Source organism: Diceros bicornis, chromosome 7 (assembly GCF_020826845.1).
Source record: "Diceros bicornis minor isolate mBicDic1 chromosome 7, mDicBic1.mat.cur, whole genome shotgun sequence".
Lineage (NCBI taxonomy): Eukaryota > Metazoa > Chordata > Mammalia > Perissodactyla > Rhinocerotidae > Diceros > Diceros bicornis.
This window is the reverse complement of record NC_080746.1, coordinates 46,265,234-46,328,106: the sequence shown is the minus strand read 5'-3', so window position 1 is coordinate 46,328,106 and position 62,873 is coordinate 46,265,234. Positions and strand designations below refer to the sequence as shown.

Sequence of the window (62,873 nt, the reverse complement as noted above, 5' to 3'; positions counted from 1 at the left end):
CTTAGCTGCTGCTTCTTTTATTTACCTTATAATTCTAAGTAATACGTAATTGCTGTTCTCTTTTGATTCCTTCATTAGTTTTGACATATATCGACTATGTTAGAAGAGGATTTTAGCTATCCACACTTCCTCTTCTCGCATCTTCTTAATGTAAATAATTTTTATTTAATCCACATCCGGAGTTTCGTTTTTTTTTTTTTTGAGGAGATCAGCCCCGTGCTAACATCTGCCAATCCTCCTCTTTTTTTTGTTTTGCTGAGGAAGACTGGCCCTGGGCTAACATCCGTGCCCATCTTCCTCCATTTTATATGGGACGCCGCCACAGCATGGCTGGCCAAGCAGTGCGTCGGTGCACACCCGGGATCCAAACCAGCGAACCCCGGGCCGCCGCAGCGGAGCGTGTGCACTTAACCGCTTGCACCACCGGGCCGGCCCCACACATCTGGAGTTTTTATTAAGATAGTTGTGGTAGACTGAATAATGCCCTCCCAAAGTAGTCAGGTCCTAATCCTTAGGACCTGTGAATGTTACTTCATAGGGCAAAAGAGACTTTGTAGATATGAAGTTAATGATCTTAAGCTGGGGAGATTATTCTGAATTATCCTGGTAGATCTTAAGTGCAATCACAAATATCCTTATAAGAGGGAGGCAGGATGATATTTGACATAGAGAAGAAGGCAATGTGAGGACTGAAGCAAGATGCTACACTGTTGACTTTGAAGATGGAAGAAGGGGCCATAAGCCAAGGAATGCAGCTCTAGAATCTTGAAGAGGCAAGAAAACAGATTCTCCCCTAGAGCCGCTGGAAGGAGTGTGGCCCTGCTGACACCTTGTTTGCATCCAGGTGAATCTGATTTCAGACTTCTGACCTCTAGAACAGTAAAAGAATGTGTATTGTTTTAAGCCACCAAATTTGTGGCAATTTGTTACAGCAGCCATAGGAAACAAATACATTCATGTAAATATTCTTTGGTGCTGTATTTGTACTGGCCTAAATAATGGCCTCTTTCAGTTTTAGTTTGAATATCTGACTTAGGCTAAGTCTTCATCCAGCTACCAGCTCCATAAAACACCTCTCTGTATAATTTTTCACATTGTCAAACATGTCAAATAATCTATTTCATTTTTGTCCCTAAAAAAAAAAAACCCCTCTAAAAAAAAAAAAACCCTCTAAAGGATCCCTGGATTGGTTGCTCTCTGCATATCCCCTGGGACTTTTTTTTTTCCATCGCCTTTGAAATCCTCTTTGCCACTCTCCTTAGCTGAATCTCCTGTATTCTGATCTCTTCTCGTCTCTTCCCCTTTATTAGCTTCATCCCTCATTTGGGAGGAGCACATCCAGTAACTTCCTGAGAACAAGGTACATGGGAGGCAATTTTTTTGAGACTTTGGAGGTCTGAAATTCTATCCTTTAGTTGATTGGAATTTTGGTTGGATATTGAATTCGAGATAGGAAATAATTTACCCTCTGAATTTTGAAGGCATTTTTCCTTTACGTTCTAGCTTTTACTGTTGCTACACAGAGGTCAATGCACTTTGACTCCCAATCATTGTATGTAACTTTCTCTTTCTCTTAGCTTTATGGAATCTCTATTTAGTCCTAATATTCTGAGGATGAGCCTTGGTGTGGGTCTTTATGTTGCTGTCAATGAGCCTCTTCTTTTCTTTCTTTCTTTTTTTTTTTTTTTTTTTGGTGAGGAAGATTGTCCCTGAGCTAACATCTGTGCCAGTCTTCCTCTATTTTGTATATGGGACACTGCCACAGCATGGCTTGATGTCCAGGGTGTAGGTCTGCGCCCAGGATCTGAATCCACGAACCCTGGGCCACCCAAGTGGAACATGCGAACTTAACCACTATGCCACCAGGCCGAGAGCTGCTGCTTTCTGGAGACTCATGTCCTTCAGTTCTTGGATTTTTAAAAAATAGTATTTCTTTGATAATTTACTGTCCAATGTTTTCTTTATTCTCTGAGGAAGCCCCATTGGGTCAAATATTGAACCTCCTGTATTGATCTTCTAATTTTATCATATCTCTCCTGATTGCCATTTCTTTCTTTTTGTTCTCTTCTCTGGGAGAGATCCTTGACCTTATCTTACAACCCTTCTGAAAACTAAAAACTGTCTTTTAAGCCCTCATATTTTTAAGTTCCATGGATTCTTTTCTGTTCTCTGATTTTCCTCTTTTATAGAATTCTATGTTTGTTTTAATGATGCAGTTTCTCTATTTCTCTCTCTCTGGATAATACCCATAGGATTTTATTAAGTGTTTTCTGCTTCTCATATTGTTTTGTTTCTACTGAACCTCCCCCCTCAACACAGACACACACTATTTGTTTGCCTTGGTCTTTCTCTTTCATGATATCAGTTTTCCTGAATGTCTGGTGATCCTCAGTGGGATGTTTTATTTTTAAGCAAAAAGTATGGGGAGAGGTGTTAACTGAATGTTTCAGTATAGTAGGATTAGGCAGCCTGTCAGTTTTGTCATTGGAGATTTCAAGATATCTGTATCTCTGGGGTGTTCAGTTTCTCCTGAGAAGGATCTGCTAGTCTTCTACCTGGGGAATATGAGCCTTGATGTCAGTATTGTGTAGCGAGGATGGGGAAAACTTTCATTAATCCCTCTCTCCCCATTCCGGGACCACCCACTTGCTCACGGGTATTTTTACATGAATTTTTTTTGATGCCATTGTAAATGATACTGATTTTAAAAATAGTTTTATTGAAATATAGTTCACATACCATACAATTCAGCCATTTAAGATGTATAATTCAATGGTTTTTAGTATATTCAGATATATGCAACCATCACTATAATCACTACAATTTTAGATCATCACCTCAAAAAGTCTGGGGGGAGGGGGAATAAGGGAATTGTTCAATAGGCATAGAGTTTCAGTTTTGCAAGATGAGAAAATTCTAGAGATATGTTGCACAACAAGGTGAATATGGTTAATACTACTGTACTAATGGTTAAGATGGTAAAAAAAAATGGTTAAGATGGTTAAAAAAAAAGAACCCTGTACATTTTAGCTATCTATCTCCCCCTATCTCCACATCCCCACCTACCCCAGTCCTAAGCAATTACTAATCTACTTCCTGTCTCTATAGATTTCTCTATTCTGGATATGTCATATGAATGGATCACATAATAGGTGATGTTTGGTGGCTTTTTCCGCTTAGTGTAATGTTTTCAAGGTACATCCATATTGTAGCATGAATCAGTACTTCACTATTTTTATGGCTGAATAATTTTCCATTGTATGATATACTGCATTTTGTTTATCCATTCATCCATTGATGGACATTTCAGATGTTTCCACATTTTGGCTATTATGAATAATGCTGCTATAAACATTCATATACAAGTTTTTGTGTGAACATCTGTTTTCATTTCTCTTGGGTATATATACTTAGAAGTGGAATTACAGGGTCATATGGTGGCTCTACGTTTAATCATTTAAGGAACTGTCAGTCTGTTTTCCAAAGTAGTTGCACCATTTTACACTCCCACCAGCAGTATATGAGGGTTCCAATATCTCCACATCCTCGCTTCTGACTTTTTGATTCTAGCCATCTTAGTGGGTGTGAAGTTTATCCTACTGTGGTTTGGATTTGCATTTCCCTGATGACTAATGATGTCCAGCATCTTTTCATATGCTTATTGGCCATTTGTATATCTTCCCTGGAGGAGTGTCTATTCAGATCTATAATGGGTTGAATAGTGTCCTCCCCCAAATTCATGTCGGTCTGGTACCTATGAATGTGAACTTTTTGGAAATAGGGTCTTTGCAGATGTATCAATTTATGTTGAGGCCATACTAGATGAGGGTGGGCCGTAAATATAATGACCAGTATCTGTATAAGAGACACAGACACAGAGAGGGAGGAACGCAATATGAAATGGAGGCAGAGTTTGGGATGATGGGTCTGTAAGTCAAGGAATTCCAAGGACTACTGGCAACCACCAGAAGCTAGAAGACAGGCATGGAACAGATTCTTCCTCACAGCCTTCAGAGGGCACATGGCCCTCCGAATACCTACCTTGATTTCTAGCCTCCAGAACTGTGAGAGAATAAATTTCTACTGTTTTAAGCCATGCAGTTTGTGATAATTTGTTACAGCAGTCCTAGGAAACTAATACAAGCTCCTTGTCCATTTAATTTTGAGTTGTCTTTTTAAGCTGTAAGAATTCTTTATATATTCTGGATACAAGTCCCTTATCAGATGTACAATTTGCAAATATATTCTCCCATTCTGTGGGTTGTCTTTTCACTTTTTTGATGGTTTCCTTTGAAGCACTAAAGTTTTCAATTTTTATGAAGTTCAGATGACCTTTTTTTTTTTTTGCTCATGCTTTTGGTGTCATATCTAAGAATCCTTTGCCAAATCCAAGCTCATGAAGATTTACCTGTATGATTTCTTCAGAGTTTTATAGTTTCAGCTTTTACATTTAGATCTTTGATCCATTTTGAGTTAGTTTTTATTTATGGTATGAGGTAAGGGTCCAACTTCATTCTTTTGCATGTGGCTATTCAGTTGTCCCAGCATCTTTGTTGAAAAGATTTTTCTTTCCTCCATTGAATGTCTTGGCACCCTTGTCAAAAATCAGTTGACCACAGACATATAGTTTATTTCTCGACTCTCAAGTCTATTCCATTGATCTACGTGTCTATCTTTGTGCCAATACCACATATGTGTCTTGATTATCTTTGCTTTGCAATAAATTTTGAAATTTGGAAGTGTTAATCCTCCCAGTTCTTTTTTTCAAGATTTTTTTTAGCTATTCTGAGTCTCTTGCCATTCCTTATAAATTTTAGAATCAAGTTGTCAATTTCTACAAACAAGTCAGCAAGAATTCTGAGATTGCATTGAATCTATAGACCAATTTAGGGAATATTGCCTACCTAACAATATTAAGTCTGCTGACCCACGAATATTGGATGTTTTTCTGTTTGTTTAGATCTTTAATTTCTTACAACGTTTTATAGTTTTCAAAGTATAAGTTTTACACATTTTTTGTTAAATTTATTCTTAAGTAAGTATTTTATTCTTTTTAATACTATTGTAAATGGACTTATCTTAATTTCATTTTTGGATTATTCACTCCAAATGTTTAGAAATACAATTGAATTTTGTAAATTGACTGTGTATGCTGCAACCTTGCTGAACTTGTTTATTAGTTCTAATAGTTTTTTAGTGGATTTCTTAGGATTTTCTATATACAGGATCACATCATGAACAGAGATAGTTTTACTTCTTAATTTCTAATCTGAATGACCTTTGTTTCTTTTTCTTGCCTAATTGCTTTGGCTGGAACCTCTAGTAAAATGTTGAATAGAAGTGGCTAGAGCAAACATCTTTGCTTTGTTCTTGATCTTAGGAGGACAGCATCCAGTCTTTCACCATTAAGTATGATGTTAGCTGTGGGATTTTTGTAGATGCTCTCTAACAGGTTGAAGAAGTTCCCTTCTATTCCTAGTTTCTTTAATGTTTTTTAATCATGAAAGGGTGTTGGATTTTTACATGAATTCTTAAAAAGTGACTCTCTTCTCCCATGGATGAATTAGTAAAAGACATCCCTCTCTGCATGCATGATATAGAAAAAGGCATCCCCCAGCCTCCCAGTGGATGTTTTAGGAAAAGCCACCCGTGCTTTGGGTGGACACAGTCCCACTTTGGTGTGTTTGACTTGGTGAGCCAAGTGCTCCTCTCTCACCTGGGCCCCCTCATTCAGGACCTAATCTGTATGCCGTGGCCTTGCCTCACAATCACTTTTTTTAGTATCTGGTTTCCTAGTGCTTGGGGCCTCTCTGATTCAATTTTTTCCCAGAGATTTTATGCCAGTGGGTGAGATGTGGATAAGGGACAGGTTTAAAATCTTACATTAATTTTAAGCAATGTACCTGTTTTCAATCTACTGCCTTACCCCTGCCTTCTGTGGCCCCTTATATCTCCAATTCCTGAGCTTTTCAGGTATTTATTATCTTTCTTTATATGTACCTGACTTTGACCTTTCTCTCCTCTGCTAAGTCATTTGTCTTTCTTCTATCCACTTTCCACTGATATCTCTGTGACTTGGAGCTACAGATATCTCCTAGTTCAAAGAAGATGGCGTTTGTGCTTCTATTTCTTTCTTGTTTTCCTGGTTTTGGAAAGAAAAATTTTTCTTAGAAGAAGAGAATAAATATTTTTGCTTTCTTGAAATCTGAATAAAATGCCCTCATTCTATAAGTGTGGAAACCTAACACCCAAAAAGGTGAGGTAAATTACTTCATCTCTAGGCTAGTTAATAAAAGGGCTAAAATCAGAATTCAGAACTCCTGATTCCTGGCCAAAATTGAACTATGATTTGTTCTTTCTCCATGGAAGCATATAGTTTGAGAGCTGGTAGGTACCTTTGAGGTCCTAGGCCAATTTTCCCAAGTTTTCCATGAATCTCCTTAACTATGTAAGTGGATTTCAGCATTGGTTAAAATACTAATGTGAATGGGAGAATTCAATATCTCATGTCTGTCTATTCTTATTTCAGAGAGCTCTGATTATTGGAAAGATTTTTTCCCCTGAAATGTTTTTCTTCACTTCCATACATTGTATCTAGTTCTGCCCTCATTAGTTACAAAGAACCTTGTATGTAGAAATAACAGTTTGGTGAATAAAAGGCTGGCTCTCATAGTCTGGAGAAAGGATACTAAACTCAGTGCCTCTAATTATTTGTCCCACCTAGAACTAGACAGTTCACTAGCACAATGGAGAAAAAGCTCAAATCCCACATAACAAAGGTTGAGATAATTAATAAGCAGCAACTGTAGTTTATAAGAATAATTTCTAAGCTAGCCAGCTCTCAACCCAATCAATAAGATTGCTGTGTAAAAGAAGGAATGACTAATTATCAGCTAGGTCATGGAAAGAATTCCTGAAGAAAATATTCGACCCAATTGGGAGGGTGTATAAAAAAACTGCCAAGCAAAAATTACAGGCAGATCAAGCAAGTTGCATAAGTACAGAAAGGTTGAAAAGTATGAGTTGCTCAGAGAATCAAAAGTATGGTTAGGGTATGTAAAGAAAATAACCTGGTCTCTCTTCCATGTTTCTTCTTTACTTTCACACTACTACCACACTCACAACACTTCTGACACCAGATGTATGGGGGGTTTTCCCACACCAAGCAATTCTGTGACACAGCTAGGTGTCCTACAATTTAACTGAATTCTGACACTACCCACCTGGAGATAGCATCAGATCCCACAGGTTAAGGGCTTAGTCTCACAAGACTGCCCTCCATCCCCCCAACTTCAGATGCCAATCGCAAGTAACAGGGTCCCCAGGTTACCCACTTCTGTCTGACATGGCTACAAATCAGAGGTTCACGTGACCTCCTCCCTCTTGGATTCGATTACTTGCTAGAATAGCTCAGAGAACTCAAGGAAACACTTACTTACATTTCCCAGTTTATTAAAGGATATGATGAAGGCTACAGACAAATAGCCAGATGAAGAGATACATACGGCAAGGTCTGAGAGGGTCCCAAGTGCAGGAGCTTCTGTCCTTGTAGAGGTGGGGTGAGTCACCCTCTTGTTAAATGGATGTGTTCACCAACCTGGAAGCTCTCCAGATCCCATACTATTGGGATTTTATGGAGGCTTCCTCATGTAGGCATGATCAAGTAACTCCATTTCCAGGGGCCGGCCCTGTGGCTTAGCGGTTAAGTGCACCCGCTCCGCTACTGGCGGCCCAGGTTCTGATCCCGGGAGCGCACCGACGCACCGCTTCTCCGGCCATGCTGAGGCCACGTCTCACATACAGCAACTAGAAGAATGTGCAACTATGACATACAACTATCTACTGGGGCTTTGGGGGGGAAAAAAAGGAGGAGCATTGGCAATAGATGTTAGCTCAGAGCCAGTCTTCTTCAGCAAAAAGAGGAGGATTAGCATGGATGTTAGCTCAGGGCTGATCTTCCTCACACAAAAAAAAAACAACTGGAAAGGCAATGAAGAGCCAAGATGGGAAACAACTTGAATTGCAGGCTAAAATCGGGATTAAAAAAAAAACAAAAAAACTCCATTTCCAGCTCCTCTCCTCTCTCTGGAAAATAGGGGGGGTGTGGCTGAAAATTCCAAGCTTCTAATCAAATCATGGCTCAGTCTTTCTGGTGACCAGCCCCCATCTAGGAGCCTTCCAGGAGCCCACCCAGAGTCGCCTCATTAGAAAAAAGGATGCTCCTAGTGCTCTTATCACTTAGGAATTTACAAGATTTTCAGGAGCCCTGTGTCAGGAATGGGGGCAGAGACCAACATATTTATTTCTTATTATTTCACGGGGTACAAGGTGGGTATAAAGACATGGAAAATTAGTTAGGAAAGGTAATAATGCTAAATGCTAACATTTTATTAAGCTATATTCTAGTTACTATTTAATACTTTACATGTAAAAACCTTCATAACAACCTTATGATGTAGATACTATTATGTTATTATCCCATTTTACGGATGGGGAAAAGGAGGGATAGAAGTGATAGGTAAGTAGTCTAAGATTATATAGCTAATAAATGACAGAGATGGGCTCCGAACCCAAGCAGTTTGTCTGCGCCTTATGAAGTGGTCTCATCATTGCCTTTCTATTCTGAAGGTTCTGACATGTCTTAGGTAGAAATATCCTCTTCTATCTGTTCATATTTCACTTGGCTATCTCAAAGGAGTATCTGAGATAAGATAGGGTGGTCTGAGTTTATCCAGCCAGAGTAGAGGCCAAAGGACTGTTCCAAACACTCTGATCCTCCACATGTAACCTGGGATTGGGAAGAGAAATCTGCTGATGGCTGGTGGACTAAGCTCAGATATTTCAAGTTGGGCAGAGACCCCGGGGGGAGGGATATCCTACCTGGCTATGCAAGAGGAAAGCGAATCGAAGCTGTGAAAGGGAGAATGAGTATTGGAGGCAATCAGTACTTGATGCCAGTTCTTTCCGCTATTGTTTATTATTTTCTATGAACCTTTTCCGCAAATGCATATAGAAAAAAATAAGTCATTTTACAATAAAACTCACATTAGTTAAGCACTGCCATGATCTATTCTGTGTTCTATATATATTAATTCATTTAACCCTCACAGCAACCCTAGGAGACAGGCACGATTATTATTCTTATTTTACAAATAGGGACATTAAAGCACAAAGATATTATTATATAACTTGCTTACAGTTTTACAGCAAATAAATGAGGGAGCTAAGTGAAGCTAGAAAGAACTACAATAATGTTGTCAATAAGTACAAAACAGCTGGTTAAAAATTAGTTCTGAGCTCTATGTAGCAGAAACAACTCGGATTTGGATCAGGACTTGGATTCAGGGTCCAACATTTAGCGGTGTGTAAAGATTTGGGGCTGGTCACTGTGGGCAATTTCCTCGCCTGCAAAATGGAGATAGTAATACCTACCTTACATGGTTTTTGTAAGGATCTGGTGAAGCCATGATTGTAAGAGCGCACTGTAATCTCTAAAATGTTACACAAACGTGAGAAACATTTCCCGACACTGGATTCGGAAATTTGACATGTGGACTATCAATCCCAACAGGCAAATCCTCCTGGCTCCCTTCCCGGAAACCGGCGCAAGGCCCTCTGGGACTTGTAGTCTTGTACCGGCTCTGGCCTGCTTTCCTCCCTTAGTCTAGGCGGCTGGGTGTAAGCCCCGGAAGTACTTATCGCCTGAGACGCGTGCTGGTTAGAAAGGCAGGGTCAGAGGCCGTGGGGGCACAAGGCGTTCCTGCCGCTGGCCTAGTCGCTATGTAGCTGAGGGGCAGGCGCCCTCCTGCATGTTCTGGAAGGTTCTTGGATTCGACTAGGGCGGTAACCCTAGGACATCTAGTCGCCACTTTCGGGTCCCTGTCGGCCGAGCGGAGCCGCTGCCGCCATGTTTGGCTGCTTGGTGGCGGGGAGGCTGGTGAGGATGGGGCTGGGTGATATCAGGAAGGGGGCAGGGCACCGAGAGCGAAGCCCCGGGAAGGGGAGGGTGCGAGGGATGCGGGGAAATCCCCTCATGTCTACTTTCCGGCTGAGAGTGTGAGAGTGGGGAAGGGGCGCCGGGCTGTTTGCTTTCCTTTGCCCCAACTCTGTTCAGAGTCATTAGCTGCCGTTTTTCGAGTGTGGAGTATATACTAGGCAGTGCATGCCTTTTGTCTATTTCTCGTCATTTCAGCCTTCTGTGTAGCGCTTATTGGGCACCTCAAACTTAATCCTTTTAACTCGTGGGATGGTTATTATTCCCATTTTGCAGTAGAGGAACTTAAGTTCAATCGGCAGGATAAATACTCGCCTAAACTCATCAAGTGAGTTGGAGGTAAATTTGGCATTCGAATCTAGTCTGTAGCGCCCTGTTTCTCAAAGATTAAGGTGCTCCGGCAGAGTGTATCTGCTGGGTCCTTTTGGAAGAGCCCTAGTAAAAATATGCTTAATATAATTGCAGGTTGGCTGATAGAAACTCCTGAAATTTAAGTGTGAGCCACATCTGAGATGACCCCGAAGGATGTGAGCAGCGAATTTCCTTATTGGTCAAAAGAGATAATAACCTTCCTTGCTGGATTATTAGAGTTAAATGAGATCAGCACCTGGAATTGTTCAGGAATAATCTGGAGGGTGAATCTTGCTTGGCTTCTTAGAAACCACTCAGAAATCCATTTCAGACCTGACTCTTCACCTATTGTTAATTTTCTTTCTTTTTTTTTCTCCCTGCTTTGTTGAATGTTGCAGCCTCTTTGTTGAATTGTTAAGTTTTTCATCAATTTTTGGTAATGTACTGTATTCTGTACACAGTTCTAAGGAACCACAAAGATAAGTTGGAGAAGACTAGCTTCAGAAAGTTTATTGTCTGTCTCTTGAATGACTGGGAGGTCCCTTTTGGTGATGATGGTAATTGGTAATACTGGTGAGATAACTTTGGATTGCCCCTGCTCTTGATAGGAAAAATGAAAGGAGCAGCCTGGAATGAGTGTGAGACTTAGATGAGTGAGTGTCATGAATGAATGACATTTAAAATGTGTGTTTTTTTTTTTTTAAAGAATAAAAAGACCATATGGAATCTTTGTATGTCTCATGTTGTCAACTAATTTGGAAGGAAATTTAGTTACAGCAGTACCTGTATGTATTTACCTGACACCTAACCTCTGTAATGGATGTCCAGTAGAGGTTCCTTCAAGACAACACTTTTTAGGGGTGTTCGACTCTGTAAGGAGTATTAGAACACCTTAATAAAAATGAAGGGCAAATAAACTTAGTGACATCTCAAAACTTCACTACATTATTCTCTTTCTAGAAGAATCCACTTATCTAAAGTTATGAACTCAGTTTTCATTCCTTGGAAATTTTTACTTAAATAAAAGAGTACCTTTTTTCCTAAGGTCAAGGATTAGAGTGTCATAATACAGACTTACAGAATGTCTGGTGCCTTATACAGAGTTGACATTTAAGAAATGTTTGATGATTATTTCAAGACTTGTAAATACCATAATTTTATATGCCTTTTAAGATTATGTGCATGCCAAAAACTGGTGAAATTGAATTTAACACTACTACAGGCAGTTTGGTTTATATTTGTGTTGTTCCTTTGTTTTATTCTCTATATTAAACTGGAGGGTTTTTAATTGGGTCAGAAAACTTCAGAAGAGGGAATCAGAACTTGACTTTTAAGAATGCTCATCCTTGGTCTCTTGGAAACGAATTTAGGGCAGTTGATACTACCGTATCTCTAATACATAGATGGAGTTACATAGTGTATTTTTGTTAAGTGTCTTTGTAGTAGTAAATAGGTTATTATAGAGGAAAAAAGTAGGCATTTTAGTAACAATCAGCAAGTATTAGGAATGGAAAAGAAGTTGCATTCTAGGTTATAAGAATTGACCATATAGAGTCTTCAGAAATACTGATAGTAATTCAGATTTGGTGACTAGAGAGGCAATAGCTACTAAAAAAACAAAACCAAAAAACCTTATAGAAGGTAAACTCTTGACAGCCTATTGACCTGAGTGTGCTCAGAATTGATACTTCTCTTTGCTAATGGATGTAGTGTAGCAATTATCAGTAATTTTCTAAAAGTGTAAGAAAGAATTTTCTCTGTGAAAGTAGATTTCTCAAACTTCAAAATAAGATACGATCTCATTCTATAAATTGATGTTCAATTCTAGAGCAGAAAATTAGATTATGAAATGAGTCAAGAGGAAACTTACAGGTTCCCGCTTACACTTTCAAAGTAGAATTTTTACATTTTGTATACAGTCTATTCTCACTATTTGCAGTAGTTATGTTCTGTAAATTCTCTGTGAACACTGAATTGGTAAATACTGAATCATTGCCTGTAGGGGAAATATGGGGTTAGGTTCCTACAAGCCTCTGATGACATTTTTTATCAGCCTGTCATTACATAATCTTGTTTTATGTGTGTTTCTGTTTAAGGACACCTTATTTAATACATATTGTTGATTTGTTAACATTGAACTCACAGCACTGTAACTCATATCTGAATAAAACTTGTATAATGCATGTTTTCTCAGTAAGGCACGTAACAACCTTGGCTTAGGAACACTAGCCGGCATTTTGGCTTGGCCATTTTAAACAGCAAAATCACCACCGAAAAGCCCAAAAGTAGACACACATGTGACACTAAGGAGACTGAGAAAAGAACACTTGTTTACAGTATGAAATCTGAAACAGAAGGCGCAGTGTAGCTTTGTTCCACCTGAGCGGGAACATGTGCGTCAGGCAACTCAAAATTTTTGCTGCCTCAAAAGTGCAACTAAAATGATTTTGGGGTTACGAATATACATTAGTGAGTTGGCAAATTGGCAAATATGGAATCTGCAAATAATGAGAATTGACTATAATTACTTCTGGATTGCTTACCCATTTTAATTACCTGAGGTTCTTTACCTTTAAACTAGAGGATAAGGCTTTCTTGGTATGGTGTTTTGAACAACCTTTTGTTTTTATAACATTCTGAAGCTAGAGTGATTTATTTATGTGAGTTAAATCCTTTCAGGGCACTTATGAAATAATTTGGTTATATTTTTAAACGATTACATTCATTAAATCATCATTTTAAGGCTAAATGTCTATTTTTGGGTTCTCTATTAAAATTAGCACAGTTTATGGTATGTTTGGTAGTTCCATAATTAGAGTACCAAATTGACCCAACTTTATACTTAGTATAATGACTGTAATTGACTGTACTTGGAACAGAGCTTACAGCAATACTGTAAGGGTTATAGAAACTCATCAAACTATTGAACTAAGACGAGTTTCTTATTTTCTAGGTGCAAACAGCTGCACAGCAAGTGGCAGAGGATAAATTTGTTTTTGACTTGCCTGATTATGAAAATATCAACCATGTTGTGGTTTTTATGCTGGGAACAATCCCATTTCCAGAGGGAATGGGAGGATCTGTCTACTTTTCCTATCCTGATTCAAATGGAATGCCAGTATGGCAACTCCTAGGATTTGTCACGAATGGGAAACCAAGTGCCATCTTCAAAATTTCAGGTCTTAAATCTGGTAAGAATAATATTTTAAAATAGTTTCATAATTAAACTGTTTTCTTAATAGCATAACATAGAATATGGCTTTTTTACCTTTCATGATATTTTTCTGGTTGCTAAAGTAATATATAACATTATTTTTTTAAAAAATCAGACAATACTGAAACATATGAAAAATGGTAAGTGAAAGACCACCTTGGCTCCTCACACTCCCATCCTCTGCCCCTGGAGAGAACCACTCACTATTGTTCTCTTTGTATGGTATATACCTTTGTAAAGGGATTTTTCTGAAATAGTGGATGTTTTAGTAAATATTGAGAGGAATCTTCTCTTAATTTGTAATATGCACATCTATGTTTTAAATAAACAGATAAACCAAGTAGACTTGTATAGGAAGTAAAATGAGAGTCCTTTTTTTCCATGAAGATTTTTATGGAAATCTAAAAATCTAAATTTAAAATCTTTTTAGATTTTTATTTCCATAAAAAGAAACTTTTCAATTTGGTTTACCCCCTTCAATGTTCTTCTCTTGGTTGTATCAACATTGCGGATGTTAGCCCTTACAGGGACATAATCCTGGCTTTGACGAAACTAGGTACCATTTACTCCCATTGAATCTCTGGTTCTCTTGAAAATCTAGATGAAAACAGACATGAAAATTCTTACAATATAAATATACATTCTTCTGGAAATTGTCTGTAGAGTCCAAGGAAAAATTATATTTAGCCAACATGTTTATATATTTAACAAACATTTGGGTATCTACTATGGATTTAAAGGTAATGATTACATTCTTGCCTGAGGTAACTCATATTCTTATAAAGAAAGATAGTTCTGTAGACCAGTAATTAGAACGGTGAAAAGTACTAGTGGATGTTTGTATGAAGTGCTGAGAGAGAATAGGAAAGGGAGCAATTAACTCTTAAGTAGGTTGAGGAAAGTTTCTTGGAGGAGGTGATATTGGACCTCTTGGGAAGATGAGTAGGAGTTTGTCAGGCCTATGAGAGGCCTATTTGGCATTCTTTTCTAGGTGGAGGTAATATGGGTATAATGACGCAAGTTTGAAAGCATGGTATGCTCAAGGCAGGGTATATAAGGATAGGATAGGCAGGCACAGATCATGAAAAGCTTTATGTGTCACACTGACTCATTTGAATTTAATAGGTCAGCAATTTTAACATGCTTAGATCACAGACCTATTTGATAGTATTATAAAAAACGTGTAACATAATGTAAACATAATGTAAACACTAAAAAATTTTCTCGTACTCTGAAACCCATCTGTGTATCCTTCCCCATGAAAGACTGCTCTTGTAGGAATAGAGGAGCCAGTGAATAATTTTGGGTAGGGAAATGATATGATCAAATTTTGTTTCTAGCCTGAAGGCTGTGTGAAGAATGAACTGGAGCAGTTCTGGCTGGGTGATAGACTGTTGGCTGCTATTATTTTATAAAGTTGGAATTCTACCAGAAGAAATGGGAGAGAGCAATATTTAAAGCTAAAAATTGTTTAGAATTGATAATAAATAGTAATTTCTAGATTTAAGAAGCAGGATAAATCCCTAAAGTCCTTCTCAGTGGGCATTCCATGAGCTAATTATCCCTAATCCCTAAGGCCAAGGTTCTTAAAGTAGTGTTCCCTGAACAGCAGCATCAGCATCACCGCCTTGGAACTTGTTAGAAATGCAAATGGTAGGACCCTAGACCTTCTGAAGCAGAAACAGTAGGTGGAGTCCAGAAGTCTGTATTTAAATAAGTTCCCTAGGTGTTTGTGTTGTATGCTAAACTTTGAGAACCACTGCCCTAGGGCATCCACTGTGTGTAATGAATTAATGCCTCTTATATATATATAGCCTGGTATTAATTCTGAACAGTCTTTGGGAGGATTAAGAAAATAGTCGTTTTCAAATCACTTTTTCTCTTTTCTGGGGCTATGCCTAAAAATAAATGGATAATCTATAAGTAGAAAAATATAAATAGACAATTCAATACATTCTAGTGAAATTACTGGATATTAAATATATAGAGAAAGTAGTAAAGGAACCAGAAAGAGAAGACAAGTCATTTATAACTGAATAGCAGTTAGTTTAGCAGATTTATCAAGAGCATGAATAAGAGGTCAAAACCCAATAGATTAATATCTTCAGAGTGCCAAGGAAAAATAAAGTAACTCTCAAAACTCATTCTAAACTGAAGGAGAAGTAAATGTATTTTCAAATGGAGATGGAGAGTTCACTACTCATAGACCATTACTGAAAGGACTGCTGAGGGTATTTGTACTTTATAGGAGGAAATTGAACCCTGAATGTAGAAGAGGATGCACAATGCAAAGTTAGCAAAGAAACTGGTAAACATGTAGACAAATCTGGATGACCTGAGTGTATAAAACAACACAATAAGTAACTTAAATGCACAAGAATTAAATACTGTACTAGAAAATGCATATGACAAGAGGGTTAGTGATCTGAGTTAAAGCTTTCTGAGGTCCTGTTATTTAGCAAGAGTGATAATATTGATTCTGCTTTTAAGTAATCCTGTTAAAATTTTAAGGAAAACTAAAAAAAGAAAAAAAAAAAAGAAAGAAAAAGAGGGAAAAAGCATTGTATATTAAAAACCAAACAAGATAGTGGAAATAATTTCAGCTATATCAGCTATCAAAATAAATGTGAACAGACTAAACTTACCAGAGACATCATGGAGACTCCAGGATGGGATTTTTTTTAAAACGCAGCAAGCAAATAATTATATTGCTGTTTATGAGTAATGGGTCTAAAACATTCTAACACAAGGAACCAAAAAAAAAACTGTCTTAGGTAAATTAATTTTAAGAAAAATTAGACTGAGGCAGAAGCCTTATCAAGTATAAGACATTCATTCACTAGGAATGAGATAATTTTTTCTTTTGTGAGGAAGATCAGCCCTGAGCTAACACCTGTGCTAATCCTCCTCTTTTTTTTGCTGAGGAAGACCGGCTCTGAGCTAACATCTATTGCCAATCCTCCTCCTTCTTTTTTTCCCCAAAGCCCCAGTGGATAGTTGTATGTCATAGTTGCACATCCTTCTAGTTGCTGTATGTGGGACACGGCCTCAGCATGGCTGGAGAAGCGGTGCGTTGGTGTGCGCCCGGGATCCGAACCCGGGCTGCCAGTAGCGGAGTGCAAGCACTTAACCGCTAAGCCCTGGGGCCGGCCCAGGAATGAGATAATTCACTAGGAAGACTTAAATATTTCTAGGTAAAAATAAATGTCATGAATTGTGTGTATATATAACATAACTTCAAATATATAAAGAAAAAATATTGACATTACAATGATAAATGGACAGCCTTACAATTAATACTTTAATTATCTCTCAATAATTAATACAAGTAAATAAAATATTAGTAAAGAAGGAAGATTAGAATAAAAGAGTTAACAAGCTGGAGCTAATGGACATTTACAGAACCCTGCAACTAATAATTAGATCACACACATTTTTTAAGTATACAGAACGTGTATGAAATTTGACCACATACGAAGTCATGAAGCAAGCGGCAGCAAATGGCAGATAATCAACCCACAGTGCAGTGTAATTACAAATCAAAAGATGAAACATTGCCACATTTAGAAACTCAAAAATATTCAAAAGTAATTCATGGGTCATAGAAGAAATGATCATGGAAGTTAAACTTCTACAGAAACCAAAATAAAACGTCACATATCAAACCTTTTGAATGCAGGTGAGGTAGTAGTAAAGAGATTAACTCATAGGCTTAAATGCATATATGTGAAAAGAGATTGAAATGAGGGAGCTAAGTATTTAACGTAAGCAACCCAAAGAGAGTAGAAGAGAGGGATAATGCTAAGAATAAAAGTTAATGACAAAAAGCAAAGAAACTATAGAGGGACTGAAGGAAATAAAAATCTGATTCTTTGAAAAGACTAATAAAATGATGAGCCACTGAAAAGGTGTATTGAGGAAAAAGAGAAGGCTCAAATAATGTTATTAAAAATGTGAAAATGGAGACATAACTATAAATATGGTAGAGATTAAATAAAATTTATGGGGAATTTAATGCCAGTACATTTGAGAATGACAAAAGGAACTGATGAAATTGGCTGTTTTCTAGAAAAATATACCAAACAGACTCAAGAATAAATTAAAATCCTGAATAGATATAATATCAATAAAGGAATTAAAATCAGTAATTAAAAATGTACCTCTCCCTTCCATATACAATTGTTAGGCTTAGATGGTTTTACAAAGTTCAACTAAACCTTTATGAAACAAATTGTTCGCATCTTAAATAAACCGTCAGAGTAGGAAAAGAGGCCAAGTTACTCAGGTTATGTTTAGAAGCCAATATAACCTTCATATCAGAAAGGACAAGGACAGTATGAGAGAGGAAATTTGGCCTAAGCCAATTTTATTTAGTTAGGATTTTTATATCTATGTATGTAAAAAAGTTACAAAGTGAATTCAACAGGGTATCTTATTTTTAAAAACTTTTCATTATAGAAAATTCAAGCATATACAAAAGCAGACCAAATGGAATATTGAATCCCTCTCTACTCATCACCCAGCTTCAAGAAAGACCACCTCATGGATACTATTATTTCATATGTATTCCCGCTCACTTCTCCCTTCTCATATTATTTGGAAGCAGATTCCAGAATCACAACATGCAATCTATAAATATATTAGTATGTTTCTCTGAAAGACAAGGTCTTTTTTAAAAAGATGACTATACTACTGTGCTGTTATTACACCTAAAAACAAACAATAATTCCTTAATATCGAATTGAATATCTAATCAGCATTCAGATTTCTGATGGTCTCAGAAGTTTCATGTCTTTATATTTTAAAGTTTTTCAATACTTTCAACCAGCATCTGTGTAAGATTCTTCTATTGCAGTTGGTTGATCTCTCAAGTATCTTTTATAAAAACCAAAGAGTTAATGTATTCTCTGTCCTCTATTTCCAGTAAATTAGTTGGATTTAGAGGTTTGATCAGATTTCATTTGACTTCATTTTTTAATTTTTTTTTTTTTTTTGCTGAGGAAAACTGACTCTGAGCCAACGTCTATTGCCAATCCTCCTCCCCCCCTTTTTTTTTCCCCCCAAAGCCCCAGTAGATAGTTGCATGTCATAGCCGTACATCCTTCCAGTTGCTGTATGTGGGACGCGGCCTCAGCATGGCCGGACAAGCGGCACGTTGGTGTACGCCCGGGATGCGAACGCCGGCTGCCGGCAGTGGAGCGTGTGCACCCAACTGCCAAGCCACGGGTCGGCCCTACTTTTTAAATTTTTTGGCAGGATTATTATAGGTAATTGTGTGTTCTTTGATCAGAAAGTACATGTATGGTTATCTCTTTGTGAAATTAGCAGCCATTTAAATGCAATGCCTAGATTTGTTAATTCAAGAGGGGTTCAAAGTGATGATATTCTAGTTCTGTCATTTCATTTATTAGCTGTAAAGACATACTTGCATACCTACTATTTGGTTACCCAGGGGTAGAGTCATTATAGGAAAGGCAGGATAAATGCTCGGTTCTTTGTCTTTATATACCAATGTTCAAAAAATGAGTTGATTCTCTAACATCCTCCAGAAGTAACCAATAAGTTTTTTTTAAAGAATTATGAAATCATGGAGAGAGAGAGATATATGTATTAGTGTATTTATTTATATTTGATGTGTTCTAACCATTGGTATACCATCAGGATCCGCTGGACCTAATTTTAATTTTTCAGTTTATTTTTTAGCAAGATATTGGTATTTTGTGACTTTTGTCCTTTCTTAAGAAATCTAAAGAACAGAGAAAAGTTATTGTTATTAACAATTTTAATAGCTTTATTGAATTATAATCAACATACAATAAACTGCACGTTTGAAGTGTACGGTTTGATAAATTTTGATGTTTGTATGTGCCTTAAAACTATCATCACAATCAAGGTAATGAACATATGCATCACCCCTAAAAGTCCTCCACCCTAGGCAACTACTGATCTACTTTCTATCACTATAAAATAGTTTGCATTTTCTCGAGTTTTACATAAATGAAATTATACAGTATGTACTCTTTTTTATTTACCTGGCTTTTTTCACTCAGCAATACTCAAGTAGTATTCCATTGTATGGATATACCACAGTTTGTTTATCCATTCACCTGTTGATGGACGTTTGGATTGTTTCCAATTTTTGGCTCATAAAAGTAAAGCTGCCATGAACATTCATGTACAAGTCTTTGTATGGACATATGCTTTCATTTCTCTTAGGTAAATACCTAGGAGTGGAATGGCTGGATCATTAAAGTTGTTTGTATAACTTTTTAAGAAACTGCCAAACTATTTTGCAACATGTTGTTCCATTTTACATTTCAGCCAGCAGTGTATAAAAGTTCCAGTTCCTCCGTGTTCTTGCCAACGCTTGGTATGGTCAGTTTTAGACATTCTAATAGGCGTGTAGTGGTATCCCTTTGTGCTTTAAATTTGCATTTCCCTAATTACTAGTGATATTGAGCATTTTTTCATGTGCTTATTTGCTCTCTATATATCTTCCTTGGTGGAATCTTTGTTCAAATCTTTTGCCTGTTTTTTTTTTTTCCCCCTGAGGAATATTAGCCCTGAGCTAACATCTGTGGCAGTCTTCCTCTACTTTATATGTGGTTGCCACCACAGTGTGGCTGATGAGTGGTATAGGTCCCTGCCTGGGGTCCAGACCCATGAACCTGGGCCACCAAAGTGGAACACCCTGAACTTAACTACTGTGCCATGGGGCCAGCCCCTTGCCTGTTTTTTTTTATTGGGTTGTTTTCTTATTGTTCAGTTTTGAGAGTTCTGTGTATATTCTCGATACAAGTTATAAATAAGATATGTGACTTGAAAATATTTTTTCCTAGTGTTTGGCTTGTCTTTTCTCTTAACACTGTCTGTTGTAGAGCAGAATTTTTTTTTTTTATTGATGTTTTAATGGTTTTTAACATTGTGAAATTTTGGGTTGTGCATTTTTGTTTGTCCATCACCATATATATGACTCCCTTCACCCCTTGTGCCCACCTCCCACCTCCACTGCCCCTGGTAACCACAGTACAGTTTTCTCTGTCCATGTGTTGGTTTATATTCCACATATGAGTGAGATCATATGGTGTTTGTCTTTCTCTTTCTGGCTTATTTCACTTAACATAATACGCTCCAGGCCCATCCATGTTGTTGCAAATGGGACGATTTTGTCTTTTCTTTATGGCTGAGTAGTATTCCATTGTATATATATACCACATTTTCTTAATCCAGTCGTCAGTCGAGGGACACTTAGGTTGCTTCCACTTCTTGGCTATGGTGAATAATGCTGCAGTGAACATAGGGGTGCATAAGTCTCTTTGGATTGTTGATTTCAGGTTCATTGGATAGATTCCCAGTAGTGGGATGGCTGGGTCATAGGGCATCTCTATTTTTAGTTCTTTGAGGAATCTCCATACCGTTTTCCATAGAGGCTGCACCAATTTGCATTCCCACCAGCTGTGTATGAGGGTTCCTATTTCTCCACGTCCTCTCCAACACTTGTTTTTTGTCTTGGTGATTATAGCCATTCTAATGGGTGTGAGGTAGTATCTTAGTGTTGTTTTGATTTGCATTTCCCTGATGATTAGTGATGTTGAACATCTTTTCATGTGCCTATTGGCCATCTGTATATCTTCTTTGGAGAAGTGTCTGTTCATTTCCTCTGCCCATTTTTTGATCGGGTTGTTTGTTTTTTTGTTGTTCAGTTGTGTGAGTTCTTTATATATTATGGAGATCAACCCCTTGTCACATGTATGTTTTGCAAATATTCTCTCCCAGCTGGTTGGTTGTCTGTTCATCTTGATTCTGGTTTCGTTTGTCTTATAGAAGCTCTTTAATCTGATAAAGTCCCACTTGTTTATTTTTTCTTTAGTTTCCCTAGTCTGGGTAGGCATGTCATCCGAAAAGATTCCTTTATAACCAATGTCAAATAGTGTGTTGCCTATATTTTCTTCTATGAGTTTTATAGTTTCAGGTCTCACCTTCAGGTCTTTGATCCATTTTGAGTTAATTTTTGTGAATGGCGATAGCAGATGGCCCACTTTCATTCTTTTGCGTGTGGCTGTCCAGTTTTCCCAACACCATTTATTGAAGAGACTTTCCTTTCTCTATTGTATGTTCTTAGCACCTTTGTCGAAAATTAGCTGTCCGTATATGTGTGGTTTTATTTCTGGGCTTTCAGTTCTGTTCCATTGATCTGTGTGTCTGTTTTTGTACCAGTACCATGCTGTTTTGATTACTATTGCTTTGTAGTATGTTTTGAAGTCAGGGATTGTGATGCCTCCTGCTTTGTTCTTTTTTCTTAGGATTTCTTTAGCTATTCGGGTTCTTTTGTTGCCCCATATAAATTTTAGTATTCTTTTTTCTATTTCTGTGAAGAATGTCTTGGGATTCTGATTGGGATTGCATTGAATCTGTAGATTGCTTTAGGTAATATAGACGTTTTAACTATGATTATTCTTCCAATCCACGTGCATGGGATATCTTTCCATTTCTTTATGTCATCATGGATTTCTTTCAATAATGTCTTATAGTTCTCATTGTATAGGTCCTTCACCTCCTTGGTAAGATTTATTCCTAGGTATTTTATTCTTTTTGATGCAATTGTAAATGGTATTATCTTTTTGAGCTCTCTTTCTGTTAGTTCATTATTAGCATACAGAAATGCAACTGATTTTTGTAGATTGATTTTGTACCCTGCAACTTTGCTGTAGTTGTTGATTGTTTCTAACAGTTTTCCAACAGATTCTTTAGGGTTTTCTATATATACAATCATGTCATCTGCAAATAGTGAGAGTTTCACTTCTTCGTTACCTATTTGGATTCCTTTGATTCCTTTTTCTTGCCTAATTGCTCTGGCCAAAACCTCCAGTACTATGTTGAACAGGAGTGGTGAGAGGGGGCAGCCCTGCCTCGTTCCTGTTCTCAGAGGAATGGCTTTCAGTCTTTCCCCGTTGAGTATGATGTTGGCTGTGGGTTTGTCATAAATAGCCTTTATTATGTTGAGGTACTTTCCTTCTATTCCCATTTTGTTGAGAGTTTTTATCATAAATCGATGTTGTATCTTGTCAAATGCCTTCTCTGCGTCTATTGAGATGATCATGTGGTTTTTATTCTTTGTTTTGTTGATGTGATGTATCACGTTGATTGATTTGGGGATGTTGAACCATCCCTGCATCCCTGGTATAAATCCGACTTGATCATGGCGTATGATCTTTTTAATGTATTGTTGTATTCGGTTTGCAAATATTTTGTTGAGGATTTTTGCATCAATGTTCATCAGCCATATTGGCCTGTAATTTTCTTTCTTTGTATTGTCTTTGTCTGGCTTTGGTATCAGGGTGATGTTGGCCTCATAGAATGATTTAGGCAGTGTGCCATCTTCCTCTATTTTTTGGAATAGTTTGAGAAGGATGAGTATTAAATCTTCTTTGAATGTTTGGTAAAATTCACTGGAGAAGCCATCTGGTCCTGGACTTTTATTTTTTGGGAGGTTTTTGATTACTATTTCAATCTCTTTACTTGTGATTGGTCTGTTCAGATTCTCCATTTCTTCTTGGTTCAGTTTTGGGAGGTTGTATGAGTCTAAGAATTTATCCATTTCTTCTAGATTGTCCAATTTGTTGGCATATAATTTCTCATAGTATTCGTAGAGCAGAAATTTTTAATTTTGATGAAGTCCAAGTTTTCAATTTGGTCTTTTTTGAATTGTGCTTTTGGTATTGTGTCTAAGAAATCTCTGCCTAATGCAAGGTTACAAAGATTTTCTCCTAGAAGTTTTTTAGTTTTAGATTTTGCATTTATATTTGGGATCCACTTTGAATTAATTTTTGTATTTAGTCCAAGGTATGGATTGAAGTTCAAATTTTTTCTTTTTGCAAATGGATGTCACACTGTTCCAGCATCATTATTGAAAAGGTGAAGTAATGACACATTTTTCTGCATCCATGATCAAACTTATTCACTTGATATTTACTTGGGAGCTCTCAAAGTGCTCCATTTTATTTTATTTTTTATTTTATTATTTTTTTGTGAGGAAGATTAGCCCTGAGCTAACATCCATGCCAATCCGCCTGTTTTTGCTGAGGAAGACTGGCCCTGAGCTAACGTCTGTACCCATCTTCCTCCAGTTTATGTGGGATGCCGCCTCAGCATGGCCCGACAAGCGGTGCGTCGGTACGCGCCTGGGATCCGAACCTGGGCCGCCAGCAGCAGAGCGCACGCACTCAACTGCCAGGCCAAGGGGCCAGCCCCAAAGTGCTCCATTTTAAAGTAAAATATAAACATACATAAATGAATATTTATATGAATATTTATGTATTGATTTAAAAAGGAAAGAAATGGAAATAGATACTATTATAGGTTTTTTTTAACAATAAATCACTAATTGGAAAACATGTTAGAAGAAAACAAGTTAGAAGAGGATACTGGTAAATATTTATAGTAATAAGGAATACAGGAGGAGGAGCAACTAATTTAGGGGAAGAGAGAATGTTTTTGGTTTGGGTTTTAGGATCCTGTGGAACATGATAGCAGTGTCTTAAGTATAAAGTGGTAGGTTTTGTTTGTATAGCAATAGACTAGTAGCCAGCTAACTTTTGCATAGTTGGAAAGTGCAGGCATATTTTGTACCCAGACTCATATGCATTGATTAAGGTTAATATTGGCCACCAGCCAGTAGACCAGGATCTGTTGCTTGTTTTTGGAGACATAGCAGTTAAATTGTCAATTTAAATGTCCTCATCCTACCCTCTCTTCGCCTCAGCTTTGCCAACATTTTGAGTTGGGAAAGGGGTACAACATCTCCTTTTCATTTATGATCATCACTGTATGCCCTGGAAGGGATGCTTTGGGAATCCTGAAAAGTGCTGTCTCCTGTCCTTTTCACATTGCCTTTGGCTATCTTTTCCCTTTTCTCTTGTGACACCCAAAAGGTTGGGGGCTAGGGGTGGGTGGCATTCTGGGAGCATAACAACCTAGACAAATCCTTATTGTGTTATTTCATCCAATCTGGAGAAAATCCAGCAATCAAAAATGAGTTAATTCAGTTGCTCTAACTAAAACTTTAGCAATAATAATTACTCAGTGAGATATGTTTACTGTTGTGGAGTTAGATAAAACAGTCCAAAACCCAATCCCAGAGTAATGCTTGATCCAGTACGGGAAAATGGATTTATTTCCATTATGATAATAAGACTAGTTCTTTTATTCTCCTGCTTTTTAAAAATAAATGGTTTCTCATCATTTCCATTATAACATGCTATTGATAGTTTTATCTATGAAAACAAAACAAAATTTTAAGGCAGTATTTGTAATGGGTAAAGCACAATGCTTTATTAAGGAAAAATAAAGCAGCTTAAAATATTTAGAGACTTACTGTGTATCAACATTAAACAAATGATAAAATGCTATTAAAATGTTTTGAGTGGTTCTTTCCTAGTACGTTGTTTGGAGAAGCACTTTCTGGATGTTAAAAGTAGTAAAATTCTTAATTTATATATAAAAGATTAGACGTGTTATTCATATTAGGGAATGGTGTATTATTAAAATATAATAAGTGGACTTGTAATGGATTTATATTTTTGAACCTTTGAGGTGCTCTTAATAAATTTTCTTATATTGAGCAAACCTAGCTAACCTAGCACTCAGAGTGAGAGAGAGACTTGTTGAATAACTTTAGGAGGTGTGATTGAACTGAGAATTTATTAAGCAACAAATCTAACAGAATTTTATGGGAGTAGGGGGAGGGTAGAAGGTTAATTCAAATGAAACAAATTTCACGTTAATCACGTTAAGAGACTTTGGAAGTGTTTGCCGTTCTCTGCTGGGTGATAACAGATTTCTGAACCTTGCACAGAACAGTTTGGTTGGGGAAGGTCAAGAGCGCTCTGTTGGGAGAATTGCAGTTGGTAGGGGGTTTTGAAACCAGTTACTGTGAGTTTTATTTTGATTGAGAGAAGATTCTTTGTGACTCTTGGGTTCTAAAAAGGAGTTATATGATGAATACATTTTTAGGCTAATGCTGGAACAATCTGAGGTGATGGTTAAGAAGTAGGTTAGGACTAAACTTGAAAATATAAAAGGAAGGGTTTGATATAAAGCAACGAGAGGGAACTTCCCTTTCTCCCTCCTCCCTCCCTCCATGGGGTATTGAAATCCTCAAAAAAAAAAAAAAGTACAAGCTTTGGTGGTTAGAAAATTTGGAAAGTTTAAATGAGTCTCTTGCACTTTTGTCTTTAGATGCTGTCCTTGGTCTTCATAATATGGAAGAGACATTTAACCAAAAACTTAGTAACAATTTTGAAATACTGAGAGTTCTATATAAAGAGATTCTCTGCTTTATGGGAAGTGTATGCAAACTCAAATTAGCACATAAAAGGGAATATTAACAAAATTAAAATTTGTATGGAATTTCTTTTTAAAAAAGTGGGTAGCTATAGGTACTATAGTACAGGTAATATAAGTCATTTGCTATACTGTGATTTTCAGGTTGTCTATTTACATTGTGAAAGCTTGGGAAATATACTAGGAATTACTCTAGGCGTTTCTATTAAATAAATTACAGCAGAAAAAAGTACTGCTTATGTAGGTAAGACTTTGCTGTCTATCTCATTCCTCAAGCAATTATTGAACATCTGCTTCATTCTTAGCATGTATGTTTCAAAATGATAACTGCTCTCGGGATCTTTATATGTGTGTGAATATTAAAATCACTCCAAGACAATGTTCAAAAGAAACAGATTAGTGAGCTGAGATAATTGAAAATGGCTCTGTGGAAGATTAGACTGGAGCATGAACCTGAAGTGTGAATAGATTTGGATGGGATGGACATGGGAGGATGGGAATTGCATTTGGAGGTGATCAGAGTCATAAAAGTAGTAATATGCACTGCGCCTTCAAGTGACAGTGAGGAAGAGACATTCAAAGGTGGCTTGATAGGCTCGTATTTGGGAGGTATGGGACGATAAGGTTTTAAAGGTGAAGTGGAGTGTTGTGTGATGGTCATGCTATGTGGGGTTTAAATTTTTTCTGGTAGGTAAGTCTTTGAGCAAGAGAATGATATTATTGAAAATGATGTTTTAGGAAAATCATTGTCTGGGATGGCTTGGAGAATCTTGTTGAGATTAGAGCCAGAGAAGCCAGTTAGGAAGATTTTATAATGATTGAAGTTTGAAGGAAAGGGTAACATATTAAATATCTGCTTATGCAATGCACTGTGCTAGGCTTTCATATGTGTTATCTCTTTAACCTTTAACAACATTTAAAGGTGGGTATTATTAGCCTCTGGTTTTCAAGAGGGTGGATGTCAGAGAAGTTAAATATTTTGCTCAGAGAAGAAAGTCTGCTAACGTTTAGGCATTATGTATAGATCTGCCTCTTTCAAATAGTTGTTTGTTGTATGGCAATACCATAATTTATTTAACTAATTTCTATTGATGGAAATTTGGGTTGTTTCCATATTTTTGTATTGTTTTGCTAGCAATGCTACGATAAATATTCTTACACAAATCTTTGTACATATTTTCTAGCACTGTATTTCTGTAGAAGAATCTCCTAGAAGTGGAACTGAATTCCTGGATTAAAATGGCCTTTAAAACAAATGGTATAGGAGGCCTGGAGAAAGGGTACTGAATGTGGATAATGGATCATGATTGTCATGGCATGTTTTAGAGAGTCCTAATAAAGGTACAGTGTACTTGGTACTACATAAAAAACTAATAGAGCATATCCTTGCCAAGTATAGTAACAGAGTAAGCCATGGAATATTAGAATGGAAGGCCCTAAAATAATTTAATCTAATCCTTAATATTACTGTTGACACTCTTGAGATCCAGCAAGTTTTAAAATGTTCCTAAAATAGACCAGGGATTAGGATCTAGAGACTCAGATTTTTGGTTCACTATTCTAAGTGTAGTAGGTCTTTTCCTCTCTCAAAGTAAATTTAAGGAGAAAACGACATTCGAATTCCTTGCCATTGTTTTATATATATATGTATGTATAGTTCATATGTTTGTAACTGCTGTTTTCTGCCATTTTTACTTATTATTTCATAATGAGTTATGAAATTTTGATGTGTTCAAAAAATATTAAATGTTTAGTTTTTGCTCTTTCCCTCCTTTACTATTAACCAAGTAAAATGAGAAACAGACACATTCTGGTCTTCAGATGGGCTGGAGTGGAAACAGAAGATGAGATTTTTATGTTTATTTAAAAGGAAAAGGTAACATGAGTTAAGAGGCTTTCAGAAACACTGATGTAGAGCATATGGTCCTTTTTGCTACTTGTTGTAAATGGTAGTATAGTGTTACATTTTGTTGATAAGTTACAGTTTGATTACCTATTTCTTCTTGGGCATTTTGGCTTTTTTTTTTAAATCTCTGAACATACTTTAAATTTCTAGTTGTTTGTTGCTAGTATGTAGAAGTACAATTGATTTTTTTTAAGGCTTAATTTTTTTTAGAGCAGTTTTAGGTTTTTTTTTTTTGTGTGTGTGAGGAAGATCAGCCCTGAGCTAACATCCATGCTAATCCTCCTCTTTTTGCTGAGGAAGACCGGCTCTGAGCTAACATCTATTGCCAATCCTCCTCCTTTTTGTCCCCCAAAGCCCCAGTAGATAGTTGTATGGCGTAGTTGCATATCCTTCTAGTTGCTGTATGTGGGACGCGGCCTCAGCGTGGCTGGAGAAGCGGTGCGTCGGTGCGTGCCCACCGGGATCCGAACCCGGGCCGCAAGTAGCGGAGCACGTGCACTTAACCGCTAAGCCATGGGGCCGGCCCCATAGAGCAGTTTTAGGTTTATAACAGAATTGAGAGGAAGGTACATAGATTTCCCGTATAACCCTGCCCCCACACATGCATAGCTTCCTCTTTTGTCAACATCACTCATCAGAATGGTACAGTTTTTTTTATATACATATTTTTATTGATGTCATAATAGTTTATAACATTGTGAGGTTCCAGTTGTACATTATTATTTGTCAGTCACCATATAAATGTGCCCCTTCACCCCTTGTGCCCACCCCACAACTCCCTTCCCCCTGGTAACCACCAAACTGTTCTCTCTGTCTGTGTGTTAGTTTATATTCCACATATGAGAGAGGCCATACAGTGTTTGTTTTTCTCTCTCTGGCTTATTTCGCTTAACATGATACCCTCCAGGTCAGAATGGCACATTTTTTACCATGGATGAACCTACATTGACACATCATAATCACTCAAAGTCCACAGTTTACCTTAAGTTCACTCTTGGTGTTGTACATTCTGTGAGTTTGGACAAATGTATAATGACATATACCTATAATTATAATATCATTCAGAGTATTTTCACTGCCCTAAAAACCTCTGTGTTCTGCCTGTTCATCTCTCCCCTCTCCCACCCCCACTCCCAGCAACCACTGATTTTTTTATTGTCTCTCTAGTTTTCCCTTTACAGAATGCCCTGTAGTTGGCATCACGCAGTGTGTGAAGCCTTTTCAGATTGATTTCTTTCACTTAGTAATACCATGTCTTTTCATGGCTTGACAGCTCATTTCTTTTTAGTGCTGAATAATATTCCATTTTCTAGATGTACCAGTTTATCCATTTACCTACTGCTTTCAAGTTTTGGTGGCTATGAATAAAGCTGCTATAAATATCTATGTGTAGGTTTGAAAACAGAAGTTTTCAACTCCTTTGTGTAAATACCAAGGAATGTGATTGCTGGATCATATGATAAGAGTATGTTTAGTTATTTTTATTTTGTTTTATTTTTTTTGTGAGGAAGATCAGCCCTGAGCTAACATCCGTGCCAATCCTCCTCCTTTTTGCTGAGGAAGACTGGCTCTGAGCTAACATCTACTGCCAATCCTCCTCCTTTTTTTCCCCAAAGCCCCAGTAGATAGTTTTATGTCGTAGTTGCACATCCTACTAGTTGCTGTATGTGGGACACTGCCTCAGCATGGCCGGACAAGCAGTGAGTCAGTGCGCGCCTGGAATCCGAACCTGGGCCGCCAGTAGTGGAGCGTGTGCACTTAACCACTAAGCTACGGGGCCGGCCCCTGAGTATGTTTAGTTTTGTAAGAAACTGCCAAACTGCCTTCCAAAGTGGCTGTACCATTTTGCATTCCCACCAGTAATATATTGAGAGTTCCTGTTGCTCCACATACTCGCCAGCATTTAGTGTTGTCACACAATTGATTGTTGTATATTGACTTTATATCCTGCAGGGTGAAGGAAAGGGTAACATGTATTGAATATCTTGCTGAAATCTCTTATTAGTTCTAGTAGATTCTTAGGATTTTCTATATAGATGATTGTAATGTCTGTGAAAAAGACTTTTTACTTCTTTCCTTCCAATTTTTATGCCTTTTATTTTTTTTATTGCCTTATTGCATTGCCTTCAAGTACCATGTTGAATAGGATTAGGAGGGGTGCAGTGAGGCAGGAAAAAGAAATAAAAGACAGAAAAATTGTTCTTTCTTCCTTTATTTTGTGAGTGTGTAAGATTGATGAATTCGTCCTTTCATCAGTATGAAGTGCCCTTTATGATATGGTTAGGTTTAAATTTTTATCTTACTATTTCTTTTTTTCTTTTTTCCTCTTTTTTTTGGCCTTCTTTTGGATTGAGTATTTTTTTAATCTATATTTCTTCTGTTGGTTTTTTAGTTATACACCTTTGCATTAGTTTTTAGTAGTTCCTCTAGGGATTATGATGTGCATTGTTAACTTTTTGTAGTATACTATGAATTAATATGAACAAAATAAACATCTATATTTGACAATTGTGAACTTGGATTTGGTCATTTTTATAGGGCTTCATCTCCAGTTTTCCTTGCTATGTTAGTCTACTTAGTGAAATTCTGAATATAATGACAAAAACTTTAGGGCAAATCACATTTTTGTGATTTATTTTGAATTAAAGATATTTATCTCCATTCTCATCGTCTTCATACCAAAGTTTACCGTTGCAACTCTTAATAGCATGTGAGAGAGTCAGATATGGATAATAGGAATCCAAAAGGTCTTTTATAAATGTGCTGCATATTTTCCCCGAAGTTCAGAGTTTTCACATCCGTCAGAGTTGAACAGCAGAGGCAAAAAGGATTATTTACTCACCTTTGCTTTGACTTAATCTGGTCCAGAGAAGCGTTTAGTGATCAGGTCCAGGTTGTACTGGGAATTTTCTCAGTGGACTGCATGTTTAATTTTCTCAGTGAAGTCTTTTGGGAGATAGGCTGCTTTTTTGTTGTGTCTCCGTCTCATTAACACAAAAAGTATCTGTAATTACAATTAGAAATCCATTTTCCTCATACACTTAAGTATTTCTTTCTAGTTCTATGGTATTAGTATTGTCAGATCTCGCAGTGCTTTTAGGATTTTTTTCATAGTGCTTTTTGAAAGTTTTCTTAAAATGTCTTACCTGAGTTGTGAAAGGTATCTAGCTTTACTAGTATCATTAAACTGTAATATGGTAAAAAAACTCAGCATTTATATAGCAGGTCCACTGAGAGCTAGTGTTCACTTATAATAACTTAAACATCTGTTAATACCTGTAACAACTATGACTATTGAGATGCCATGTAATGTTAACTTTAAGAAGTTCTGGTTCATGATATATAAGGAACATGAGTACAGTATCTTTTAAATTAAAGTTTAAAATTTTGATTCTGAACTTGGAAGGTGGAAGCAGTTTCTCTTACCAAAAATATGTAAGTGAAATAATTTGTATTATGCACATTTATGCATGTTTACATGCATATGTCTGTCAAAGGTAAATATTTGTGGAGTTTGTAGACTATTTGAAGAGTTTGTTTAAGCCACATCCACATACTCTTTCATACGCACAAAGTTCAACTTAAAACCTTCCTTTTCTCTGTAGGTTAACTATTTGTAAAGTGTTTCAAGAGACAATGAGGAAATGGCTCAATGCCTCAGTCAGGGAGAATTCCAGTGACATCTGCAGTGGAGAATTATGTGGAGAATGGGAAACAGAAGAGGCCAAGATTGGAAGAGCAGGTGGGGGAGTAGGACATTAGGTCAGATATAATAAAAACACTTATATGGAACTTAAATATTTTTTATTGTGTCTATAGCACTTTAATATGTGATTGTATTTAATTGAAGAATAAGAAATAGTTGATCAAATCACCTGTGGTATAAAGAAGAGGGATTATGTATTTATATGAATAAAATAATGAATGTGGTAGAAATTTGTAGAATATTTTTGTTATGAGAGAAGGCTAATATTTTATGTTTCAGGCCTTCAGAGTAAATTAGGCACCTTATGGTGGGTTTTACCTTATTTTTTTTTGGCCAAGGCCCTACTGTGAGGTAGTGTTAGTTTGGAAGGAAATTCTAAAATAGCAGTTCTGATATTTAAATTTTTTTTGTATTAGGGATTTAAAACAACTTTATTTTGAAATAATTTTAAAATTGAAGAAAAATTACAAGAATAGTATAAAGAATTTCTTACATTCTTGCCCCACATTCATCAGTTTTGCTATATTTTATTTATCATTCTCTGGAGATCTGTATACATGTGTATATATATATATTTTGAAACTTTTGAGAATAAGTTGTAGACATTATGATGCCCGTTTATTCCTAAATACATCAGCATTTATTTCCTAGAACAAGAGTATTCTCTTATACCATCATGGTATAATTATCAAATTTGGCAAATTTAACATTAACACAATATTCTTGTCTAATATACAGTCTGCATTAAAGTTTTGCCAGTTTTCCCAATAATGCCTTTTATAACAGTTCCCCACGCCTCCGTTTAGGATCCAGTCAGAATTGTGCATTGCATTTAATTACCATACTTCTTTAGTCTTTAATCTGGCATAGTTGCTTAGCTTTTCTGTCTTTCGTGACAGTGACATTAAAAATACTCATGAAAAAAGCTTAGCACCAAAGAGAAATTTTTAAGGAATGTTAAAATTAGAGTTTGTTGTAAATCATCATGTGAATTTCTTTTTTATAGTTCTGCTCTTTTCTTTTTGGGTTTGCTGCCATATTTTAATGTCATCGCTTTGGCTTTCTCTGCACATGACTTGTATGGTCTCTCGTTTCATGTAGCTCAGTTGCCAGGAAGAAACTTTTAAACTTATTCTAGTTTTCATTTTAAAATTAGTTTGAGCTTGTCAAGGAGATTAGAAAGGACAAAAAATGCTCAAGATGCTACTATTAGTCTATTCACATGAAATGGAGCTAGTGAGCCAGAATGGGAACCTTTTACTTCCTCACATTTCTTGACTTGCTTTCTTGAATGACTTATTGTGAAGTAAGTAATGAAGAAAACTTAGTTAAGAGTTCGTACCATAGAATTTGGTATAAACAGGTAGGATAATGAACTGGAATGAGCATCAACTTGAGAGCTTGATAGACCCGTTTTGAATTCCAGTGATTAACTCATTATTAGTGGTATAGTCTTGACCAAGTTATTTAACCTTAGAAGATAATTCAGATAAAATGGAGATAATAATATCTACAGTGCACATGTTTTTGTGAGCATTAGAGAGAATGAATGCAAAATGCATAATAATGCCTGGCACGTAGTTGGTGTGTAAGAAATGGTTATTATGTTTTTATAAAGTCATAGAAAGACAGCTCTAGGAGGGATCTTAAAAATCATCCAGATAATGAAACATGTTCAGAAAGGTTAAGTGACTATTACTGCCCCATTAGACTGTAAGCTCCTTGAGAGTAGGGGCTGTTTGTATCTTCTATTTTATGTTCTTTAGAGCGTATAGAGCACAGTGATAGACTTTAGATACTTGGTAAATACTACTTGTTTAAATACATTTCAGACATTCAAATTCTAGACATATTACAATGTCAGATAAGTTATCCTTTTTATCTGGTTTAAAATATTTATTGTTGGTAAACCTTTGAGAGTCACATAGCTCTTAGAATATGCATTAGCGAAAAATGTAATTTTCAGGCTTGTCAGGCTATCTATAGAAATGAAGCAAAGAGGTTTTAGAAATATGTGTATAATTTCTAAATATTTATAGTCAATACTAAGAAGGCTTTTAAGAGGCATAATTAAGCTTTTTTTATGTAGCTTTTTAGCATGTGTCATATTCAATTGCCGTTTCATAGTGAATTACTTATTTTTGGCATAACTGTTTTCTTTAGTCCTCATCTCTTTGCTACCATGCACACTTACAATATCTTAACCAGTGGACTCATTTTTAGTTTTTTAGTTTCTTTTTTTGGGCACTTAAAACTCTTAGAAAGATTGATATTTCATGACTTTTATTCTTTTGTAGAGCTCTTCCAAAGAACAGAGAGAACATTTACTTATATATTTTTTAAACTTATTCTGTCTTGCAATTATCATATGGGTCCACTGGACCATTTTATAAATCTAAGATGCATTTGGGGATATTAGTGATCTTATTTTTCCTGTATCTGGAAACATTTTACTTTTTATCCCAGGAATTATTTCATCATTATTCATCAGTTATTCTCAACTGTGGGAAAAAAAAAGGCAGAAATAATAAGAAAAAGGAAGAATTATAGAATTAATTAGAGCAGAGTTTGGCAAACATTTTTGTAAAGGGTAAGATAGTAAATATTTTAGGCTTTGTGGGCCACATATGGTCTCTGTGGTGTACTCTTCTTTAAACAACCCTTCAAAAATATAAAAACTATTCTTAGCTCCCAGGTCATACAAAAATAGGTTGTGGGCCAGATTTAGCTTGTGCACCTTAGTTTGCCATTGCGTTATCCTACAGTTTTCATATTGCATCATCCAAAGGATTGTGTCATCTTTCAAGAAGTATAAAAGGAGACCAGAGACACCATCTTCATTGTTTTCTTTTTGCTTTTATTGAACAGAATTGGGAATTCTTAATTTTTCATGTTTTGTTCATAATGGCAAAGAGAAGAAAATGGACGGAGGAATAAGTTTCACCATTATCGCATGCATCAGGAAATGAATACAAAGAGGCAAATAACAGCATTCTAGACTCTAATGATGATCATGAAGTTGATCATATAAGCAAAATCTCAGACTGTGAATCTTCAGGTGGTGATCTCTGAGGTGAATTTTGTCAGACTAAAAAACTGATGACTGAATAATGTATTTCTAAGGAGCAAAAGAAAATATGGTATTCTTACCCATTTAGTCATTCAGCAGGAGGAATGAATCACACAATATTTTGTGACAAAATCTTGGACATGTGGTAAAATGATGTGTGCTGGTATTCTTTCATCTCTTATGTCTGTGCTCCAAAATTACTGGATATAGTTTGTAAGTGGAGATTGCTGAAAGTGGATGTGAATACAAAGGTGATTAGAAGGCAATAGGTGTAGAAATGAAAAAAATTAATTGGATTGATTATTCTAAATAATGTTTATAAATCTAAAAATGACAGTGTTTTGCAAATTATGGATCAAAGAAGATGGCCATTCTTTTTTCAACAAATTATGAGCCATTAAAAGTTTTAAGGTTTCGGGTATTTCATTTTGACAAAGCAATTCCCAGAAAAAGAACCAGAAGTAATGATAAACTAGAAGCTATTAGAGATGTGTTTAAAATCAGGAATCAGATTTTTAAGATGAGTATGTTCCACATTTATCCAGGACAGTTGATTAATAGTTGTATTCAGAGAACATGGCCCATTTTGGCTATTTATAACTTGAAAACTGGGAAAATGTGGGAAATGTCGCATGAATATTTGGATTTGCTGTACTTCAATACTTATTAAAAATTCTAATCAAGTTGTTTTTTACTATATCTTCTGAACATTTTTTGTAAAATGACTTAAAATGTGTACTTTTTTATAAAAGAGTCCATTAGACCCAGATAGTAAATGATGATGACTGCTTTTCCTTGTATGCTGACAGTAAAGGACTAGTTTCCTGTAAGATTTCTTTGTCTGAGTTGTGCCTTATATTAGGCTCTTGACTTACACTGAAGAGAGAGACTTTGAGAAACAGCCTTAAAAATTTGCTGCTGCTTTTACTATTGGAGTGTTATTGAGGACTTTATCTAATGTATATATATATATATTTTTTTAAGACGAGGTAAGATGTTTTACTTTCTCTGCTGTTTTTGTTTTTTTATTTTTTGATGATAAGACTCAGTGTAACTGATCTTTTTTTTTTTTTTTTTACTTTGGCTGTCATGAATTCAGATCCAAAATTAAACACTAACTGTAAGTTTGTGTATTATGTTGCAGTGTTTCTTCCCAGTATTTTATGGTTTGCATACAAGAACCTTTGTACTTGGAAGGTATCAACTACTGTGTCAAGCCTATTTTGAGAATAAGTGACTAAGGAATGATTTCTTTTTTTTTTTTTTGTGAGGAAGATCGGCCCTGAGCTAACATCTGCCAATCCTCCTCTTTTTTTGCTGAGGAAGACTGGCCCTGAGCCAACATCCATGCCCATCCTCCTCTTCTCTATATGGGACACTGCCACAGTATGGCTTGACAAGCGGTGCCTCGGTGTGCGCCCGGGATCCGAACCTGCGAAACCCGGGCTGCCGCAGTGGAGCGCGCGCACTTAACCGCTTGCGCCACCGGGTCGGCCCCTAAGGAATGATTTCATTGCACAGTGGATTTCTTTGAAAATATAGATTAAAGATTGCTCAAGACTTTTGAGTCTTTTTTTTCCCTCTTAAGTGGTCTTAGTCCCAGAAAACTTTAAAAGGAAGAAGCCAGAATATTTCCTGAGTCTCATCTCTTACAGTGGCAGTTTTACGTAGGGGCCTCACTCATTTGCCAAGAGGTTATATGTGGTAAAAGATGGTGGTTAGAGATGACAAGCCTTTCTGTTTGGGCAGATCATTCCCTGAGTAGTTATAAATAAAGCAATAGAGGGTTGTATGGAACCCCTTCCCTTTCCTTGATTGAAATCATTGGAGCTTGTTATGCAGACAAATAGCAGTGCATTTTCTGGACTTTAGCATAATTCTAGGTTTAAAACAATGAAAATAGTGGAGTAAGGAACTCCAACAGTCCATCCCTCCATAAAAGCAACAACAACAATAAAAAATTGGCAAAAACTGGCAAAATCAACTTTTTCAGGACTCTGGAAACTAACCAAAATCTTGTAGCAACCAAGGAAACATTTAATCAAGAAAAACCACTGAATCTTGGTAAGAACAGTGAGCTTTGTGGTATTTTAACTTTCCGTGGTCCCATCCCCTGCTCCTCAGCTCAGTGATAGCCTTGAAAATAACAGCCCATGTTCTTGGTACTGGTTCTGGTACCAGAGGGAACAGAATGAACCTCATTCCAATGAATTGTAATTGTTTTGGTCTGTCTGGTGGCTCCCTGGAAGACTGATTTGAAAGACCTGCTTTTATTTCACCTAACTTGGAATTCTTCCTGTGCTAAAGTGACTACCCTGGGAATATTTGTCAAAAATATTTACAGGCAAATGTATTAGTTACTGCTGCCTGAGGCAGTGACAACAGTTAGGGCAAACTGTAGACTAACCAAAAGCTTAGGAGGAAAGGCTGGGAATAAGATACTTTAGGGAATAAAGGTTTTGAAATTTTCTGACTTGGGAATTCCTGGGAATCTAAAAGACCACACGTGTCCAGGGCTGTGCATATGCTAGGGAAAGACCTAAGAAGGTCCTAAGCTCTCACCTCTGGATGACCTTGAGGCTCTGCATAAACAGGAAGTGAAAGCTAAGGCAGAGTTGTAAACTGCCTGGCTGAGTGTTGAAGGCATGTCCCAACACACAGAGCCCATTTGCAGAGACTGGGAGAATTTGGGGTTCCAGGCTTTTAAGGAAATTTCTTTCTAATCACTAGTTGACAACTAAGCTAATAGAGACTTCAGTGGTCACACATGACAAAAAATACAGACTTTACTGTATTAGTTCAGAAAAGTCATTAAACAAGGTAACAACTACGATAAACAGTAACAATAAACCCTGAAGCAGAGGAAACATCTGATTGCTAGAATTGCCGCATTATAACATTCAACATCCAGTTTTCAACAGAAAGGTATGAAGCATGCAAGAAACAAGAAAGGTCCTTTCACAGAAGAAATGAACAGAAATTGTCCCTAGGAAGCATAGACATTGGACCTTATAGTGAAAGACTTTTAAGTAGACTGTCTCAAATATGCTCAAAGAGCTAAAGGAAACCACGAGAATGATGTATCATCAAATAGAGAATATCAATAGAGAAATTAAAAAAAGGAACTAAAATTATGGAGCTGAAAAGTACAGTAACTGAAATGAAAAATTCACTAGAGGGTTTCAATAGCAGATTTGAATGGTCAGAAGAAAGATCAGTGAACTTGAAGATAAATCAATTGAAATGTCTAGTTTGAAGAGCAGAAAGAAAAAAGAATGAGGAAAAATGAACAGAGCCTTAGACACCTGTGAGACACCATCAAGTGTACCCAACAATATGCATAATGGGAGTCCGAGAAGGAGAAGAGAGAGAGAAGGAGTGGAAAGAATATTTGAAGAAATAATGACCAAAACTTTCTAAATTTGATGAAGAATATTAATCTACACACTTAAGCTCAATGAACTCTGAGTAGGATAAACTGCACACCGAGACATGTCATAATCAAACTGCCAAGGACAAAGAGAGCATCTTGAAAGCAGCAGGAGAAGCAACTCATCACATGCAAGGATCCTTAATAAGATTACGTCTAATTTCTCATCAGAAACAATAGAGTGCTGAAGGCAGTGGGATGACATATTTAAAGTACTGACAGAAAAAAGCTGTCAATCAAGAATTCTCTGTCTATCAAAACTATCTGTCAGAAATGAAGACATTTCCAGATAAACAAAAACCAAGAGAGTCATTGTCTAGAAGACCTACCTTACAAGAAATGCTAAAGGAAGTCCTTTAGGCTGAAATGAGAGGACATGAGACAGTAATTCAAATTCATATGAAGAAAAAAAGGAACACGGGTGAATTAGGTAATTATAAGAGTCAGTATTAATGTACATATTGTTTGTAACTCCTTTTTTTCCTATCTGATAAAAAACAACTGCATAAAACAAAAACTGTAAATCTATGTTTAATCTATGTTTAGATTAATTAAACATTAATCTGTGTTTAATCTATGTTTCCATCTTTATACTACGTATAAAGATGTAATTTGTGACAATAACAACATAAGAGAGAGAAGGAGTTATGTAGGAGCAAAATTTTTGTATACTGTTGAAGTTAAATTGCTATTAGTCCAAACTAGGTTGTTATAAACTAAGATGTTAATTGTAATCCCCAGTGCAGCCACTAAAAAAATAAAAAATATTTGGTAAAAGAATTAAAATGGTACACTAGCAAGTATCTATTTAAACAAAATTAAACTCTCCAGTAAAAGGCAGAGATTTGCAGAATGGATAAAAAAACATGATCCAACTATTACTTCAAAGAAACAGATTGGTTGAAAGTAAAGGATGAAAAAAGATAAATGCCAACAGAAACCAAAAGAGAGCTGAAGTGGCTGTACTAGAATAAGACTAAGTAGACTTAAGACAATAATTGTTGTGGAACCTATAGAAGGACATTATATAATGACAAAAGGGTCAATCCATCAAAAAGGTATAACAGTTATAAACTTGTGTGCACCTAACAACAGAGCCTTAACAATAATAGTTGGAAACTATTACTTGCTTGCTATACTCTCTATAATGGATAGAACCACTAGACAGAAGATCATCAAGGAAATAGAAGACGAACAATACCGTAAACCAACCAGACCTAATAGACTTATATAGAACATTCTATCTAACAACAGCAGAACACACATTTGTCTCAAGTGAACATGGAACATTTCTTTGTATAGATAATATGTTAGGCCACAAAAAAAGTCTCTCTCTCTCTCTCTCTATATATATATATTTTTTTTGTGAGGAAGATCAGCCCTGAGCTAACATCTGATGCCAGTCCTCCTCTTTTTTCTGAGGAAGACTGGCCCTGAGTTAACATCTGTGCCCGTCTTCCTCTACTTTATATGGGACACTGCCACAGCATGGCTCAACAAGCAGCGTGTTGGTGTGCACCCGGGATCTGAACCGGCAAACCCCAGGCTGCCACAGTGGAGCGTGTGCACTTAACCACTTGCGCCATTGGGCTGGCCCCAAACAACTCTCAATATATTTTAAAAGATTGTTCTCTGACCACCTTGATAGAGATTAGAAGTAACAGAAGTAAATCTAGAAAATTCACTAATATGTGGAAATTAAATGAAACAATTTAAAAATACTGAAAATACCTTAAACCAGTCATGTTTAGTGAGGTGTGTATGTCTGTATTTTTAATACAGTTTAAAGTTTTATAACTTTATAAACTTTATAACTATATAAGTTTATATAAGTTTTTGCTCATATGCTTGAAAATTTAAGAAGAGTTTTGATACTTGCAATGAGTGTTCTAGTTATTAGGATGTGTGTTGTTCCAGATGCTTTTTCTTCAGTATTTGTTAAACATTTTATGGTCATGTGAAAACAGCAGATAATCCAAAAATCTATTCATTGCATGAATTTTTTTCTTTATCAGACTAACTTTTCTGATTATGTCTTGTGTGGATTAATAAAATTGGCCTATATTTTCCATGTGTAAGTTAGCTGGCAGTTACAGGCTCAGATGTACACTTAATGATATATTTTATATATATAGGATATATTATAAATGGGAAGAGTTATTAAATATTTTTCATGAATAAGCTGCAGATTTCTTTATTGCCTATTTGATAACATCATCAAGTATTGAGTGGGGTGATCCATGACATTTAGTAAAATATGCCATGTCATTTATCAGTAATAATGGCAATGTAAAGATAAATCTTTAAAAATATCCTTCCCTCAGAGTTAGCATTGAGAATCTTTTATCTAATTAATGCTCATTCATTTATTTTTCTCTTATTCTGTTAATTTCCATTTCTAGCTTAAGTAATTTTAATATGTTTTAGAAAAGTAACAGCTATTTTTCTGGTGGGGAAATTTTAGTTTTTTTATTCTTTGTTAATATGGTAAAAACTAGGTAGCCTTTTACATTTATTTGAAAAGAGACAAGCTTTCATGTAACAGAACTTTTTAGTGTATATTAGATCAGAGGTTCTTCACGTATTTACAAAGGAATTTATATGGATACAAGTTAAACTTGAAATATGTGGCACATGTTAATTTCTTTCAGGAGAAGGAAGCCAACACCCTTTTGGAGCCATGAATATTGTCCGAACTCCATCTGTTGCTCAGATTGGAATTTCAGTGGAATTACTGGACAGTCTGGCTCAGCAGACTCCTGTAGGTAATGCGGCTGTATCCTCAGTTGACTCATTCACTCAGGTAATGCAGTGCATATTTCATTATTTTCTAAAATAACTTAAAAGTCATAGTCTCTACTTTAAAAATTAGCCTGGTGGTAGAAACCGTGTAAAAATGAAGGTAAACATATATGACATAAGTTATTGGCTTCCATGGATGTTTTCCCTTTGTCTGCTTTCTTTATAGATATTTTAAAATTTATAAATACTTTGACAAGACATATGTTTTTATAGTGTAAAATAGCTCAAAGTGATCTTTTTTTGTTTGTTTGCTGAGGAAGATTTGCCCTGAGCTAACATCTGTTGCCAGTCTTCCTCTTTTTTTTTTCCATATGTGAGCCGCCACCACAGCATGGCCAATGATAGATGAGTGGTGTAGGTCCCTCCCTGGGAACTGAACCTGGGCCGCCAAGCAGAGTGTGCCAAACTTAACCACCAGTCCACTGGGGCTGGCCCTCAAAGTGATTTTTTAAAATGGGTTTAAATATGAACTTTTCTTCTTTCTCTCTCCCAATTAGTATGCTGGGCCGTGGGTATGCAATTGTGAAGCTGATAAGCAAGATCCTTGTCCTCATAGAGCTTAAAGTGACATGATTCCAAAAGGGTTGACTTTTAACCTCTGTATGGCCAATTCCTGAAGCGGGGTATGATCTAGGCAGAGGTATAGCTAGTGCAAAGTCTCTGAGGAAGAAATCTGTTATGTTTGAAGAATAACATGAGGGTCTTTGTGGCTGGAGTAGAGTGAGCAAGGGTGAGGACGGGAGATGAGGTCAGAGATTATAGGGGAGGTGGCTGTAGGATAAATCATGAGAGACTTCATTGGCTTTTATAAGGACTTTGGCTTATATTCTGTTTGGAAGAGAAAACCTAAGAGAGTTTTGAGCAGAAGAGTAATACAATCTAACTTACATCTTAAAGGGATCACTTTTGCATCTTTGGAGAGAAACTGTAGTGGGGCAAAGATGGAAAGAAGAAGATCAGTTAGGAGGCTCTTGGAAAATCTAGATGAAAGATGATAATGACTTGAAGTAGGGGGTGTGGGGAGGTAGAAGTGGAGGTGATGAAAAGTAGTTGATTTCTGGAGATAATTTGAACATGGAGCCAATAGTGTTTCAGGGTTTGGATCACACTTGAGGTCTGAGATAAAGAGAGACATCTCTGGCTCCAAGGATGTTGGCTCAAGGAACTGGAACACAGGAATATTGTGAAAAGAACAGGTATGGGCTGGGAGTAGAATCAGAAGTTGGATTTTGATCGTTCTATGTTTGGGATGCTTGTTAGGTATTCAGCTGGAGATGACAAATCTAGAGTTCAAGAGAGAAGTCTGAGATAGAGATAAAAATTTGGGAGTCATCAGTGTAGAGATGATATTTAAACTTGTGGAGGGAGGGTGATCACTAGAGAAGTAACTAAATAGAGAAGTTGGCCAGTGACTGAGCTTGGGGCCATTTCAAAGTTGAGCTTAAGAGATGAGAAGAAATAAAAGAAAAGGAGCAGCCTAAAGTAGGAGGAGACCCCAAAAGTATTGTTTTGAAAGCCAAGTGAAGACTGGTTTTTAAGAAGGAAGAAGTGATCAATAGTATCACACTGCTGATGGGTCAAGTAAGATGAGGGCTAAGAATTTACTGTTGAATTCAACAAGGTAGAAGTCATTAAAAACTTGGACAAGAGTTCAGAGTGGTAGAAGGGGGAGTTTGGAGTGAGTTCGAGTGAGTTGCAGAGGAGGAAATGTAAATGATATCGAACCTCTTAATCTCAGGTTCCTGTGCCCAGTGCGCAGTAAACCAGTCACTGAGACATGGTGCTTGGAGGTAGAGAAAGGTTTATTCGAATTGGCCAAATGAGAAGGCGGGAGGATAGGTTCTCTCAAATCTGCCTTAATGAAAGAAGAAAGCACTGGGTCTTATAGAGCTAAAGGGCGTGGGCAGAGTTGCAGAGAAACAAAGGGGAAGTCTATTTCTTTTACTCCAGTTAAGCCCTTGGGCAGCCAGACTTCTGAGCATCAGCAGCAGCTGGGGGATGGTTATCTGCCTTCCTTAAAGGCATTCTTTTTCCTCTGCAAAACAACCTTATAAATCTTTGTGGCCCTTGAGTCTCACCCCTCAGGTTAAAGCTTATCAAGATGTGTGGATTAATTTCTTTTCATGTGTGTGTGTGTTGGAAACAAGGTTGAAGGGTAACCATGTTCCTACTGAATATTTACAGTAACCCTCAGGTACCTGGCTTCAGATACAGTGGAGTGTAGATGACTCTTGATGAGTGTTATAAAGGACAGCAGATAAATGGTTTGGTTGCTTGAGGGGGCTGTGGGGATAAGGAATTATTTTTATTATTTTTTGCTTTTGTCCTGTTTTTAATGGGAGATACTACATCATGTTTGACTGACAGGAATGAAGCATTAGAGAGAGAAAAATTGATGATGCAGGAGAACGGGGAGACTTGCAGAAATGCTGTCCTTGAGTAGGAAATGGGAGCACATTTGGAGGTGTTCATTTTTAATAGGATAACAGGCAGAATTTATAGCAATGGATATATTGTTACAGATGCAGGATGTTGGTAAATGTGGTAAGAACACGTGCAAGTTCTCTCTTGATTCCTTTGCTCAGTGAAATAGGAAGCAAGGTCATCAGCTAAGATTGAGGGGAAAGGGAATATTGGAAACTTAAATTAAAAGGATTAATTAAGTCCTCTAGGAGAGGAGGACGGTGAATGGACCAGGGAAGCCTGATGAGTTTGCTGGGCAGCACGCTTTTGAGGGTTGTGGCCATGAATTTAAAGGTAGACTTGTCGCATGATCTTTTGAGAATGGGCTGAATTAGGAATGACAGAGTATGGGTCTTAAAAATTTTTTCCAGTAATTTTTAAAATAAACTACTGTGCTGGAAAAAACAAGTTGTAAAACAATACTTATAGTATCCCATATAGATTGTATTAGAAAAATGTCTAGAAAATATATACCAAAGTGATGTTATCCCTGGAGAGGGACAGGAAGACTTTGTACTCTATATATTTATAAGTTACTTGAGCTTTTTAATAAAGCATATATATTTTTTATTTAAACATTCTTTTCTGAAATATTTTAAATATACAGAAAAATACATTCCACAAATATTTATTGTGTACCTACTGTGTGCCAAGCATTTTCTAAGCACAAATAGTTAAAAATAGGTAGACAAAATAAAACCTGTCCTTATAGAGCTCTTTTTATAGTGGAGTATATACGAAGACTTCCATGTGTCTTCCACCTAGATTTAACTGTTATGTTTTGCCATATTTGCTGCTAACAGCAACAAAAAATAAAATACTACAGATAGAGACCTCTGCTGTCTGCTTCTTTTTTTTTTTTATCATTTTATTTATTTATTTATTTATTTTTTCCCCCAAAGCCCCAGTAGATAGTTGTATGTCATAGCTGCACATCCTTCTAGTTGCTGTATGTGGGACGCGGCCTCAGCATGGCCGGAGAAGCGGTGCGTCAGTGCGTGCCTGGGATCCGAACCCGGGCTGCCAGCAGCGGAGCGCGTGCACTCAACTGCTAAGCCACGGGGCCGGCCCCCCCATGTCTGCTTCTCTTCTTTGCGTTCCTGTCTGGGTAGCTAATCTTCTAACTTTATTTATCTTTCCTATTAATACTTTAGTACTTAAAAAAAAAATCATATATATCCATAAAATATGTATAGTACTATTTGTGTGTGTGTTTAAACATATTTCTAATTTATACTCTTACTCTTATTTCATTTAATTTTTTGTCAGTAGTACATGTACATGGTTAAAAAGTCAGATAGTTTTACATGCAAAACAGTTGTCCTCTGTTATACCTCTTATATTCTGCTCCTCAGAAGCAGTCACTTTCAACCTCCCATCATTTTTTTTTAACTATTTCTTCCTGTATTTACGTCCATGTGTCAGAAAAAGCTTGCTTAAACTGTTCTTTATTAACTTATCTGCTGTAAGTGTTTTCCATTGACTTAACCGATATGTTAACATGATTAGCTGTCTTACTCCCCTGCTGCCCAATATACACAGACATCTTTTCTCCCCACCTTTCCAATATAGATTTTTGTTGAATTAATATTCAGAGTTTTCGGGCCAGCCCCATGGCTTAGCGGTTAAGTGGGCGTGCTCCGCTGCTGGTGGCCCGGGTTTGGATCCCGGGCGTGCACCGACGCACCGCTTCTCTGGCCATGCTGAGGCCATGTCCCACATACAGCAACTAGAAGGATGTGCACCTATGACATACAACTATCTACTGGGGCTTTGGGGGGAAAATAAATAAATAAAATTAAAAAAAAAAAAAATTCAGAGTTTTCAATATTATGACCAGGTAAATATTTTTCGGAACTGAGTCACGTGTAGTGCTATGATTACATTTTTTTTCTTGTATAACTTTTGATTTTTCCTGGTTAATAAATGCCTCATTTTTTCTTTTACATGGATATTTATGTTCCCATTTCTAATTTATGCCCAAACTCTTCCAAGTGTAAATTCCCATTCAATATATTTAAATATAGCAATTTTAAATTTGTTTTGGACACATCCCTCTTGAAACTCTCCTTTCTTTTTTGTTCTGTGGTGGACTGATTATTCTCTGGCTCTGTTGCATAACTGTAATCAAGATATTACTTTATTTCACCATTACTGTATAAATTCCTTTTATTTTTCTGTGTTGAATCCCTGGTTTTCTGTTTCCTCTATTTTTCCTTTATGTTGATTTACTCTTTTTTTTTTTTTTTTGGTGAGGAAGATTGGCCCTGAGCTAACATCTTTGCCAATGTTCCTCTATTTTGTGTGTGGGTTGCCTTCACAGCATGGCTTGATGAGCGATGTGTAGGTCCGTGCCCAGGATCTGAACCTGCAAACCCTGGGCTGCCGAAGCAGAGTGCGCGAAATTAACCACTACACCACCAGGCTGGCCCCTGATTTACTCTTTTATATGTTTTTAAATGGATATAAATGGTATCATACTGTACAAACTTCTACAACTTGCTATTGTTCACTCAACGTTACTTTCTAAATGTTAATACATGAAACAGATCCAGTTTAATTGTTGTACAGTATGCCATTGTATGTATGAACCAGTTTGTTTTTTCATTTCCATGTTGATAGATGTTTATACATTCTCACTAATATTTATCAGACCTTAAATTGTTGCCAAACTGATGGGTGAAATTAGAATATTGTTGTTGTTTTCATTTGTATTTCTTGACTACTAGTAAAGTTGAATATCTTTTCATATCTTGGCCTGCATTTGCATTTTCTTTCACAGAGATTGACTTTTTGTTTGTATATTTTTCCCAAATATATGGCCCCATTAATTGAATAGTTGTTTTTTTTACCCTGATTAATATAGCATGTTTGTTATGTATCATGTTGTCACATATGCTTAGGTTTGTTTCTGGGCTCTCTCTTTTAGTCCAGTTCATCTATTTGCCTGTCCCTTTGCCAGTAAAAGTCTAAATATCTGGTAGGCCAAGTCCCTCCTTCTAGTCATCAAAATAGGCTTAGGTATTCTTCATAGTAATTTTAGTATCAGCTTGTCGAGTTCTATGAAAAACTTGGTTGGAATTTAGTTGGAAATAACATTGAATTTATAGGTTTAATTTGGGGGGAATTGCTGCCATTACTACATTAAGCCTTCCTATTCATGAACATATTGTATCTTTCCACTGAACATAGTGTATAGGTCCTTTCATTTGTTTTCTTTCCTGTCAAGACAGCCTTAAAATATTTTCCACAAAAGTCTTGTTATCAACTTATCTTAGCATTTTCCTTAGTTATCTTACAGACTTTGTTTCTGTTCTGAATTGGATCTTTTTAAAGTTACATTTCTAAATTTTTTGTTGTTGATATGGTCAACGAGAAGAAACAGGTCAGGAGATAGAGGAAATGGAGTAGTGCCACGTTTCTCTTCTTTACAATTGATGGCAGGTAGCCAGTTGCTCCTTTATTATATTTAAACTTTTATCTTTCTGGCAAGAAAAAGATTTCTTAGAGATAGTGTTACTATTTTATATGAGAAAATAGGTTGATTTGAGGAGAGGGGCATAGTTCCTATAGAGGTGGAGATAAAAGAAGATATGTTGAAGGAAGAACGTTTTTCTTTTTTTCCCATAATGAATGTTAGGAACTTAAAATATTTGATAATCACAGAAATTCTTTGAGATATAAAGAAAGTACTAAAGGCAGATTATTATGATTTTGTGCCATAATATCATTTTATGACTTCCTTTAACCTTCAGCATTAGGCTGTCTTAGAACTCACAATCCTTAAAACCAAGATAGTGTGAGAATATTTTAAATTAAAAATATTAAGGTCTAAGTGGAGTATTTAGTATAATCCATTAATCTATTCATTATTAACTTTTCAGTTCACACAAAAGATGTTGGACAATTTCTACAATTTTGCTTCATCATTTGCAGTCTCTCAGGCCCAGATGACACCAAGTCCATCTGAAATGTTCATTCCAGCAAATGTGGTTCTGAAATGGTATGGGGCATTTTGTATCTCTAATATTAAGGCTTTTGGTAACCATATATATTTTTTGGCTATGAATGTATTTCTTCTTTGATATTTATTTATTTATTTATTTATTTTTTAAATTTTTTGTTTATTGCAGTAACATTGGTTTATAACATTGTAAAAATTTCAGGTGTACATCATTGTACTTCTATTTCTGCATAGATTACATCATGTTCACCACCAAAATACTAATTACAATCCATCACAACACACATGTACCGAATTATCCCTTTCACCCTCCTCCCTCCCCCCTTCCCCTCTGGTAACCACCAATCCAATCTCTGTCCCTATGTGTTTGTTTATTGTTGTTATTATCTACTACTTAATGAAGGAAATCATGCGGTATTTGACCTTCTCCCTCTGACTTATTTCACTTTGCATTATACCCTCAATGTCCATCCATGATGTCACACATGGCTGGATTTCATCGTTTCTTATGGCTGAGTAGTATTCCATTGTGTAGAACAAAGAATCCTAAAATTTGTATGGAACAACAAAAGACCCCGAATAGCTAAAGGAATCCTGAGAAAAAAGAACAAAGCTGGAGGTATCACACTCCCTGATTTCAAAATATACTACAAAGCTGTAGTAACCAAAACAGCATGGTACTGGCACAAAAACAGACACACAGATCAATGGAATAGAATCGAAAGCCCAGAAATAAACCCACACATCTATGGACAGCTAATCTTTGACAAAGGAGCCAAGAACATACAATGGGGAAAAGAAAGTCTCTTCAACAAATGGTGTTGGGAAAACTGGATAGCCATATGCAAAAAAATGAAAGTAGACCCTTACCTTACACCATACACAAAAATTAACTCCAAATGGATTAAAGACTTGAATGTAAGATCTTTGATATTTAAATATGCTCTTTTATTGTGGACATCAGCATACATTAACATTTGCATGCCATTAAAAAGTATGTACTGTAGAGTTCAGATTAGGAATGGTTCTTACCTCAAATATTCTGTTACATAGTAGCCATTTTGAATTTGTAAAGACAGGGAAATACAGTTGCTTATGTTTTAGGGACCACAATTAAGGATTGTAAATTTTTTTATATTTTGAATTATAAGTACCATATGAGGCTTGAAATAACAATCAAAACTTTTTTTCATAAGTTTAGAAAGTCTTGATCTAAAGTAAACATGTATAAGGCATCAGGGTGGTTTATACTGCACCCTGCAAATGAATGATTAATAAATCTGTTTCCCCAGCTTTCCCATGTTTCTGTTTTATAGGTGTTTCTTTTCATTTTGAATATCCAGAAGTGGGGGAATGCGTAGGGAGAGTTTGTTTAGAAGTAGTAACATGGTGTAGCATGGATAGCCCTGGAATGTATTAGGTTTGAGCTTTGTTACAATGTAATGATGTGACCTTGAGCAAATTACTCTTATCTACTCATCTATGAAATGAGAGAGGAGTTAAATTTGATTTTTTCTTAAATCTCCTCTAGCTCTCAGATTTGCAGAAGATAAACAATTAATAAAATTTATTATGATTTGTGCTCTCTGATACAAGCCAATACTTAAATCACTATGCTTGCTATCTTTTTATAAGAATAATTAAAATTTCAGATTAACTTTTTAGCTTTTTAGGTTTTTTTATCTTAGGTTTTCAAGAATGACATGTAAAGTTGTTTTTTAAGTCATTTGACAGAAAGATTCTATTTTAATTTTCTTATAAATACATTTTTTCTTTTGTAGGTATGAAAACTTTCAAAGACGACTAGCACAGAACCCTCTCTTTTGGAAAACATAATTTGAATAAAATAATTTTTAATGATTTTGAAATTTGTCATGTTTTGAAGATAAATGACTCCATTTAAAAGCACGAAGTCAAGAGGATCATGAAGCCTGAGTTTAAAAACTGCTTAGTGACTGTGAAGTTTAATTAAAATCTTTATAAAAAATTAAAAACATTGAAAAATGAAAGTGTTTCTCATTAATGACTTTTTCTCCCTTAAGCTTAAAATATTATTCAGAGGCAAAACATTTTATTTTGGCTATGATTCATTTTTTACTTAAAAAAAAGCATATTCACAACAGTAGTGTGCCAAAATGCTGTTACATTTATAATCTTTCATTTATTTTTACAGTGGTTTGCTAGAGTAGTTAACTTAAAACCAACTATATCAAAATTTGGAAAAACAAATTAAATATACATTTTTACATATGGAGAAATTATTTTCAGTTAGTATTTCTTAAGAGTACAAACATTTTCAATTAACACAGGTTGGCTGTCAGTTTTTATATCAGCAAATTCATACATTTTTATTTAATAAAATTGTGATGATTAACACTGATGAGGTTTTATTTAATACTGGTAATGTTGTTAGGCATTTGTGTATAGAATATAGGATTCATTACCTTTGTAGATGAAGGTAAAGCCTTTGTGTTTCAGTCAGAGGGAACCCTTTGACTCATTTATATTGGTGAATCCCATTGACCCAAACCCACCAGGATCTCACCTTTATTTTATTACTTTTTTTGTGAGGAAGGTCAGCCCTAAGCTAACATCCGATGCCAAGCCTCCTCTTTTTAGCTGAGGAAGATTGGCCCTGGGCTAACATCCATGCCCATCTTCCTCTACTTTATATGGGACGCCACCACAGCATGGCTTGACAAGTGGTGTGTGGGTGTGCGCCTGGGATCCGAACCTGTGAACCCTTGGGCTGCTGAAGCGGAGCGTGCGCACTTAAGCGCTATGCCACCGGGCGGCCCCGGATCTCACCTTTAATCAAAGCTGAGTTTGTTAGCTTGCTGTACCTCTGGTTATATACACCAGAGGAACTGTGGGGTGTCCCCAAAGGAAGAGTACACATAGGAGTTTGGGGTCTGGAGTTAGTCTTGGATTGTCTTGGCAGGGATTGGTGAAAATTTGGAAACTACAGAGTTGCTGGTATAGTCAATATCTTTAGAACACATGAACTTATGCAGAATTATTGTTAGATCAGTTTGTGGTCTGATTTTTTTTTTTAATTATTTTTTTAATTTTATAATTTTATTTATTTATTTTTCCCCCAAAGCCCCAGTAGATAGTTGTATGTCATAGCTGCACATCCTTCTAGTTGCTGTATGTGAGACGCGGCCTCAGCATGGCGGGACAAGTGGTGCGTCGGTGCGCGCCCGGGATCCGAACCCGGGCCGCCAGTAGCGGAGCGTGTGCACTTAACCGCTAAGCCACGGGCTGGCCCTGTGGTCAGATCTTGAAACAAATGCATCTGATTGAGCTGGCGTTAAGAGTTTGAGCTTAGGTAATTTCTTGCATTGTCAAAGTTTGATATACTTAATGTGTTTTGCAAGTTGTACATTTTTACAAATTGTAGTTTCTCTTAATTCTCAATTCTCTTCTGGTTTTTCTTCAGCCTAAGATGAATGACAGGCGATTATCTTCTGTAGTTGTGATCAATCCAGATTTGTATTGCTATTTACTGGGTTATGATTGTGTGTCAAGTATTAGTGGTAGTCATTAGCCTCAGGTCTTCATGTTAGTAATGGTTGATCATTGTTGACTCATGTGACTTGACAGTAGCTGCACAACAGCATTTAAGACTGGACAGAAAGCATCGGCCAACTGTAATAAAATTAGCAGAAACAAAATGATTATTCTTGTACTAGAATACAAAGCCAGGAACCTAGATTACCAAACCCAAGCTACAAAAATACATCCCAGAGTCCAGCTGGGCCTATTCTACAGCGTCAGGTAGCCTTTTCCTTTAGTCAAAGACTGACTGTTCCACCTGTCCAGTGATCTTTATAGAAATACAACAGGAAATATTAATTAGATGCATACTGCCCCTTAGCTTGCCAAGGGGACATAAAAGGCTGTGATTGTCCATGACAGTCCTGAGTAGTGAATTTAAACTGGTTTGTTGGGCTTCCACAGCAGATGATGAGTCAAAATTTGGACTGCCTTTTTTGGTTGTATTATTATTGCTGTTGCAGTAGTAGTCTAGCACAGTATGCATAAAGAGAGTTATCACTTCTGACTGCTCTCCTGAGTAGCCAATACCTGCTTCATTTTGGAAGTCTCTGATTATCTTTCTCAAGGAAACACACTACACTGGAGAGAGAAGGGCTTTAAATATCTGAAAGCCTCTTAACAATTGTTCCATACACGCAAGATAGGTTTGGGTTTAGGAGGTAGGTGAAAGCCTGGTGTTGACATAAGTAATCCCTGGTGAGTTACAGATAATATTAGGAATATAAGTATATTTTATCACAACAGGAATGAGCCAATAATTGAGTCCTTGAGGTGGGCACATTCTCAGTGGATTTTATTTTATTTATTTATTTTTTGTGAGGAAGATCAGCCCTGAGCTAACATCCATGCCAATCCTCCTCTTTTTGCTGAGGAAGACTGGCCCTGGACTAACATCTGTGCCCATCTTCCTCTACTTTAAATGGTACGCCGCCACAGCATGGCATGACAAGCAGTGCCTTGGTGCGCGCCTAGGATCCGAACCCGGGCCTCCAGCAGCTGAGCGCGTGCACTTAACCGCTACACCACGGGGCCAGTCCCTCTCAGTGGATTTTAGTTCCTGCATGGAAGTCTGGAAAATCTTTGGAGAAAATGACTAATGCAGTGAGAATACCTCCAGCATTTGTTCCCTCCCTTGGTCAGCTTATGTCTGCTGACAGTGCCGTGATGATTATAGCATAAGCATTTTATTGACTTGGAGTATATTCCAGTTTTTATAAGAATAATGATTGGGGCTAATGACATGAGGAAAATTCAAATATCAGAAGGGAGTTTTGGGAGGAAATTGGTCTCCTTAGGAGTTTAAAGGAACAGCTTTTAAACCCTTTTCAGTGAAATTTGACAGATTCAGATAGTACCTATGGACTGAGAAAACTGCTGAAAAGTTTTGCACGTTGTAAGGTGGCAAACAAAGACCATAAAAGGATTAAGAATAAAGTGATAAAGATACGTGGGCATATTGAGAAACCTTTAGACTGTCTCTAGGAGGTGCCAAACCACAATAAGCAGAAGAGGGAAAAGAAGCAAAGATATCGGAAAATTAATCTTGTTTTTTGCCTTGAGTAGAAGCTGTCCACTTTCTGTTGTCATCTGCTTGACTTAAGGGTCTTGATTAGTAGTCTTCCTCTAAAGATGTTGGCTTCTGGAGGATTCCTAAGAATCACTAGTTTTAAAAGTCTCCTGATGGAGTGGTTTTCCAGCTGTCTGGAGAAGACACTTGTCATTTAGTTGGGAAACATGCATCCAAGAATCATCTTGGGGCTTTACTGCCACACTAGTTACAGTATCTGGTAAGCTAATTTGTCATGAATCCAAGAGTCATCTTGGGGCTTTACTGCCACGCTAGTTACAGTATCTGGTAAGCTAATTTGTCATTGAAGGCAGTTTTTCTCTGATGTCTCTTTCAGAAGACTAAATTTGTTGAAGATTGAGGATGTTACAGATAATGATGTTTTTGTAGAATGAAGGAGAGTGGAATCCACTATTGAGTATAGCACAATTAACTTATAAAATTATTATACATTATGATTATTATGGGACTACAGACATATTAGGGACAGTGACATTTCTCTAGGCCTGTAATTTATCCCATAAAGTATATCTTTTTGTAGACAGTTATTGTATCAGTCTTTACATGAGCATGAGTATGTTTCTTTTTTCCTGAAATGTGTGGTCATTTGCTGTGGTCTGAGTGTGTGTGTGTTCCCACAAAATTCATATGTTGGAATCCTAATGCCCAATGTGATGTACTAGGAGATAGGGCCTTGGGGAGGTGATTATTAGGTCATGAGGGCAGAGCCCTCATGAATGAGATTAATGCCCTTATAAAAGAGGTCTGAGAGAGCTCCCCTGCCCCTTCTGCCATGTGAGGATACATGGAGAAGTCTACCACCTGGAAGAGGGCCCTCATGTGACCATGCTGGCATGTTGATCTTGGACTTCCAGCCTCCAGAACCATGAGAGAGAAATTTCTGTTGATTATAAGCTACCCAGTCTGTGGTATCTTGAGCAGACTAAAACACATAGAAACATTTTTATTAACAAATTTTACTTATATATAGTTTAACCCAGGGAGGTTGAACCCTATTGGTCAAGTTTTTATTCTTTTAAGTTTGATTTTTTGAAAAGAGCTTTTACAATAGTTTTGAATTAATTAAAATTTGAAGAATGCCAAACTTAATTTTTCCTATTATCATTTCTTCCATAAAGTGAAGGAAATCCAAAGAGTTCAAGCAAAAAAGACATCTCAACAGTTTTATTATGCTTGGATTTGGGAAAGACAAAATCATAAAGAGTTATCAGAGGAGACAAGATATGAACATAAGTCAAAAATATTCACAGGCAAGAAATAGTCTCAGCCAATATCTATATTCAGTATACTAGGAAAATAGTAACACCATTTACCATCTGTGCCCAATGGATCCATTTTAAAAAATGCTTCCAAGTCACTTTTTGAATAATTTACTGAACAAAAGATAAAAGGATAGTAAGAAACTTTATTAGAATTTTAAATAATGAGAAAATAGCAAAACCAAATATGTGTTTTATAGTTTCATAGTTTTGATGATACATGTTCTCAATAAGGGCGTTGTCCTCTGAATGTAACTAACTATGCATCAATTGTTATGTATGAACCTGGAACATAGGCATCTTGTAAATGCTGACTCTAGATTTGAAATACATCTCTAATAGGTTCTACCTTATCATTCCTTTTGGGTTCTTGTATCATCGAAATGCAATACATGAAGACTTAATTGAAAACTGACAGCAAATAATTTTGTTCAAGAGAGGATGGCTGTCTTCTTAGCTCTATAGTATTAAGACATTTTCATTTTTAGGTTTATAGCCACCAATTAGAATGACCAAGTAATTTGTCATTTCTGCATCTTCTATTTCTTTCCATAACTTTTGTATGCACACCTGCTTTCAGCATTTGCCTACTTAAAAAAAAGCTTTATTGAAATATAATTCATATACTATCAAATTAAAAAAATTCAATATTTTTTAGTATATTCACAGGTTTGTGCGACCATCATCATGATCTAATTTTAGAACATTTTCATCACCCCTAAAAGAAGCCTTGTACCCATTAGTAGGTAATCCTCAGCCCCCAGCGCCCCTACCAGCCCAAAGCAACTACTAATCTACTTTCTGTCTCTATGGATTTGCCTTTTCTGGGTATTTTATATAAATGGAATCATGCAGTATGTGGTCTTTTGTAGCTGGATTCCTTCACTTAGCATAATATTTTCAAGATTCATCCGTGTTATAGCACGTGTCAGTACTTCTTTCCTTTTTATTGCTGATAATATTCCATTATATGAGTATACCACATTTTATCCTTACATCAGTTGATGGATGTTTGGGTCATGTCTGCTTTTTGGCTATTATGAATAATGCTGCTATGAACATTCATGTACCAGTTTTTATGTGGGTATATGCAGTAAGAGTGGAATTACTGGGTTATATGGTGACTTGTTTAATTTTTTGAACTGCTAAGCTGTTTTCTAAAGCAGTTGCACCATTTTAATTCCCATCAGCAATATATGAGGGTTTCAATATCTCTGCATCCTTGCTAACACTAGTTATTGTCTCTTTTGATTATAGTTATTCTAGTAGTGTGAAGTGGTATTTCATTCTGGTTTTGATTTGCAATTTTCTAATGACAAATGATGTTGAGTATCTTTTCATGTGCTTATTGGCCATTTGTTTATGTTCTTTGGAAAAATGTCTATTCAAATTCTTTGCCCATTTTTACTTGGGTTATTTGTCTTTTTATTGTTGAGTTGTAAGAGTTAATTATATATTATGGATACAAATCCCTTATCAGAGATATGATTTGTAAATATTTCCTCCCATTCAATGAGTTGCCTTAATTTCCTTGATGAGAGTATTAGTTGAAGCACAAAAGTTTTTAATTTTGGTGTAGTCCAATTTATCTTTTTTCTTTTGTCATTTATACTGTTGGTGTCTTATCTAAGAACCCATTGTCCTACCCAAAGTTGTAAAGATTTATTCCTCTGTTTTCTTTTAAGAGTTGTATAGTTTTAGCTCTTAAATTTAGATCTTTGATCCATTTTGAGTTGCTTTTTGTGAATGGTGTGAGGTAGGGCTCCAACTTCATTCTTTTGCATGTGAATATTCAGTTGTCCTAAAACCTTTTGTTGAAACATTGTCTACTTTTGTTAATTTTGGTGCACAAGCATAAAAGATGAAAGAATACATGACTAGGGTTATTAGGAACTTTAATCTTTTCAGAAACGAGGAGCTTTTTTCAAAAATGATTTAAGAGTATATCAATATGCTCAGAGTGATAGAATATTTTGGTGATGAAGAAACTTCTCTTAGCACAGAGATAGCTTTGCTGTTTCATCAGAAAGAAAATCCAAATTATAGTTTTACTCTTTTTGGTTTATGTTCCATGTGACAACGTCTAGAAATGGTTTGATGAGCCCATCCTCCTTTTGAGTACATCCATCACATTTAACCGACTCTGTCAAAAGTTTTAACACATTTATTGATCCCTTCCAACCTATTACTTGTAGCTCGTTATAAACTCAGACAATTAAAGTTCATCTCTCAAAACTTCTGCACTTTCTGTGTAATCTTGAATTTGTCTTTTAAAAAGTACTCTTTTATATCCTAGTACAACCAGACACATTTTGTTTTAAGGAAAAATAATTTTTTTCTATCTAGTTAGAAAAAGTATTCATTACCCTGCATGTACATCTCCTTACCTACACATTCTTTTATATTGCTTCAAAATGGACAAGCATACCAACATAATTTAAAGGCATCTGCACATCCTTTTTAACCTGGTAGCTAATGGCTACTCCAGTTATTGAATAAAAGCACATGTATAGTAAAATTATATTGTCCAGTTATCAAAGATTATTTATCAATTAATATTCGTTCATATTCTTAAAGTTAGCTAAGGCCTTGGAAATCACAAATTGAGCTGACATAGGAAGTCCGTATGGTAGTCTTATGGTAGCATAAGAATTCCACAAATTTAAAAACTCTTAAAAGACATTTATTATAATTCTATTTTGTTAAACACAATTTTAGTTTTTTGTAGTAATAAATGATTTGTGGAAACAGTGTTAACCCATAACACTTATATAGGAAATTTAGAGACTTTAAATCATAGAGGAAAAAACCCCAACACTAGTCTTGTACAAACTAGAATATTTTTGTGATAAAATAAGGGAGAAAGTGATATTAACTCTCATCTATGTAGAATCATCTATATTTCAGGAATATTTAATGAACTTTTTTTTTTTTGAGGAAGATTAGCCCTGAGCTAACATTCATTGCCAATCCTCCTTCTTTTTTTTGCTGAGGAAGATTGGCCCAAGGCCATCTTCCTGTACTTTATATGGGATGCCGCCACAGCATGGCTTGATAAGTGGTGCATATGTCTGCACCCAGGCTCTGAACCTGCAAACCCTGGGCCACTGAAGCGGAGCGCGCGAACTTAACTGCTACGCCACCAGGCTGGCCATATGAACTTTTTTTGTATGCAATTTATAAATCTGTGTTCATAAATCAAATTTATTTATCTCATCCATTGTGTTTTTCATCTCCAACATTTCTGATTGGTTTTTTCTTTATAGTTTCAATCTGCTTTTGAAGAAGTTCCTAATTTCATTGAACTGTCTATCTGTATTTTCTTGTAATTCGTTGAGTTTTTTTATGATAGCTATTTTGAATTCTCTGTCATTCAGATTCTACATTTCTGTGCCTTCAGGATTGATTTCTGGCTGCTTGTCATTTTCCTTCTGGTCTGGAGTATAATATATTTTTTTCATACCGTTTGATGGTGTGAATTTGTGCCTCCACATAGTGATAGTATCTGGTTGCATCTTCCACATGCTGCTACTGGGTGGGGGTCAAGAGCTGTGTATTCTGAGCTCTCTGTGACTCCGGCTGGCTTGCTCACAGCTGCTGTCTTCCTATTGTATGCATGAGCACTTTGGCTGACTGGCTGAGCTGGAGTGCCAGGTGGGGGGAGGGGTGCTCTCCTTCACATGTGTGATCCTGGGGGTGTTCTCACTCTGCCCTCCCTATCTGCTCTCCTGGGGTGCTAGCTTGATGAAGGTACCCCCGCAATAGCTTATTCACCTTTGTGGCTTTCCCACAGGCTGTGAGGGAACTTGGAGAGCGAAGATGTTCCTGCAGAGGCTTGCCTCCCCACTCCCCCCATCCTCTCAGAGCCATGTGCGGTCCACAGTGGCTGCTGTTTGGGAGAGAGAGGAGATCCCCTTACTTACTTCCACTTCCTCTGGGGGTCCAGCACCTCCATCTTCAGACATATGGCTGTATGGGTCTCTCAGACATCTTTTGTGTTGTGTAAATATCCTCTGTTGGTATATGAATGTCCTTTTCATTGTATTTTAGAGGGGAGAGTCTAAGAGAAGTGCTCAGTCTGCCATGATGCTGATGTCACTCCAAGCATAAATCAAATTTAAAAGACTTTATGTTTAAAAGCTCTGAATGCCTTGCTTTTCTTCTTGTCTCATAACTATTGGTTAAACTAACAACAGTTAAAACTTTTTTCAGAGCTACAGTTGCAACAGAAATGTTTTTCTTAGAAGAGCCAAAAATGTTAAAGCATTAGGAGTTTTTTTCCTTCTTTTGGAGTTTCTTGAATTATTTCTTTAAATTTATGTGAACATTTAGTATAAACCAATTAGCACAGGAGCTCCTGTAGATTTTAAGAGCCCTTATCATCTGATTCATTCCTCTTTTGATTTAAGGTACCTCTCAAATGAATAATTTCATTCATGTCCAGTTTCCGTAAGTGACCTCTTGTAATTCCAAATTGCCTTTGGTGAAGTTGTCATTGAGAAAGGTACGTGCAAAAATGAGAAAATAGAAGTCTGTTTTCTAGGAGGGAGCCCAAATTTTTTGCAGATGAACCATAAGACAAACAGGCTGACTTAGGTTAAAAGGGAAAGTATTTCTTGTGTGAGTCTCTGGTCATTAATCAGCAGCCTCCTGGCAGGTGGAATATAAAGAGAATATCTCTCCTGAAGCCAATTTTTCACCTACACACAAGACTGAAGAACATTCTTGTATGGTCTTCAAAAGATTAAACTTTAAAAAGTTTGCCCAAATGATGCCAGCTTATCAAGACCTTCTGAACTCATCAGTCCTTTGAGAGAGAGCTTGGAAGACAGATTTAATGGGTCTATAATTGTCTTCTGTTCTGTGAACTTCTTTTTTAGACATGCTTCAGTACTATAGACAATAGACAGGCTGGATGGCTAATGGTAAATCAAAGATTTGGCAGACCTTCACCAGGGAAAATGAGTAGGTATGTGATCACATAGCCAGAGTCCCAGGGGAATATATTCCCAAGACAAAAAACAAAAACAACACTGAAGAACTCATTGAAATAACTGGAGTTCAGTTTCAGCACAAGGATGATTCTGAGCAGGTGGAAACTAAATGGATTTCAGATGTGCATATTACCATCCAGTTGAGGGTCCAGGTGAGGGTAGCAAGGATCTCAGTGGGATCTAAACTTGTTAAGATCTGCAATACAAAAACCACTAGGAAAAAACTCTTATTCAAAGTTAGGTTTATTAGGCTGCTGCAGCAAGGGAGAATGTACACTAGGGGAACAGTGGGGCTTCTCAAATGGGAAGAATTAGGGAAGGATTTTGGGAACCGGAGTTAGTCTTGGATCATCTTGGCAGGGACATATTGTTGGAACAGTCAGTGGTCTTTAGAACATGTGAACCCAGGTATGGTTAATGTTAGGCCAGTTTCTTTGGGGTCTTATCTTAGACTATGGGTTTGCATGAGTTTAGGTAGCTTGTCTTGCATGTTAAGGTTTGATACAGTTTATCTCTTTTGTGAGTCATGTATGTACGTTTTGCAAGTTGGAGTTTCTGTTTCAATTCTCAGTACTTTAGGAAAATATCCATAGTTTAAAAAGAAAATCTTTATAAACTAATATGTTTATTGCATAAGTTAGAGTGGTGGTCTCTAGTTTGTATATTTTGTGGGGTTTTTTGGATATTATTTTAGTCTTAGTTTAGTTTTTTAGTTGTTTCTTAATAACGCATCAGGTCATGGAATTATGAGCAGTTGTTTGTGATGTTTGAGAATATCTCCTTTGGTTTATTTTTTAATATAATTTTTAAAATGTTTTCATAAGCAATATATGACTTACTGGAGGTTACATAGAGCTGACAGAGGGTTTTTAAAAATTTATTAAAAAAATTTTTTTATTGAGGTTTCTTTGGTTTTATTAAGTGCACTTTTCCCTTTAGAGGTTCTGTTTTTCTTAACTGAGTTTGTTTTTGTTATTGAAGCTGGCTCATATTGATTTTGCTATGAGTTTTTCCTGTGATCATTGCAGTAGTGGTTGGGTATTAAATCTAGACTAAAAGCATGTGAAATTGATTGGGCTTATGCACTTTATTTATCTTCTTTACTTGATTTCTGGCCCACATTAATGGAAATTGAGAGAAGGACTATTATTCAACAGTGACTCTTTAAAATAGGTATATAAAAGTATACCTACAGAATTGTAGTGTATGATACCAATTTTTGCTGGATTTAAAAATTCTTTCATTAAATATTGAGATCAGTCTAATCTCTTTAGTATTTGGGAAAACCTCAGAAAGTTATCCTCCTTCACAATTTACAGTGTATTGCATCCTTTATTGCTCAGTATTAGAAGGAATCAATCAAAAAAATTAGACTTAAAACTTTGTTTCTTGAAAGTATAGTGTGATATCATTTTGCAGTTACAGTGTAGCCTGTAGAGTTAGATGTTCTCAGGCATTTGTTACTTCCACTGATTATTTAGCATATCCAATATCGTAGTCCCCTTGTCCCATTCCTTTTCCATCACTTCGACCAGGAAAAACCTGAATTCTGAATAAGTTCAACAATATGTGCCTTTATTTTATTTTTTTTTGGTAAAAGACCACTGAGTGTTGCGTAAGAAAATCATGTAAACAATCTCTGACTTCACCTTGGTTGTCAGTGTTGCTCAGCAATCTTATGTTTTTTGATAAACTCTTCCCCCTCATGCACCACAACTGTTTTTTTCTCCTCTGGCTGACATTAAGATTTTTCCCCCTATCTTTTGTTTTCAACAGTTTGAAAATGATTTGCCTAAGTAGTTTTTGTATTTGTTTTTTTAATCCTGCTTGTTGTCTTCTGAGCTTCTTGGATCTGTGATTTGATGTCTGGCATTTATTTTGGAAAATTCTTGGCCATTATTTTCTTCCAATTTTTTTTTTGTCTTGTTCTTTCTATAATTCTAATTACATATGTGTTAGACTACTGACATTGTCCCACAGCTCTATTATTTTTTTCACACTTTTCTCTTTTTGTGTTACAGTTTGGTTATTTTTGACAGACCTATATTCAAGTTCACTAAATTTTTCTTTGGCTGTGTCAAGTCTACTGATAAGCTGGTGAAGGCTTCTTCATCTCTATTACTGGGTTTTTAATTTCTAGTATTTTCATCTGATTTTTATTTTTTATAGTTTCCATCTCTCTGCTGAAATTACCTATCTGATCTTACGTGTTGTCCATCTTTTCCGTTAGAGCCTTTAACATATTAATCATAGTTATTTTAAATTTCCTATCAGTTCCAACATATATATCATATCTGAGTCTAGTTCTGATGATTGCTTTGTCTCTTAGGAATGTGTTGTTTTTTGTTGCCCTTTCATATTCTTTTTTATTATATTGTGTAAAATCAGACATCTTCTGTAGGACTAGAACCTGAGGTAAATAATTTTTGTGCTTAGAAATAGGCACATCTTTCCTTCTACTAGGCCCTTAGTGTAGGGTTAATAGTTGGGCTGGGTTTGAGGTTACTGTCAGTGCACCATAGGCTTAAAATTTTCCTAGCCATGCCTTGTGTTTGGGTAGGGGCTGGTTTGCCAGAGGTTTTCTTTTTAATGTTTCCCCATTCTCCCCTTTAGATTTTCCCTTTATGTTACACCTCAGAGAGTGTCTCTTTTGCAAGTTACTAATTGCTTGATGCTAATTAACTGGCAGTAGGGAATGGGGATTGGGGGGTGGAGATGTTCTCTGTTCTTATTAAGCCTCAGTCTTAGGCAGTCACCATGTCCCCAGGTCTTAGGTATGTGATCTGCTCAGTGCTCCCACCTCTCCACCACATAGTTCCTAGCCCAACACATATTTCTGCCTCTGCCCCCGAGATAGATTTTTTTCTCCTGTTCCTTTCTCCCAGCTGCAATGGGTTTTCACCGGTGCCCTAAGAGTGAGTTTTTGTCTACCACAGATTAAGGCTTTTGTTCCTAAGGCAGATAGGAGTGAAGAGTCCTAGAAAAGTATTGTCTTTCTCAGGAATGAAGAGTTCCAGCAAAGTATTGTCTTCCTCCATCAAGGGCTGCTCTTCCCTTCCCCCAGTTTTGCACAGAGAATGAATACTTTCCCAGTATTCTCCAAATCTTTTGTGTGGCACTTGGTGGGGTCATGGAGAAAAAGCCTGCAACAGGGTGGAGACTATCCTGTATTTGTATCTCCAGAAGGTTCACCCTTTCTAGCCAGTCACCCTAGCTGAACTCTTCTCACCCTTGTCCAGCTGTGCCTTGTCCAGGTAAGCCATTGTCATGTCTTGTGTCCCTGTTGGTTGCCCTGCAACCTCAGCACTTGGATGGGTTCAAGAAAGTTGTGAACTTGCTGTTTGTTTGTCTATTTTTTCATTGTAAGTTTGGCAGCGTCTCTCTGTCCAGCTTTCTACATCCCTAAAAGGAAAACAGATATCCCATGACAGTTTTTTAAAATCCCCCTGCTCTCTTTATATATTTCCTGCTGGCCACATCTCTCTCATCAGCTGACAACTGGTCACTTTCTGAGCAAATAGACACTATCAGATGGGAATGCTTCCCACTCTCTGTAGCCCAACATCTGTACCTATCCTTTTGTCCATTCTTCCTGTCACAGAGGGTGAGGTATTCTTTCTACCTATCCAAAGCTCATCCCTGTTCTAAAGCCCCTCCTGATTTAACTTCTTAGGGATCTCTCTCTCAATATTCCCTTTCTCCTGAATATTTTATCCCTCTTTTGGCTCCTTCCCAGCAACATTTAAACAGATTTAGGTCTCTCTTCTCTTAAATAAAAAGCCCTGCTATGACACGTCCCTGCCCTCTCTTGGTCTCCTTTCCTTTATGGACAGATTTCTCAATAATGTTGGTGTCTCCACGTCTTTACAGCTCATTGACTTTTGCAATCTGACTTTAGTCTGCACACCAAATTTAAACTACTCCACAGTGTCATCACTGGCCTCTTTAGACACTTCAATCTTTATTTACTTAGCATTGCATGTTTAATCATATTCTTCTTGAAATGATTAAGCTTTGTCTTAACTGCTATAATACTTGCCATACTACCTTCTCTGTCTCTCTTTTCAAGGACTTGTCTACCTATGGCATCCCATGGAAACCCATGGAATTCTTCCCTAGTCCCTCTATGTTTCTCACTGTATACTTCTAAAGCAGTGCTTTCCAATATAAATATAATGTGAGCCATGCATATAATTTAAAAATTTCTAGAAGCTGCATTAAAAAAGTGA

The 62,873-nt window shown here is 36.5% G+C and overlaps 1 protein-coding gene across 3 annotated transcripts; it reads left to right on the top strand.

The window, feature by feature from the left end:
* Positions 1 to 9,737: 9,737 nt before the first annotated feature.
* HIKESHI (heat shock protein nuclear import factor hikeshi) lies at positions 9,738 to 49,110 on the top strand. Of its 3 annotated transcripts, XM_058545455.1 has the most exons (6): positions 9,753 to 9,937; positions 10,460 to 10,521; positions 13,299 to 13,536; positions 40,665 to 40,816; positions 47,163 to 47,281; positions 49,024 to 49,110. In XM_058545455.1, exons 2-6 carry the CDS (start codon positions 10,507 to 10,509, stop codon positions 49,076 to 49,078), a joined length of 579 nt encoding a protein of 192 aa, XP_058401438.1. In that variant the 5' UTR covers positions 9,753 to 9,937; positions 10,460 to 10,506; the 3' UTR covers positions 49,079 to 49,110. The 3 variants fall into 3 exon arrangements, with proteins under 3 accessions (XP_058401439.1, XP_058401437.1, XP_058401438.1); XM_058545454.1 differs by lacking the exon at positions 10,460 to 10,521 and having other exon boundaries at positions 9,752 to 9,937; XM_058545456.1 differs by lacking the exons at positions 10,460 to 10,521; positions 40,665 to 40,816; positions 47,163 to 47,281; positions 49,024 to 49,110 and adding an exon at positions 18,018 to 18,478 and having other exon boundaries at positions 9,738 to 9,937.
* The last annotated feature ends 13,763 nt before the right edge of the window (positions 49,111 to 62,873 follow it).

What these genes read in the sequence shown, in the direction of transcription:
- HIKESHI (XM_058545454.1), top strand. Translation starts at nt 9,908, where the DNA reads ATGTTTGGCTGCTTGGTGGCGGGGAGGCTG. An exon ending in GCTTGGTGGCGGGGAGGCTG is followed by an intron (nt 9,938 to 13,298) that starts GTGAGGATGGGG and finishes CTTATTTTCTAG; the next exon opens with GTGCAAACAGCTGCACAGCA. An exon ending in GCAAATGTGGTTCTGAAATG is followed by an intron (nt 47,282 to 49,023) that starts GTATGGGGCATT and finishes TTTCTTTTGTAG; the next exon opens with GTATGAAAACTTTCAAAGAC.